Source organism: Dipteris shenzhenensis, chromosome 8 (assembly GCF_047967505.1).
Source record: "Dipteris shenzhenensis isolate YYH24624 ecotype China chromosome 8, Dip_SZ_1.0, whole genome shotgun sequence".
Taxonomy (NCBI): domain Eukaryota; kingdom Viridiplantae; phylum Streptophyta; class Polypodiopsida; order Gleicheniales; family Dipteridaceae; genus Dipteris; species Dipteris shenzhenensis.
In genome coordinates, this window is record NC_141603.1 from 34807489 (window position 1) to 34879577 (window position 72089).

General features: G+C 42.3%; 1 pseudogene; it reads right to left on the reverse strand.

Annotated features, from left to right (window-relative positions):
- Window positions 1–1516: 1516 nt before the first annotated feature.
- LOC147899420 (flotillin-like protein 2) lies at window positions 1517–34681 on the reverse strand (annotated as a pseudogene).
- Window positions 34682–72089: the final 37408 nt, after the last annotated feature.

The following is a 72089-nucleotide window of genomic DNA, read 5'->3' on the forward strand; positions in this document are numbered from 1 at the left end:
CAGATGGGAAATCTCTGCGGGTGAGCATTATTGATTGGGGAAGGGCTCCACAAAACTGAGAGCAAGCCCGTGCAGGTTCAAGCGCTTGCTCCAAAGTCAAGATTTCCTTGGTTTGCACCAGAGCTTTATGCAAGAAATGATGTTGTACCTCAATCAAATGGTGCATGGTCAGACATGTCAGATTGCTATGCTGTTGGTTGATTACTTGTCGAAATAGCCAACTTCCTTGTGGGGTGCGGGTCCGTACTGTCAAGTGATGAACTATACTCAAGGCATGCAATCAAGCTATTGTGGGATTGTAAACTCCACTTGTGTGAGAATGAGCCTCAGGAATGGATGATAATGGAATCATTGCTAACTAAACTTCACGCACACTATGCTGATGAAAATGAAGCAATGCATCCAATGGACGATATGAAAACTTATCTATAAAATTATGATTTTGACATATCGTCATATTTCCATTTGCAAGTCCTGTACTTTTTAAATATTCCTAAATTATATTTTGCATTGTTTTGAAATGGATGTTGAATAACATCATTGGTTGTTTAGGGTTTATGTTTTGAAATTTTGAGAAAACAATCTTCTACAATAGGATGAGAAGCAAATGTGTTTATATGTATGTATGTATCATGTCTTGAACTTGTACCTTTGCTATTATGTTTAGGGTTTAGCATTTCACCAAAACAATGGCATCATCATCAACAACACCCTTCGACCATCCACATAGGCGGAGTACCAAGCCCAAATGCACACGTGGTAGTCAAGCGATGAAGTTCATGACCTGTGGAGATGATGTGACTTGAAAGATTATTTCATGTGTAAATACTAAGCTATAGTGATAAGTTTTATTACGATGCACCGAGCATAATGAGCAAGCTAGAAGAACACCAATTTTGTAAGTAGGCCCCCCTAAAAAGGCACACACATGATAAATAAAGGTTATCCTCTAGTGTCATCTTGATGAGTTGGTAGAGTTGCAAGGCAAGGAAGTGGAGAGACACCCATTTGTTCCTTAATTGTGGCAAATAGTGGGGCAATTGTTTTGAAGATGTTTGCCATTTTGTGCATCCCATTGCTAGAATTAGATCCTCCACACACATCTAAGGTGGACCAAATAGAGATCTTTGGGTTAAGCCCTTGGATGGCATCTGCATTGATACAACCCATGTCTTGAAAAACATGGTGAGCCCCTCTTGTTGCCTCGTCAACCCCTCTTGAGTTCTGTGCTATAACAAAATATTAGAGGTGGATGATCAAACCAGCTATCACAAATAAAATTGTAATAAATGAGTGCATGGTGTGAGTGTTATGAATAAAGAATAGACTAAAGGGTAGCACAGACATGATTCTAAAATTTAGAAAGAAATATGTACGATCAAAATAGGAGAAAGAAGTAGATTTTTAATTCGACCAATGAAGATGAGGTAACTTGAAAGATTCTTTCATTTATAAATACTAGGTACAGTGATAATGCTTATTGAATTGGACCGAACACACATTTGGCAAGTACACGTTATGCTCTAGCATCATCTTTATGACTTGGTAGAGTTGAAAGCCAAGAAAGCGAGGAAACACCTGTTTGTTCCTTGATTGTAGTAAATAGTGAGGGGATTGTTTTGAAGATGTTTCCCATTTCATGCATCACCCCATTGCTAGAATTAGATTTCCCACATGCATATGAGGTGGACTAGATAAAGATCTTGGGGTTGAGTCCTTGGATGGCATCTACATTGATACGGCCCATGTCTTGGTAAACATTGCGATTGAGGAGGAGGTAGTCATGGAGGGCAGAGGCATTGCTTGTAAATGCATCAAGCATTGTGCACACATAAGTAGCTTGGGCCTTGACCATGGCCAGAAGACCCATGGCCTCTTGCTTGTTGCAAGCATAAAGCTTGGAATTTTCCTCCTTCATGGTAGCATAGAGGGTAGCCTCAGCAGTGCACTTGCCGAAATCGGCAGAGAATTGCTGCTCATAGAGGATGGTATCAATGGCATGTCGACATTTGTAAAGGGTGGTGTTGGTGGACTGCATGCATTCCTTGTACTAGACGATGGTGGGAGTGAGAGTGGTGGCACGGAGGCACTCAATTTAGGCGGCTGCCAAGTGGAGCTCAAGGTCCTTCTAGAGCTTGGCCTCATTGATGGCAAAAGCATTGGAGGCCTTAGTCCTACCGAGGTCAGCCTACTAGGAGCAGAGGTTAATTTTGGTGGCAAGAGAAACATCAGCTTGGGTGATATCAATAGCCTTAGAATTTTGATAGATTTTGGTATCTCCTTCAATCTTAAGCTCCTGCTACCTCGCCAGCCCATCCTGATGCATCCCATACACCCTCGTCTCTGCCTCCACCTTGGCTGCATTTTGCCTTGTTAGTCCTTCCCTCTCCTTTGCCCCCACACCCCCTTTGTACCTTGCCTCCGCCACCTCCACCTTGGCTTGATTCACCGCCTCCTGCTGCATCTTCTACCTCAAATACGAGAGGTACTCGTGCCCCTTCATGTACGTTCGTATTGTAGATGTGCAACGTGAACTTGTTTAACTCCAACTGCACTTTCTTGAACACTTCCTTCTTGAACTCGGCTAGTTACAAACTAGTAAACAATATAGCGCATCCTCTTACAAAGAGAAAAATAGGGAATTTCTCTAGAATAGGCTAACTAGGAAGTGTTCCTAGTCTTACAAAGAGAAAAATAAAAGCATGATGAAAGTTGAAACATATGAACACTAAAAGACTCAGACCAGACACAAGCTCCTATCATCCAAAAAATACAACTTGCTACAAGATAGCCCCTAAAACATAAATCATTCAACTTAGCAACAACATTCACAACCATATCAACCTACATAATTCTTACCATAAGCAAATCATCTATCACCTGGGCAACAACATCCTCAATTAAAAATGGAAAGTTCATTAAAAAAGAAGGCAACAAGTTGGCTAGAATCTACTCCCAAAAGGACTTTCACCTATGTACTACAAAGCAGAACTAAATTTTCCTAGAAGATGTATGGGTGCTAGCTAGAAAAAAATAAAAGTCGTGTGCTTACATTTGGCAAAAGTGAAAATATTGGCCATCCGTCATGTTCCCAAAGTCTTAGGATTGTCATATGAAAGTACTACCAATGAACTCAATGACCTAAGATGAGTATTCCTAGGAGTACTTATCTCAGGTCACTGAATTAAATCAAATTTCAATGCAGAGATGCAAGGTGTGAAGGGGAAAATGAGCAATGTCACACCTTAATTTCAAGATTTTGAGAGATTAGGAAGGGCAAAAATGGCAAGAAAGAAGAAGATAGAGTTGAGGAGCAGTGCATAGATACCTAGAAAAGATTTGCCCAATAGAGCTACATTGATTGCTGCCACTACAGCATCTAAATGGCTTCCTGTATCAGAAGAAATTGGCAACAACACCTATTTCATTAATTTTGGACTTTCTGTGTTGGACGAAGCCCAAAAATCCTTCCCAAATGAAAACATTACTTTATGAAAATATCCTTTCCAAATCAAAATTTTACTTTCTAAAAAGTTTCTTCCCAAATCAAAAGTTCACTTTGTGGCACTGTCATATTCACATAAAAATATTGTTTTTTCAATCTATACTTTTGCACCAACATGCAAGAATTTGAAATAATCCTATATTAGAAATTCTAGCTATATCTAAGTTATTTGTTAATTTAATTATTTTTAATATTTTTCCTTGACGTTTTTCCTTCCTAAATCAAAAGTTCACTTTGTGGCTCTATCATATTCACATACAAATATTGTTTTTTCAATCTATACTTTTGCACCAACATGCAAGAATTTGAAATAATCCTATATTAGAAATTCTAGCTATATCTAAGTTATTTGTTAATTTAATTATTTTAAATATTTTTCCTTGACGTTTTTCGTTGACGTGATAAATTTATAAATCCATGAAAGGAGACTTAAATATTTCATGAAAATAACATTGTCACTCGGCAATACATTGCACAAAATTTAACAAAACTTTTAATAAATAGAAAGAAGACATGATGCCATAAGACCAAAGAGGGATAATAGCAATTGTAGCTTTATGTATATGATTACATTGAGAGACGTTGCTCTTAGCTAGAGTCTTTATATCCAAAATGATATAGATTGAACATATGTTTACAACTCGGGGGGGTCACTATGTATAAACCCTCTATATCACGTGCGTTCAAGGCCTATATTTAAAGTCCCTTATCTGTAAAAGATTTCATGAATAAAATGTACCCCTTTTCTATACAAATCTGTAAATTTTTTCCAAAACTATTTTAAATAGTCCCTTATGTATATTTATTTATGTAAATTTTAGAAATAAAAAAAATCCTTCTGTTGAACTCACGTGATAGGGTTACATATGATGAGTGACCCCCCCGAGGTTTACAATTTAAATTGTTGCTCTTAAAGAGCCTCAATTCGTGCCATCTGCACAATTTGACACCCCATTGTCTTATTGCTCAATGTCACGACAGTCCCTTGCCAGTTGCCATTTGCATAATTTGACCTAGGCTTGTCTTGCCAAGCCTTGCCCCTTGGGTGCATTGACTCCCCATTGTCTTATTGCTCAATGCGATAGTCCCTTGCCAGGTGCCATCTGCATTAACTCCCTGTTGTCTTTCCAAGCCTTGACCCTTGGGTGACATCCAATGCAAAATACAGGTGCCATCTGCATTAACTCCCACAAGTTATCTTGCCAAGCCTTGCCCCTTGGGTGCATTGACTCCCCATTGTCTTATTGCTCAATGTGATAGTCCCTTGCCAGGTGCCATCTGCATTAACTCCCTATTGTCTTGGCAAGCCTTGACCCTTGGGTGACATCCAGTGCATATTTTGACTCTCATTTGACATACGAGGTGATGACTCTGATTATAATTGTCTTGGATTGGCTCCTTGCCTAGTACCCAAATAAAATCCTTCTGAATCAATGGACTTCAATACAAAGCTTTAATCATGGACATTCTTCATTTGCGCTGTCTCCTTCTACTTCCTCCATGGCGAGCATCCTTAAAAATTCGTGTATATGCAAAATAGTTTGCTGTGGTATTTTTATTTTTCCTTCTACCTCATATCCCATGTGCTTCTTTGATTTCTTTGCCCTTGAATGCCAAGACACTATGATTGTCTCCGTCGAAACTTGAGAGACTGCTTCATCATTTGGGACCCACTCCTTCATTATACAATTAGTATATAATGTGTTGTTATCCATATTCTCCTTCCTGCCCTTTGGCTCATACCAAACCGCTGTAAATGTTGTAGCTCTCCCTTGGTCATCTCTTTGCACATCAACTACTTTTGCAACCCAAAACTTCACATTCTCATATTCATCATCCGATGGCCGAACCACAACAAAACAATCGACCTCTATATCTACTTGTGGCATAAACTCTCTCTTCTTCGGTCCACAATATGGACGTGGGAGTAATGATACAAAATCATTTTCAAAGACTGGAGCTGGGCGCAAATCGTTATGAACATTTGGCCAAAACATATTGCATTCTTCCTTGACATCCTTTGAGCCTCGCATTCTCTCAAGGTCCTTTATTAAATTTCGTGTCTTGTTAATTATAGTGGTAGTGTGTTCTCTCCAAGTAGGCTTCGAATCAGGATATCTCCGGAGCATTTCCTCTTTGTATGTAATAAATGCTTATAATCCATCTATTTCACAATTAGACCTCTCATTAAATTCTTGTATAGGAGCCCATGTTGGATACCTTTCCTTGCTGGGAATTGAAGTTAAGAGACTGTAAGGTTCTTCAGGTTCCCATTTTGTATCATGAGAATACTGTTGCCATTGCATTACGGGTTTTTCATCTTTTAAAAAAAAACAAAAGTAGTGTGGATTGGTATGACCTGTCAATGCATCACCACCCGTTTGTATGAAAGGTAGAATGAAGCTCTTCCAATCATACATTCTTTCGAGCCTCTCACATACTATACTTTCCTTACGACCACCAACTTGCCTGCCACATCTTCTTACCAAGTCATCTATTGTCTCCACATCCTTGCATTTAAGCTCCCTTGAGACTGTGCTAAAAACCTGATCGATATCCTCATGTGTATGCCCAACATACAAAAATCCACATTCGACCATTCGATGAGCAACTAGCATGGAGCAGAAGGCAAACATGAGTACATTCTTATTTTCTCGCCAGCAATTATCAGCTTGTATTCTCAAAGTCGGTGGCAAGCGACCTTTTTCTGCATGTACATTGCGAATTGCCTTCATAATAGATGTTACAACTTGATTGCTATCATGTAGATGCAAGGAATCAATCCATATATCTGCAAAGAACTTAATTCCATGCACTAACACTCCACATAGATGTGTCTTTAGAAAGTGCTTTCCTTGTAATTTAGGTGGAGTGGCAACAAAACAAGGCAATGTTGTTGTATTCTGATCCATGCCATCTACAATAAGGCACATGTAGTCATCAGGATGCGAAATAGCTTGCTCCTTCCAAAATGCATATTTTTGTCTGGAATGTCGAATAAGGTCATGATGAGATTTTCGGTTTTTTTTGTATAATTCCCTTTGATTTGGACATGTTGCACTCTCAATCGCTCGCTTTAAATCATCACAGACATTGCACTTTGACATTTTTTGCCTCCTTGGGATTTTAACATATCCAAAGTTCTTCTTCCAAAGAGTATACAAAGTATGAGAAGAAGCTACGGCATCCCCTCTTTGCCTTTGCTTTTCTGCAATAGAGTCAAATACTTCGAGCTTTGTCAAGCCCATTGGAAGGTGCATTTCAGTGATCGCATCACTGTTAGGGAGTTTGGTAGATATATGGGGTTGAGGCAAAGCATTTTCATGTATGAAGTCTTGCAAAATTGCTGCTGCCCTGACAGTTGAGATTCTTGATTTGGACCTTCCTCTATTACCGTGAATGCTAAATTTGTTGCCGCCCTTTGCCTTGGTGACTAAATCCCAATATGTACCATGGGATAATCCAGTAATATTGCGATATGCCTTATTGCAAATTCTTTTTCCATTTACGAGAGGTTTTACCTTTTGTCTTAAACTTAGCCTTTTATTGCCATTCTAAAGAAAGCAAGAGAGACTTGTGAGAAGGTATTCATTTCTTTCGCTTCCCCTTCTTTGCCACACGTGTCCTCTACATTTCCTAATGTCTGCAAGATCAATGAAGCACATACATCTTCGCTTGCAACATAGATATCCCAATGCATTTAACATATTCTCCTCCTTCATTACTCTCTTCCTCTTTGGTTGCTTTTGTGGATCTGCCTGGATTCTCTTTCTCTTCATGCATATGTATGACCGTTTTCGTTCCTCGTGCACATTGTTATCTGTATTTATGCACTTCTTCTCCTCACATTTGTTTGTAACCAAGCATCCATGATTGGTCGTTGCATCCTTGTTCATATCACAATCAAAGTTAAATACTGAATAATCCTCTGTTGATCTCATCCTCGTTTTTAACATACTCTTAGGACCATTCAATGAATTCAATATTCTACGAGAGTATTGAGAACCTTGAAACTCTTCCACTCCTGAGAGAACATCACTCATTGGGACATCTTGCATGGCTTTCACAAATCCACAACCTTGATTGACACCAGGTTTGTTAATATGTATGAACTCATCCACACTTGACAAGACATCGCTATTGAAACCTTTGCCCTTCTCACTGTGCAAGAATTCATCCACCCCAGATAAGGCTTCGCTTCTAAAATCATTTTGTTTCTTGGAACCAATGAACTCATCCACTCCAGATAAGATGTCACTACTATAATTGAGTATATTGAAATCATCCACATTTGAAGTGATAGAGCCTGGCACATGGGCACGCTTTTTAGGTCCTTTGATATTGTAGTATGCGTTGTCTTTATCATTGAAAACCACGTGCCTCTTTCTCATGTTTAAAAATTGCATGCTCCATCTCATATTCTTGCCTACCTCATAGTAGGGATCACATAAGGATGTTATGTTATCAACCATACCATCATCAGTGACTTTTAGAATCCTCATCTGCGCAAATGACCATTGCTCCACTTGTTCAAATCCCAATACTTCACCTTCTGCTACAATCTTATTTGCAAATGATCTCATTTGTAAAATGTCCCCTATAGTAAAATCCAAGGTGGTGCACTTTGTATTCTTGATAATGTCTGTTGCATAAGTCTCATCTTTGTCCCATGCTATAAATGATTTGTTGGATGTATTGTAGGGCATAACATCTCCAAGTGTTTCCATATCTCCACATTTATACTTTAGCTCAACATGTGCGCTAAGAATCTTTGATACAGTAACTACTACCTTATCTTCGCCAAGTCTTCGAAAGTGGCAAAGTGAATTGGGATCACTATCGTGGATTGTAGCAAATGCAACTACTTCTCTTTTGCTATATAAGATCACATCCATCCCTGGAACAAAATCTATAGCCATCTCCTTTGTGAGAGTCCTTCGCAAGCAAGCTGCAGTGGCAACAATTACATAAATATTAGTCTCTTTTTAATAATCTACTTATTTATTATAATTTTTATTTAGTACTTAATTTATTAGTGGGAGAAGTTATCCGATCAAGTACTCATCAGATGGACATGCCAAGTTATCCTTTGCATGGTCAATCAAGCATTAAATACTATTTTTGCTCTAGTGTCATGCACATCCGTAAAAAAACATGAGCCTACTAGGTACGTTATCCAATCAAGCACTAATGGGATGCGGGTGCCACTTTGCATGTAAGTCAATTCCACCTAGTTGAGGTGTACAAAAAGTGTTGTGCCCATAGGATATGCTTCGCATGGTCCATCGAGCATTAAATACTATTTTTGCTCCTGTCATGAACATCCATAAAAAAAACACGCTGCTAGGTGTGTTATCCGATCAAGTACTTATGCGATGGGAATGCCACTTTGCATGTAAGTCAATTCCACCTAGTTGAAGGTGTGTGCAAAGTATTGTGCCCATCCAATATGCTTTGCATTGTCGATCAAGCATAACACACTATTTCTGCCTTACTGTCATGCACAACCATATAAAAACACGGCCATAGGTGTGTTATTCAAATAAGTACTTATCAGATGGGGGCTCCACTTTGCACGCAAGTCCGTTCTAACTACGTTGAGGTGTGTGCAAAGTATTGTCACCATCGGATATGATTTGCATGGTCGATCACGCATTATACACCATTTTTTCCCTAATGATATGCACATTCGCACAAAAACACGCCATTAGGTGTGTTATCTGACCAAGTACTTATCGGATGGGTGTGCCTCATTCAGAACATTTCAATACCACCTAGGTTGAGGTGTAAAAAAAGTTTTGTGCCCATTGGATATGCTTTGCATGGTCAATCGAGCATCAAATACTATTTTTACTCTAGTGTCATGCACATCCGTCAAAAAGCACGCTGCTAGGTATGTTATATGATCAAGCACTTATGGGATGGGCGTGCCACTTTGCATGTAAGTTGATTCTACCTAGTTGAAGGTGTGTGCAAAGTATTGTGCCCATCGGATATGCTTTGCATTGTCGATCAAGCATAAAACACCGTTTTTGTCTTAGTGTCATGCACATTCGTCACAAAGAGGTCAAAAAACGCAGTCCTAGATGTGTTATTCAGACTAGTACTTATCGTGGATGAGGGCTCCAGTTTGCACGCAAGTCTGTTTCAACTAGGCTGAGGTGTGTGCAAAGTATTGTCACCATCGGATATGATTTGCATGGTCGATCACGCATTATATACCGTTTTTTCCCTAGTGGTATGCACATCCGCAAAAAAACACGCCCTTAGGTATGTTATCTGACCAAGTACTTATCGGATGGGTGTACCTCTTTGACAACATTTTAATACCACCTAGTTTGAGGTATAAGAAAAGTATTATGCCCATCGGATATGCTTTGCATGGTCGATCGAGCATTAAATACCATTTTTGCCTTAGTGCCATGCACATCCGTAAAAAAACACGCTGCTAGGTGTGTTATCCGATCAAGAACTTATGCGATGGGAATGCCACTTTGCATGTGAGTCAATTACACCTAGTTGAATATGTGTGCAAAGTATCGTGCCCATCCGATATGCTTTGCATGGTTGATCGAGCATTAAATACCATTTTTACCTTAGTGCCATGCACCTCCGTAAAAAAACACGCTGCTAGGTGTGTTATCTGATCAAGCACTTATGCGATGGGCGTGCCACTTTGCATGTAAGTCAATTACACCTAGTTGAAGCTGTGTGCAAAGTATTGTGTTCATCGGATATGCTTTGTATTGTCGATCAAGCATAACACACCGTTTCTGCCTTAGTGTCATGCACAACCATATAAAAATACGGCCATAGGTGTGATATTCAAATAAGTACTTATCAGATGGGGGATCCACTTTGCACGCAAGTTCGTTTCAACTACATTGAGGTGCATGCAATGTATTGTCACCATCGGATATGATTTTCATGGTCGATCACGCATTATACACCATTTTTTTCCTAATGATATGCACATCCGCAAAAAAACACGCCATTAGGTGTGTTATTTGACCAAGTACTTATCGGATGGGTGTGCCTCATTGAGAACATTTCAATACCACCTAGGTTGAGGCGTACAAAAGGTTTTGTGCCCATCGGATATCATTTGCATGGTCGATCGAGCATTAAATACTTTTTTTACTCTAGTGTCATGCACATCCGTCAAAAAACACGCTGCTACGTATGTTATCCGATCAAGCACTTATGGGATGGGCGTGCCACTTTGCATGTAAGTCTATTCCACAAGTTTGAAGGTGTATGCAAATTATCGTGCCCATCGGATATGCTTTGCATGGTCGATCGAGCATTAAATACCATTTTTGCCTTAGTGCCATGCACATCCGTAAAAAAACACGCTGCTAGGTGTGTTATCTGATCAAGCACTTATGCGATGGGCGTGCCACTTTGCATGTAAGTCAATTACACCTAGTTGAAGGTGTGTGCAAAGTATTGTGTTCATCGGATATGCTTTGCATTGTCGATCAAGCATAACACACCGTTTTTGCCTTAGTGTCATGCACAACCATATAAAAACACGGCCATAGGTGTGTTATTCAAATAAGTACTTATCAGATGGGGGCTCCACTTTGCACGCAAGTTTGTTTTAACTACATTGAGGTGCGTGCAAAGTATTGTCACCATAGGATATGATTTGCATGGTCGATCACGCATTATACACCATTTTTTTCCTAATGATATGCACATCCGCAAAAAAACACGCCATTAGGTGTGTTATCTGACCAAGTACTTATCGAATGGGTGTGCCTCATTGAGAACATTTCAATACCACCTAGGTTAAGGTGTACGAAAAGTTTTGTGCCCATCGAATATGCTTTGCATGGTCCATCGAGCATTAAATACTATTTTTGCTCTAGTGTCATGCACATCCGTCAAAAAACACGTTGCTAGGTATGTAATCCAATCAAGCACTTATGGGATGCGCGTGCCGCTTTGCATATAAGTCTATTCCACCTAGTTGAAGGTGTGTGCAAAGTATCGTGCCCATCGGATATGCTTTGCATGGTGGATCGAGCATTAAATACCATTTTTGCCTTAGTGCCATGCACATCCGTAAAAAAACACGCTGCTAGGTGTGTTATCTGACCAATTACTTATCCGATGGGTGTGCCTCATTGCGAACATTTCAATACCACCTAGGTTGAGGCGTACGAAAAGTTTTGTGCCCATCGGATATGCTTTGCATGGTCGATCGAGCATTAAATACTATTTTTGCTCTAGTGTCATGCACATCCGTCAAAAAACACGCTGCTAGGTATGTTATCCGATCAAGAACTTATGGGATGGGAGTGCCACTTTGCATGTAAGTCTATTCCACCTAGTTGAAGGTGTGTGCAAAGTATTGTGCCCATCGGATATGCTTTGCATTGTCGATCAAGCATAAAACACCGTTTTTGCCTTGGTGTCATGCACAACCATGAAAAAACACGGTCCTAGGTGTATTATTCAAACTAGTACTTATCGGATAAGGGCTCCAATTTGCACGCAAGTCCATTTCAACTAGGTTGAGGTGTGTGCAAAGTATTGTCACCATCGGATATGATTTGCATGGTTGATCATGCATTATACACCGTTTTTTTCCTAGTGGTATGCACATCCGGAAAAAAACACGCCCTTAGGTATGTTATCTGACCAAGTACTTATCGGATGGGTGTGCCTCTTTGACAACATTTTAATACCACCTAGGTTGAGGTATGAGAAAAGTATTATGCCCATCGGATATGCTTTGCATGGTCGATCGAGCATTAAATACCATTTTTGCCTTAGTGCCATGCACATCCGTAAAAAAACACGCTCCTAGGTGTGTTATCCGATCAAGCACTTATGCGATGGGAATGCCACTTTGCATGTAAGTCAATTCCACCTAGTTGAAAGTGTGTGCAAAGTATTGTGCCCATCAGATATCCTTCGCATGGTCAATCGAGTATTAAATACTATTTTTCTCTAGTGTCATGCACATCCGTCAAAAAACACGCTGGTAGGTATGTTATCCAATCAAGCACTTATGGGATGGGCGTGCCACTTTGCATGTACGTTGATTTTACCTAGTTGAAGGTGTGTGCAAAGTATTGTGCCCATCGGATATGCTTTGCATTGTCGATCAAGCATAAAACACCGTTTTTGCCTTGGTGTCATGCACAACCATGAAAAAACACGGTCCTAGGTGTATTATTCAAACTAGTACTTATCGGATGGGGGATCCAGTTTGCACGCAAGTCCGTTTCCACTAGGTTGAGGTGTGTGCAAAGTATTGTCACCATCGGATATGATTTGCATGGTTGATCACGCATTATACACCGTTTTTTCCCTAGTGGTATGCACATCCGCAAAAAAACACGCCCTTAGGTATGTTATCTGACCAAGTACTTATCGGATGGGTGTGCCTCTTTGACAACATTTTAATACAACCTAAGTTGAGGTATAGGAAAAGTATTATACCCATCGGATATGCTTTGCATGGTCGATCGAGCATTAAATACCATTTTTGCCTTAGTGCCATGCACATCCGTAAAAAAACACGCTGCTAGGTGTGTTATCCGATCAAGCACTTATGCGATGGTAATGTTACTTTGCATGTAAGTCAATTCCACCTAGTTGAAGGTGTGTGCAAAGTATCGTGCCAATCGGATATGCTTTGCATGGTCGATCGAGCATTAAATACCATTTTTGCCTTAGTGCCATGCACATCCGTAAAAAAACACACTTCTACGTGTGTTATCTGATCAAGCACTTATGCGATGGGCGTGCCACTTTTCATGTAAGTCAATTCCACCTAGTTGAAGGTGTGTGCAAAGTATTGTGCCCATCGGATATGCTTTGCATGGTCGATCGACCATTAAATACTATTTTTGCTCTAGTGTCATGCACATCCGTAAAAAAACACGCTGATAGGTATGTTATCCAATCAAGCACTTATGGGATGGGCGTGCCACTTTGCATGTAAGTCAATTCCACCTAGTTAAAGGCGTGTGCAAAGTATTGTGCCCATCGGATATGCTTTGCATGGTCGATCGAGCATTAAATACCATTTTTGCCTTAGTGCCATGCACATCCGTAAAAAAACACGCTGCTAGGTGTGTTATCTGATCAAGCACTTATGCGATGGGCGTGCCACTTTGCATGTAAGTTAATTCCACCTAGTTGAAGGTGTTTTCAAAGTATTGTGCCCATCGGATATGCTTTGCATTGTCGATCAAGCATAAAACACCGTTTTTGCCTTGGTGTCATGCAAATGCACAACCATGAGAAAACACGGTCCTAAGTATGTTATTCAAACTAGTACTTATCGGATGGGGGCTCCAGTTTGCACTCAAGTCTATTTCAACTAGGTTGAGGTGTGTGCAAAGTATTGTTACCATCGGATATGATTTGCATGGTCGATCACGCATTATACACCGTTTTTTCCCTAGTGGTATGCACATCCGCAAAAAAACACGCCCTTAGGTATGTTATCTGACCAAGTACTTATCGGATGGGTGCGCCTCTTTGACAACATTTTAATATGACCTAAGTTGAGGTATAGGTAAAGTATTATGCCCATCGGATATGCTTTGCATTGTCGATCGAGCATTAAATACCATTTTTGCCTTAGTGCCATGCACATCCGTAAAAAAACACGCTGCTAGGTGTGTTATCCGATCAAGCACTTATGCGATGGGAATGCCACTTTGCATGTAAGTCAATTCCACTTAGTTGAAGGTGTGTGCAAAGTATCGTGCCCATCGGATATGCTTTGCATGGTCGATCGAGCATTAAATTCCATTTTTGCCTTAGTGCCATGCACATCCGAGTACTTATCGGATGGGTGTGCCTCATTGAGAACATTTCAATACCACCTAGGTTGAGGTGTACCAAAAGTTTTGTGCCCATCAGATATCCTTTGCATGGTCGATCGAGCATTAAATTCTATTTTTACTCTAGTGTCATGCACATCCGTCAAAACACGCTGCTAGGTATGTTATCCGATCAAGCACTTATGGGATGGGCGTGCCACTTTGCATGTAAGTCGATTCTACCTAGTTGAAGGTGTGTGCAAAGTATTGTGCCCATCGGATATGCTTTGCATTGTCGATCAAGCATAAAACACCGTTTTTGTCTTAGTGTCATGCACATTCGTAAAAAAACGCAGTCCTAGATGTGTTATTCAAACTAGTACTTATCGGATGGGGGCTCTAGTTTGCACGCAAGTCCGTTTCAACTAGGTTGAGGTGTGTGCAAAGTATTGTCACCTTCGGATATGATTTGCATGGTTGATCAAGCATAACACACCGTTTTTGCCTTAGTGTCATGCACAACCATATAAAAACACGGCCATAGGTGTGTTATTCAAATAAGTACTTATCAGATGGGGGCTCCACTTTGCACACAAGTCCGTTTTAACTACATTGAGGTGCGTGCAAAGTATTGTCACCATCGGATATGATTTGCATGGTCGATCATGCATTATACACCGTTTTTTCCGTAGTGGTATGCACATCCGCAAAAAAACACGCCCTTGGGTATGTTATCTGACCAAGTACTTATCGGATGGGTGTGCCTCTTTGACAACATTTTAATAACAACTAGGTTGAGGTATAGGAAAAGTATTATGCCCATCGGATATGCTTTACATGGTCGATCGAGCATTAAATACCATTTTTGCCTTAGTGCCATGCACATCCGTAAAAAAACACGCTGCTAGGTGTGTTATCTGATCAAGCACTTATGCGATGGGAATGCCACTTTGCATGTAAGTCAATTCCACATAGTTGAAGGTGTGTGCAAAGTATCGTGCCCATCGGATATGCTTTGCATGGTCGATCGAGCATTAAATTCCATTTTTGCCTTAGTGCCATGCACATTCGTAAAAAAACACGCTGCTAGGTGTGTTATCTGATCAAGCACTTATGCGATGGGCGTGCCACTTTGCATGTAAGTCAATTCCACCTAGTTGAAGGTGTGTGCAAAGTATCGTGCCCATCGGATATGCTTTGCATTGTCGATCAAGCATAACACACTGTTTTTGCCTTAGTGTCATGCACAACCATATAAAAACACGGCCATAGGTGTGTTATTCAAATAAATATTTATCATATGGGAGATCCACTTTGCACTCAAGTCCGTTTTAACTACGTTGAGGTGCGTGCAAAGTATTGTCACCATCGGATATGATTTGGATGGTCGATCACGCATTATACATCATTTTTTTCCTAATGACATGCACATTCGCAAAAAAACACGCCATTAGGTATGTTATCTGACCAAGTACTTATCGGATGGGTGTGCCTCATTAAGAACATTTCAATACCACCTAGGTTGAGGCGTACGAAAAGTTTTGTGCCCATCGGATATCCTTTGCATGGTCGATCGAGCATTAAATACTATTTTTACTCTAGTGTCATGCACATCCGTCAAAAAACACGTTTCTAAATATGTTATAGGATCAAGCACTTATGGGATGGGCATGCCACTTTGCATGTAAGTCGATTCTACCTAGTTGAAGGTGTGTGCAAAGTATTGTGCCCATCGGATATGCTTTGCATTGTCGATCAAGCATAAAACACCATTGTTGCCTTAGTGTCATGCACAATCGTCAAAAAACACGATCGTAGGTGTATTTTTCAAACAAGTACTTATCGGATGGGGATGCCACTTTGCACACAAGTCAATACTGCCTAGGTTGAGGAACGTGTAAAGTCTTGTGTCCATTGGATATGCTTTGCATAGTCTGTCTCACATGATACACCATTTTGTTGCTAGTGTTATGCACAATCCTCATAAAATACATAGGAGGTGTGTTATCCGAACAAGTACTTATGAGATGGGTGCACCACTTTGTATGCAAGTCAATAAGACCTAGGTTGAGGAGTGTACAAAGTTTTGTGCCCATTGGAGAAATGTAGATGCGATAATATTAGAAAATTCTCGGTATATGTATGTGTGTGTGTGTGTGTGGCAAACAATTTTGGCACAAAGTAAACACCTAGTGCACAAATTATGCACTTCATACCTTGAGTAAATAAGCTTGTTGATGAGGATAAATATGCCCTTGAATAAAAGCACAGTTGTTGTATGACCACAATAGGATCGCTTTGACACCTGTGATTTTGCCCATATGTAAGTTTACAAATAGTATAAAAAATCATGTAATAATATATTAATAGTTTGCAAATGTGTATAGCAAGTGAGTAATGGGAAGTGGAAGTGGGAATGAGGAGGGAGGAGTGGAATAGGATAGGGAAGTAATAAGGGTGTATGATAATAAGTATAAAAAATAGTATAATAATATATTAATAGTTTTTAAATGGCAAGTGAGTAATGGGAAGTGGAAGTGAGAGTGGGGAGGGAAGAATGGAATGGGAGAGGGGAAGGTAATAGGGGAGTAGGCTAATAAGGGAGTGAAATGAGTGAGGAAGTTAATAGGGGATGAAAAAGAGGAGGGTGAGATGGGGAAATATGGGATTTTAGGAAATGGAAGGAGTATGGGACGTGGTGGAAATGTGGGATGGGAGTGGTGGCAATGGGAAGGAAGAAGAAATGGATGGATGGGAGGAGGGCTAATGGATGAGGGGGTTCAATAGGAGAGGGGGAGTAATGGGAGCCAATGGGAGAGGAGATAAATGAAAAGCCAATAGGAGAGAGGGGAGGAATGGAAAGCCAATAGGAGAGGAGGAGGAAAACCTAATTTTTCTTATATATAGTCTTCCTTCTTCATTCATTCTCCCCTCATTTCATTCACTGAAGCAAGAAAGCAAGGACGATCAAGAGAGCAAGGAAGGAAGAGCAAGAAAGCAAGAAAGAGCAAACTTACAAACTGTTTCCAGGTACTTGCAAACTTTTTTTTCTAGTTTCTTTTTTAAAATTTGAAGAGAGAGAAACTAGAGAGAGAAAGGTTCAGGGGAGGGGAGGGAGGGGAGGGAGGAGGAAGGGAGGGGAGGAAGAGGGTGGGAGGGGAGGGAGGAGGAAGGGAGGGGAGGAAGGGACGAAGAGGGAGGTGGGTGGGAGGGAAGGGGGTGGGAGGGGAGGCTGGCGCGGCGGGTGGGAGGGAAGCGGGTGGGAGGGGGGCTGGCGGCTGAGAGGGGGGTGGGGAGGGCGGCTGAGAGGAGGGGGGAGCGGCTGAGAGGGGGGGGGGGGGGGCACGGCTGAGGGGGGGAGGGGGGGCGCGGCTGAGAGGGGGGGGGGGGCGCGGCTGAGGGGGGCACGGCTGAGAGGAGGAGGGGGGGGCTGGCAGCCGCGGCCGCCAGCCCACGGAGGGGGAGGGGTTGCGAAGGGGGGCGAGGGTGAAGAGGGGCGGGGGCTGGCGGGTAGCGAAGGGGGGGGGAGGGTGGGGGCGCGGCTAAGGGGGGGAGGGGGGGGTTGAAGAGGGGGGGGCTGGCGGCCACGGCCGCCAGCCCGGGAGGGTGGGGGAGCGGCTGAGGGGGGGGAGGGGGGGTGAGGGTGAAGAGGGGGGGGGCTGGCGGCCGCGGCCGCCAGCCCAGGGAGGGGGAGGGGTTGCGAAGGGGGGGGGGAGGGTGAAGAGGGGGGGGGCTGGGTGAGAGGAGGGGGGGGGCTGGCGGCCGCGGCCGCCAGCCCAGGGAGGGTGAAGAGGGGGGGGGATGGGTGGGTTGCGAAGGGAGGGGGGGGAGGGTGAAGAGGGGGGGGCTGGGTGAGAGGAGGGGGGGGGGCGGCCGCCAGCCCAGGGAGGGTGAAGAGGGGGGGGGGATGGGTGAGAGGAGGGCGGGGGGGGCTGGCGGCCGCGGCCGCCAGCCCAGGGAGGGTGAAGAGGGGGGGGGGGATGGGTGAGAGGAGGGGGGGGGGCTGGGTGAGGGGAGGGGGAGGGGGCTGGGTGAGAGGAGGGGGGGGGGCTGGTTGCGAAGGGTGGGGGAGCGGCTGAGGGGGGGGGCTGGCGGCCGCGGCCGCCAGCCCAGGGAGGGGGAGGGGTTGCGAAGGGGGGGGGGGAGGGGTTGCGAAGCGGGGGTTGGGGGGGAGGGGTTGCGAATGAGAGGAGGGGGGGGGGGGCTGGCGGCCACGGCCGCCAGCCCAGGGTTGCGAAGGGGGGGGAGGGTAAAGAGGGGGGGGCTGGGTGAGAGGAGGGGGGGGGGCTGGCGGCCGCGGCCGCCAGCCTAGGGAGGGGGAGGGGTTGCGAAGGGGGGGCGGGAGGGTGGGGGAGCAGCTGAGGGGGGGAGGGGGGGTAAAGAGGGGGGGGCTGGCGGCCGCGGCCACCAGCCCAGGGTTGCGAAGGGGGGGAGGGTAAAGAGGGGGGGGCTGGGTGAGAGGAGGGGGGGGGATGGCGACCGCGGCCGCCAGCCTAGGGAGGGGGAGGGGTTGCGAAGGGGGGGCGGGAGGGTGGGGGAGCGGCTGAGGGGGGGAGGGGGGGTAAAGAGGGGGGGGCTGGTGGCCGCAGCCGCCAGCCCAGGGAGGGGGAGGGGTTGCGAAGGGGGGGTTGGGGGGGAGGGTGAAGAGGGGGGGGGCTGGGTGAGAGGAGGGGGGGGGGGCTAGCGGCCGCGGCCGCCAGCCCAGGGAGGGTGAAGAGGGGGGGGATTGGGTGAGAGGAGGGAGGGTGAAGAGGGGGGGGATGGGTGAGAGGAGGGGGGGTGGGAAAGAGTGAAGGAGGGGGGGGTTGAGAGAGGGGGGGCTGGCGGCCGCGGCCGCCAGCCCGGGTGAAGGGGAGTGTCGCCAAGGAGGGAGGGAGGGTTGAGAGGGGGCCAAAGGGAGAGTGGGGAAGAGGGTGGAAGGGTTGGGGGGGTGGCCAAGGGGGGTGGGGAAAAGAGGGGAAGGTTAAAAGGGGGTAGGGGGAAAAAGGGGTCGGGGAGGAAGAGGTTAGGCGACGGGAGAGGGGGAAGGGTAGCGGGAGGGGAGGGGGAGGGGGAGGGGGATTTTGGGGAAGGAGGGGGGGCGAGGGGAAGGGAGGGGTCGAGGGAGGAGTTTTGGCGACGGAGGGAGGGGAGGGAAGGAGGCTGGAGGAGAGGGTTGGGTCGAGGGATGGATGGAGGGAGGGAGAGGAGAGGAAGGAGAGAGAGGAGAGAGAGAGGGAGAGGAGAGGAGGGAGCAGAAGGAGAGAGATGGGAGAGGAGGATTTGACTTACTATCACGAGCAAGAACGAAAAATAAGATTTGACTTACGAGAAGAATGAAAAGGACTTACGAGAAGAATGAAAAGGACTTACGAGAATGAAAAGGACTTACGAGAATCGAGAAGAATGTTGAAGAAAGTATCAAGAAGAATGTTGAACATAAATTTGAATTCAAAAGGAACGTATGAGAAGAAAGTATAAGAAGAATGTTGAACACAAATTTGAATTCAAATTTATAATGAATTCAAATTTCCGTCTCTTTTTTGAAAATTCAAATTTATGCGTAGGAGTGGACTAGTTTTAACTCTCTCCTCATTTCATTGAAGCAACCAAGAGCGGAAGAGAAAGGATAAGCCGAGCCTTACTTTTTTCACTTTTTCCAGGTACTTGCATTCTTTTTTATTCGTCTTGTAATTCTATTTCTTTACTTACAATTCTTTTCAATTAGTTTCTTGTTAAGGTTTTTGAGTTCTATTTCTTAAAATTCGTATTGTAATTCTTTTTCTTTACTTATAATTCTTTTTCAATTAGTTTATTCTTAAAGTTTTTGAGGAGGGTGGTCTTTTAGAAGGCATTACAATTCTTTTTAAATTAGTTTCTTATTTGAGTTTTTGAGTTCTATTTTAATTAGTTTTTTATATATATTTGAGTTTGTAAATTTGAGAAATGGGAGAATAGGGAGGGAGGGAAAGAGAGAAATTAAGAGAGAGAAGAGGGGCTCCTTAAATGAGAGAGGAGAGGGAGAGAGGGAGAGAGAGAGAGAGATTCACACAGAGAAGAGGGGCTCCTTAAATGAGAGAGAAGAGTAGGGAGGGAAAGAAAGACAGAGGAGAGAGGCGGAGAGAGATTAAGAGAGAGAAGCGGGTAAAGAGAGAGGAGAGAGGGGGAGAGAGATTAAGAGAGAGAAGCGGGTCTCTTGGGGGCCGTGGCTACTTGAGGGAGGGAGAGAGTAGGGAGAGAGAGGGAGAGAGAAAGAGAGAGAGGGAGAGAGAGAAAGAGAGAGAGGGAGAGAGAGAGAGAGATGTTTATGGGAATGAAACGTGGCGAGAGGAGAGAGGAAAAGAGAGAGAGAGAGAGAAGAGAAGAGGGAGACTTAGGGAGAGAGAGAGAGAGAGAGAGAGAGAAAGAGAGAGAGGGAGAGAGAGAGAGAGAGAGAGAGAGGAATGAAACTTCTGTGCTAGAGGGAGGGAGAGGGAGAGAGAGAATAAGTGGGATGAGGATAGAGAGAAAAATACTTAAGAGTTGTCAAAGAGAGAGAGAGAGAGATTAAGAGAGAGAATGAGGTGTCTTGACTATGGCTACAAAGAGATTTAGGAGGAGAGAGAGAGAGAGAGAGAAAGTAAAGAGAGTTTTATATATTTACATCTTTTATATTATATTTTTAAATGAGAGAGAAGAGTAGGGAGGGAAAGAAAGAGAGAGGAGAGAGGGGGAGAGAGATTAAGAGAGAGAAGCGGGTCTCTTGGGGACCGTGGCTGCTTGAGGGAGGGAGAGAGTAGGGAGAGAGAGGGAGAGAGAGAGAAAGAGAGAGAGGGAGAGAGAAAGAGAGAGAGGGAGAGAGAGGGAGAGAGAGAGAGGAATGAAACTTCTCTGCTAGAGGGAGGGAGAGGGAGAGAGAGAATAAGTGGGATGAGGATAGAGAGAAAAATACTTAAGAGTTATAGAGAGAGAGAGAGAGAGAGATTAAGAGAGAGAATGAGGTGTCTTGACTATGGCTACAAAGAGATTTAGGAGTAGAGAGAGAGAGAGAGAGAGAGAGAGAGAGAGAAAGTAAAGAGAGTTTTATATATTTACATCTTTTATATTATACTTTTAAAAATTTATAAAAGAGTGAATTTATGGTTTGTTTTGAAGGTGAGATAATGTTTTTATATATATTCATCTTTTAAATTGAAAAATGTTAACTTTTCTTTAGATACTTGTTCTTTATTTATATCACATGCAGGTTTAGCCTCTACATCACAACCCCTTCTTTTCTTCATGCACACAATTTTATGATATGAATGTGTGATGATGTGATTATTTGGAAATAAATCCTTGTGTGATGAGAATTTTATTCAGTTGGACAGTCTCCACTCACTTAAAGTAGAGCATTCGCAATGCTTCTCTCACTTTATTCCAACCCTTATCCTTATCGTCTCCACTCACTTAAAGTAGAGCATTCAATCTCCACTCACTTTATTCCAACCCTTATCATAGTGAACACATCGTGCCACTCACTTTATTCCAACCCTTATCCTTATCGTAGTGAACACATCGTGCCTTAGTGCACTTGTATTCTTCCATCCTAGTCCTTCCACAAACACTCTCTTATTTCTTACATCCTAGTCCTTCTGAGTAACTTGTATTCTTCTATCCTAGTCCTTCTGCAAACACTCTCAGAGTCTTCTTTCATCCATCCTGATAACCAAGTATTCTTCTATCCTAGTTCTTCCACAAACACTCTCTTCTTTCATCCATCCTAGTGCTTCTCATTAACTTGTATTCTTCTTGTATTCTTCTATCCTAGTCCTTCTGCAAACACTCTCAGAGTCTTCTTTCATCCATCCTGATAACCAAGTATTCTTCTATCCTAGTTCTTCCGCAGACACTCTCTTCTTTCTTTCATCCATCTTGATAACCAAGTATTCTTCTATCCTAGTTCTTCCGCAGACACTCTCTTCTTTCTTGCATCCTAGTGCTTCTCATTAACTTGTATTCTTCTTGTATTCTTCTATCCTAGTCCTTCCGCAAACACTCTCAGAGTCTTCTTTCATCCATCTTGATAACCAAGTATTCTTCTATCCTAGTTCTTCCGCAGACACTCTCTTATTTCTTGCATCGTAGTCCATCTCCCTTTCTTTATCATCTCCCCACCCATGGATGTCCTTGGCATTGTCGAAGACGTGGAGTTCGGAATTAACAATCTCAAAGAATGGATTGCTGACCAAGGAGCACAGAGAGAGGCAAGAATTCGACAAGGTTCTCCTTTGACACACATGGAGAGAGAGGAATTTGCTGCACAAAGGCACGCAGAGAGGGAGGAGACTCTCAAGATAACAGACAGTGAAAGACTTCTAAGACGTATGATAAAAGCATGACAAGATCTATTAGACTTCTTAAGTAACCTGCGTTATCGCAGCTCTCGTCATGGGCGATTTGATGCGGATGCTGAGAGAACAATAAGAGCCTCTCAGAGAAATTATAAAGAAACAATTTGTGATTGCTTAAACTTCTTCTTCACATGTAATTATGTTGAGGATACAGCTGTGGAGGCAGTGAAGGATTGGGTTGTTGAGAAGATAAGAGAGACCAATGACGAGATCTTCTAGACTTAGATAAGAGAGACTGTATTAAGGTGTTTTTTGACACCATATGGCTTTGTATTAAGGTGTATTAAGGTGTTTTTTGACACCATATGGCTTTGTATTAAGGTGTTTTTTGACACCATATGGCTTTGTATTAAGGTGTTTTTTGACACCATATGGCTTTGAGTAATATGATCTACTTCTTGTACAAATGTGATGTTAAGATGATGTTAAGAGAGACTGTATTAAGGTGTTTTTTGACACCATATGGCTTTGAGTAATATGATCTACTTCTTTACAAATGTGATGTGCTCTTTTTGAAATGTACTCTAGTTTTCATAACATGTCACGCCATTTTTTCTAATTTGATTTTTTAAAATCTTACTTTTTTGTCTCTTTTAACAATGTGATGTACTCTATTTTTAACATCTCACGTCATTTTTTCTAATTTGATTTTTTTAAATCTTCCTTTTTGACTCAATGTTTTGTTTTATAAGAGCCTCTTTTTTTGAAATGTTTTATCCAGAATTATCTCACAAAATGAATTTGGACAGTGCAAGAGTCCAAAATTAATGAAATAGGTGTTCAACACTAAGGCCTGCTTAGACATCATCGTAGTAGCAACAGCAATTATTGTGCTTTCCAATTTTCCATCCAACTTAGATCCCGCCTCCACCTTGCTCTGGTTTGTTGGCCTTGTACAGCTGCTTTGATGCAATGTACCCTTCTGCCCTCGTTGCTACCGCTTCTGTTGCTGGAAAGAAGAAGTCCCTTTTTCCTAGCCTGTGAGCTGGCTTGGCCGAATCATGCATCTGGATGCTCACCCACATTGGCATGTGGCTTAGCACAGAGAGACATCATGGTGGTTGCAGCTTCCATGGTGGCTTAAAATGTCAAGGAGCTTCTATAAGAGAAGGGCGCACTAAGCAGACAAGACCTTGAAGCAATAGAGCAAGACATAGACCTCAATTGTAGAGATGTGGAAGTCAGAGCAAGAGAAAGGGAAACTCAATGTGAGGAGAGAAAATCCAAAAATTGATTTTTGACAATCCCAAAACCCCTCCTCCCAAAACATGTATTATGATAAATCATATGCTTTATGTTTTGCATTTTTGGCATTTTGGGTTGATTGGACTTTTTTTTCAAGCTTTGGATGACTTGGCATTAGCTTTCTAGAAAGAAACGTGGTTTTGAAAATGATAGAAAATATATTTAGCAATTTTAGATTCAACAAGTCAATATCAATAACGTCCACTTCCAAAAATTGATGTACATAATGAAGCAATGAAGTTCAAACAATAACTAAGACTATTTAGGCCTGTTAGTACACCTCAAGCAACAATGTAGATAAATTAGCATCCTTAAAAGACAAAAGGTGCAAGAAAATTGGATATTTTGGAACTATTGTGAGGAGAACATCCCGGTAGTCTTGGCGAGGCTTCATGGAAACTAAATAGTTTCTATCCTTGAATTTAGCACCACCAACCTTTCCTTCAATTGACACAAGGAACAAAGAAATATGAAGCCAAAGTTGCAGTGGAAATATCGACAAACTATTACAATACTCTTCCATTAAAAAAGTGCTTGCATTTGAAATAAGGAGCCTTATGACCCTTCGCATAAACTTTGAGAGAAAAACTAAAGACATTTCCATATCTAGGACTGGGATTCCCAACTAGGAGAATAAACAATTGATAAGTATTAAATGAGATCAACTAGAGGCATTATACAATCTTTTGACTTTAGCACCCAAAGGGTAAGGAAAGGAATCTAAAGTCAAAAGGGTAAGGGCAATTTCTAAAGTCCATCTCCAAGAAGCAAGTCTCCTATCTTGATTTAAGAGGACATGGATCTTCTTTGAAATGGAAAATGTGTCCCTGATGGGACTGACCATGGCCTATCTTGGGACATATATGGCCAACTTAGATGAAACCTATGCCTCCAATGCATCTATCTCAAAAAGGTCTCATTTTAAGGTAACTAGACATGTATGTTAGGGGTCTGCGGTTTGCTTGGTTGGAGGATTGGGGCCAAGGTTCATTATATCTGCGAGCCCACCAAATACTTCCTCTTGTTGTGGTGCCTTTAATCTCTCCATCTCCTCTCTTTGCCTTTTTGGCTCCCCTTGTTGGTCTAGATGCTCCATGCCAGGACCCCATGGAGGAGGGAGGGGCAGTTGATCACAATTAATTGGACTATTTTGCCCCTCTTGGGAGACCTCTCTACTTCCACGGTTAGTTGTGCGGAAGGACTAAGAGGACCCCTGATGTGCTTGGATCCTTCATCGTGCTGGGATTCCTCATGGTGCTAAGATCCTTGGGATCCCCCATAAGAGTCGGATGGTGGGGACTCATTTTGCTTGGACTCCTGACGATGAGAACCATTTTCAGATCCCTTGAGCTAAATACTTATAATTAACATCCAATAACACAAAATTTCTTATTTATACTGCAACTCATGTCCATAGCCGATTAAGATTCTTTGCTATGGTTTAGGGGTTGTCCAATACTGTGCTACAATTGTATGTATACATATGAGGGCACGCTCAATAACTTTTTCTAATTTGGTTGTAAGAGCAAACTTTTTGAAAAAATGCACTCCACACTTACGGAGATATTGCATGGTGGTCTTAAAACTTTGATATTGGGTGGTATTTGTAGCTGACTTTACCTAGAAATGGATACATTAGAAAAAAATCAATTGATACATGTGCAATGTTCTTTACATAAGTCCTACATTATTTATTATTTCACACTGGTTTCTTTTTTATTCACTACCTCACAATGAGTCCTATAAGCATGATAAAGGTGGTTCCATTTCTTAATCCATAGCATCAAACTTGATAGTAGCAAGTCATTTTGCCTTTGGTCTTTTTCATCCATTATGGGCCTCTTTGCATTTGTTTAGGGGGCAAAAGTTGACTATGTGTAAAACTAGAGATTAAAAAACACGGCCTCCAATTTTTTGTCGTGCCTAGGGGTCTTCTTTGTCCTCGGCATCTTTTCCTTTTCATGAGGCTGTGAGACAGTAGGTTGAGGCTCTTGCTCAACTCATACTAGAGGCTCCTCATATGTGATAATATCGAGGCACAGAGGGTTGATGGTGCTCTTCCCTCTACTTAGAGTCCTTGCATCTCTGCAAATCAATTGTCCATTAGCCTCTCGTGCATCTTCAACATCTTCAGACCCTCCAGGCTGCATTTCATTCACATTAGGAGCGTTAACAGCTCATTGTCCATTGGTGTTTTGAGCATCTTGAGAAGTTCCCTCATTCATAGTCTGTCCATCTTGCTCATCCTAAGAGGAATCCTCTTCCCTATCCCAATTTTCATCCGTGAACGACATACTAACTGAATGTTTATCCTTGCTGTGAATCAACTACAACTAGCAATACTAACATTAGAGACATATCATAGGAGGCATGCCCATGTATCTAGGTAACTTGGCAAGAAACCAAAATGAAATCTTTGCTCCTATGCTAGTGTTCAATAGTAGAAAAGGTTGGGACAAGATATTCAATGTAAAGAAAACTAGCATTGAATGTACTTGTTATAAAAATCTATAGTTCTATGATAGGGGTCAATAGTAGAAAAAGTTTGAGACAACATATTCAATGTGAAGAAAACTAGCATTGGATGTACTTGTTAGGAAGCTTGTCACTAGACATCAATAACAAACTAGTGGCAATAAGTTAGAGGCTTGCTGTAGGATGCCATATTTATTACCTATTATTAGGGTATTCTATGGAGAACCATTTTTTAAATACAACCTCTATGTTTTCATTCTTAAGGAATCCAGTAATTACAGGATGCCATTTTTGCCATAACTTTGGTCCCTTGCACAAAGATTTTAAAATTTTTAAGAAACCAATTGGATCTAACACCGGGGAATAAGAATGCTCATATTCGTATGTGGATGCTATGTATATGAAGGAAAAATGTGCAACAGACACTGACATCCATATCAACAGACACTGACATCCGTATATCCCACCGTCAAATCGGCACCAAAATTTGTACGCGTCTTAAAACATTTAATGTCCTTACAAAGGGTTAATTGCATTTGGTACTGTTTGTGCTCCAAGAAAGGCAGTTTAGCCCATTCCACATGTGGATCATACGTATGTTAAGGAAAAATACACATCGGACAAGGACATCCATATGTCCCACCATCAGATTGGCCCTACACTTTGCACATGTCTTAAAAGTAATTGTTTTTTATTTCTTTGCAAAGTATCACGTGTATCAAATGCCAAATGTGCCACCGAGGAACAAGAATGCACATATTTGCACGTGGATGCTTTGTGATATGAAGGAAAAATGTGCAACAGACACCGACATCCATATATCCCACCGTTGGATCAGCACCAAACTTTGCAAGGGTCTTAAAACAAGTTGTTTTAATGTCCTTGCAAAGTGTAAGGTGCATTGGATGTCGGATGTGACACCGGGGAACAAGAATGCTCATATTTGCATGTGGATGCTATGTATAATAGACATCGAATTCCGTATACCCCTTCGTCGAATCGGCACCAAACTTTGCACGGGTCTTAAAACAAATGGTTTTAATGTCCTTGCAAAGGTCATTTGCATCTAGTAGTGTTTGTGCTCTAAGGAAGGCAATTTGCCCCATTCCACATGTGGATCATACGTATGTCAAGGAAAACGGCACATCGGACAAGGACATCCATGTGTCCCACCATCGGATTGGCCCTAAACTCTGCATACATCTTAAACTACTTGTTTTTTATGTCGTTGCAAAGTCTCAGGTGCAACGGATATCGGATGTGCCACCGCGAAAAAGAATGCCCATACTTGCATGTGGATGTTGCATATGTGAAGGAAAAATGTGCAACAGACACTGGCATCCGTATATCCCATCGTCGGATTAGCACCAAACTTTGCAAGGCCCTTTAAACAAGTGGTTTTAATGCCCTTGCAAAGGATTAGCTGCATGAGGGTTTAGGGTTTAACTTTTAGAGTTTAGGGTTTAGGGCTTAGATTTTAAGGTTTAGGGTTTAGGGTTTAGGGTTTAGCATTTAGGGTTTAGGGTTTAGGATTTAGGGTTTAGGGTTTTAGGATTTAGGGTTTAGGGTTTAGGATCTAGGGCTTAGCATTTAGGGTTTGGGGTTTAAGGTTTAAGGTTTAGGGTTTAGTGTTTAGGGTTTAGGGTTTAGGATTTAGGACTTAGCATTTAGGGTTTAATGTTTAGGGTTTAGGGGTTAGGATTTGAGGTTTAGGGTTCAGGGTTTATCATTTAGGGTTTACGATTTAATGTTTAGGGTCCAAGGTTAGGGTTTAGGGTTTAGGTTAGGGCTTAGAGTTCAGGGTAGGGTTTATAATTTATAGTTTAAGGTTTAGCGTTCAAGATTTAGCGTTTAAGGTTTAGGGTTTATGGTTTAGTATTGAGGGTTTACCATTTTGGGCTTAGGGTTTAGGGTTTAGCATTTAGGGATTTAGGGTTTAGGGTTTGGGGTTTAGGTTTAGGGTTTAGGGTTTAAGGTTTAGGATTTAGCATATAGGATTTAGGGTTTAGGGTTTAGCACTTAGGGTTTAGAGTTTGGGGTTTACGATTTATGAGGCAGTTTGTCCCCATCCACATGCGGATCATACATATGCCAAGGAAATATATAGATCGGACAAGGATATGTCCTACCATTAGATCGGCACTAAAATTTGCACAAGTGTGAAACTCAATGTTATTTATGTGCTTGCAAACTCTCAAGTGCATCAGATGCTAGATTTGCCACATCAAAACAAGAATGCCTAGATTCACATGTGGAGGCTAGGTGATATGAAGGAAAAATGCACAACGAACACTGACATCCGTTTATCCTACTATTGAATAGGTATGAGTCTTAAAGGAAGTGGTTTTAATGTCCTTGTAAAGGGTCAGGTGCATTTGATACTATTTGTGCTCTAGGGAAGGCAGTTTGTGAGAGTGCTCTCAACGGAAGCAAGAACGGCCACACAAGTTTTGGTGGGTACAGAACACCCTAATCTTCTTTTTCATTCATTTATATATGTGTTTGAGTATTGTACATAATCGGGGTAAAGGCACAGTGACCTTTAACCCCCACAACCTCCCACTTAAAGGACAATGTGTCTTTAAGGGAGAACAACTAGTGAGCATACTATCCAATGCCCATTAATACACGACAATACTCAAACCACTGACTAGGTAGACTCTTCATCAGCATATCTACAGGGTTATCATCTGTATGAACCTTGACAAGCTCTATACGCTTGTCCTCAAGTACCTCCTTGATGAAATGGTACCTGACCTCAATGTGTTTGGTCTTTGCATGAAAGACTGGATTTCATGCTAGTTGAATAGCACCATGGAATCACTATGCAATGTTGGTACACCTGTATGAATCCCCAAATCTCCCACTAGTCGATCAAGCCATATAGCCTCCTTGCAACCCTCTGTGGCTGCAACATACTCAGCCTCTGTGGTAGACAAAGCAATGCACTTTTGTGCACGAGACATCCACGACACTGCACCACCTGCAAAGGTGAACACATAACCAGAAGTGGATCTCCTACTATCCACATGCCCTGCATAGTCTGAATCTATGTACCCAAGTACACGCATGTCTCCTCTACCAAAGCAGATGCACATCTCCTTAGTACCCTTCATGTACCTCATGATGCACTTAACTGCCTCCCAATGCCTCTTTCCTAGATTAGCCATATACCGGCTAACTCTCCCACTGCATATGCAATGTCTGGTCTAGTAGCTATCATAGCATACATAAGACTCCCAACTGCTGATGCATAATCTCTAACGCAGAATGCTAGAAGGTGATGGGCAAGGTGTACTAAAGCCAGAAGAGTACCTACTTGAGAACTCAATGAAAGCTCGTGGTCCAAGTTATCTCATGGTCCAGGTTATCTAAAGATATTCATTGGTTGCGGACCTTATCAAAGGAAGGATGGATTGAAACAGACCCTCAAAGCATGGTGCCTAAAAGACTCTAGGTTGTTCACTCATTATGAAGGGGACAACACGAAGATCGTGACGGCTGGATTGCTTGAATTCAAAGGCGAGAACGTGATTGATGGTGGTGATGCCAGGAGTTACTTCCACAGATGGACCTGTGTATCAAGATGGTGTGGAAGTGGAATCAGACCTAGTGGACCATTGGATGAAAAGCCAAGAAAAGATTTTGACATCAAAGTACTCTAGAGGACTATGACTAGGGAGTTACTGGAGCATCGTCATTGATGTGTTAGCATTGGGCCGAGATGATGTGTTTATGAGAGGGGGTGTGGGAAGGGACCACACCATTGGTGGGACTCTAGATCTATTTGTGTCCATAACTGTGGACAGAAATATATTATTTTGGTGGTTTCTCTACTTGTATGGTTCATTGTCTATTGATGAGTCTGCACATCTATTCTATACACATTAAGTTAAGAAGTTTGTAATTCCACACCCCACACCACACTATGTGAGCTCCTGGGCTATTCTATCAGTCTTTCATTGTGCGTACCCTCTGTTGGGTCATTTCTAACAGGCTGAGCCTTGCAGATCAAAACAGCAAGAGGGGGACACACACACACACACACACACACACACACAATAATTGAAGGGTACCATGCTAGATTTTGTTGGTTAAGACATGCCAAAGAATAGACAATACAACTGATGACATTATCATTTGCGAGTTAAGACATGCCAAAGATAGATTGCACAACTAATGACCTTCTGACACTTGTGTGGTTGAGTATATTTTGTATGCCAAAAAGGGACTGTACAACTAATGACCTTTTCAACACTGGTGTGGCTGACGACATTCCAAGCTATCTAATAGGTGGATATACATCTGATCACCTTTCTGACACCTATGTGGCTGCATGTGTTGACGATCTTCCATGCAACAAATTGAGGCTACTTCAGCCACATCCAACGTGATTCTCCCATCATCAGGTTGCATGCGAGTTCTTAAGTGAAGGTCAATCAAGTTCTTAGTGAAATTTCTACCCCTTTTAGTTTGGGCGAAGTGAAATGTGTCTATACTTTCATACGTTTCCTTCACTTTATCTAGACGGACATCATGTATCTCTTGTGCCTTCTTCTTTTCATTTTGGGTACCCTTTTTTCAACTCCTTTTAATTCCACCTTATCTTTCAAGAGATTACGAAACACCTCCAAATGAAGCAAATTGGAAAGCCAAAATACAAGAGCTAACTAGAGCAATTCTCACACAATCTTTGTCTCTTCCCATATTCTTCAACTCCATCTTGTGCATAGAATATCATGCAAAAAGTATCCACATCTACAATCTCCACTATATTCCCATTTGTGAAAGAAGAATTCAACATGGGCACACTCATTTGCATCCAATTGACTAAGTATCAAAAGAGGCATGTTGAACCAAACTGGTTCTTTTAAAAACACAAGCATGTTGAACTAGGACAAGCGTGCCAATAGCTAGGCATGGCTTGGTGATGGCTACATGGAAGGGTCACTTTTGTTAGCACTTGCCTTCATGCAGTGCTCTAGGTACACTTTTGTTAAAAAAGTGTTCCACACACTTTGTTGCCACGTGGCCCCTTCTATTTTGGTTCTTTCTCTCTCCCACACACTCACTCACACACACTTTCTTTTTTGGCTTGCCCTCTGGGTAGCCTTAGCAATGGTTCGAGTTTTGCAAAGTCGGATGAGAATTTCCTATTGGTTGCTAGCAACTTTGGCAGGCTGGTATTGGTCCAAGTATGCTCCTTGTAAGAGGCTTTAATGCATGCATTTAGTGACTTCGTCCTCTCTCTCTCTCTCTCTCCTTCTCTCTCCCCTCTCTCCTTTCTCTTCTCCTTTTCTCTCTCCTTTCTTTCTCCTCTTTCTCTCTCTCTCTCTCTCTCTCTCAAAAAAAAAAAATTATCTTGTTGACTTTTGGACCATTTTCATTTACTACTCTTTGTACACTCTTTCCTTTTCATGTCTCCATGCTCTCTCTTGAGCATTTCACTCACCCACAGTAGGCCTAATGAATGATAGATAAATATCATTCACCTTGTTTAAGAACTCTCTCTCTCTCTCTCTCTCTCTCTCACACACACACACACACACACACACACAGAGTTTGCAAATCATTCAAACTTTCCTATACATGGCTTCCATCACATGTGTTGCAAATTGATCATTTATTCATCTTGACAATTGTTTTCCTTTGACAGAACCAACTTGAAGGCAATGCTCACGAGTACTTGTACTCACTTGTTCTTTATAATTACCAATAAAAGTTCACTTTTTGGTGAGGTGGAGGATAATAATTTGTTGAAAGGCCTCTTTTCTTTGCTTTTCTTTTAAAACAAGAGTGCCTCGGACTTACCTTTTCCAAAAAAATCAAATGTTTCAAAATTTGAAATTCCAAAAAATATCAATCTTGGTATCAAGAATTCTACACAAAAGGACAAATTTAATGGTGTCCTTCAAATGTTAAATACCAACAAAATCCAAAAACCAAAATTCTCCTCCAAAATACCAATTGTTTCTTAGCTACTTCTCTATTGGCACGTTTACCCTAAACTAGTTCTGAATTTCTTTTAGATTGGTTGGAATCCGAATCAAACTTGTAGTGTTGATCTTTTAAATATATACCATTGGCAATTAGGTTAGTGTTGTGATGGGAATTCAGTTCGACTGATAAGAAATTTGGTTTAATGGACAAGCAAGAAAATTTATTGGAACAATGAAAGATAAGTTGAGAATACTCTCTCTCTCTCTCTCTTCGTAATGTAATTTTATATGACAAATTCCTAAAGTTGAAACTCCACATTTGAATAATCTCTCTCTCTCTCTCTCTCTTTTTGTAATGTATTTTTAGTTGAAAAAAACTCCACATTTGGATAAGAAAGTTGGTAAAAACCTAGTGAATTTAGTTTAAAATTTGGGAAGCCAAACCTCAAACAAGGACTAGATCATTTGATAATATTGCCTAGTAATTAGGACAAATTACATAGCATATAAAAGCTACTTAGAAAGTATAATTTACAAATTATAATTTCAACAAATAACATTTAAGTTTTTAAGTGCTCAAATCCATCTAATTTAATCAAACTACATCATGCTCCCAAGATATTGCAAATAAACCAAGACTTTACATAAAGACTTAAAATTGGATATCGTTCATGAAAAATAAAATATCTTCAAAATAAGAATAAACATGTGTCAGATTCGCTGAATTGTTGTCCATGAAGCTGACAAGTTGTATTGGTAGATCAACATCTTGGTAAAATCTTTTAGACCATCTTTCTTGTTTGATAAATCATCTCCTACCTCATAATACAAAAATCTACAAACTCCTCCTCAGACATCTTGAACATATAGCTGAGAATAATTAGAAAGAAACTGCAAAAGTCTACTAACTCCTTTGACAATCTTAAACATACAACTAAGGATATTAAAAGGAAGTGTCACATTTCCTTTTATGTCCAAACATGACATGAAAAAGAACTAGATTAGCATAGGTAGTTGTATTGTTAGAGAATATGTTTTATTTTAATTTTTTAATTGTAGCATATAGCCACATTTTCTTTAAAAAATTTAAATTAGCACATAGCAATTTGAATTTGGTGTAAGAAAACAATACAACATTTGTGCTCAACAGATAACAGCATCTCGTATGCAAGAGAGAAAGTTAAACAGTATGGAGAATCAAATATTTGATTATTATAAAACTGATACAATAGATGGCGCTGCCTCCCACCCGTGCGCTCCTATGTGAGAAGCTTCGATGGCATGCTGGAAATAGTAGAGGACGGAGGTTGGATGCTAAGGAATAGGGGTTGCTGTAGCCAGTGATGAATATGGGCTTCACGGGCTTGCTCTTATATAGCCACCAGTTGTACCTAATTAGTAGACCGACCCAATCCGCCCAAAACGACCGATTGGAGGTCGGTCCCAAAATAGGCCACCGACCACACGTTAGAACTGTGGCGTAGAATAGAGCAACTAACCTACAGTCCTCATTCTGCCCAGAGCCATCCGAGATCATTTGGGGCTCCAAACGGGCCCCGCAACCCGAGAGTGGGCTGCCTCGAGAAATGCTTCATCTACCCTCAGTGCGGTTAGTCATGGGATGCCTTCCTGCACTTGCATGTAGCCTAGTTGGTAGTGTTCCAACTCTATCTGAGTCATCTAGCCATCACGCCACACATGGCCCCCATCTGGTGTCCAAACCAGGACCTACCAGATAACCGAGCTACTCAAATGCCTTCTCCTCATATGGGGGGCTTACAAGTAGAGTTAGCTGGTTCTTGTGTAGTTACACGAGAGTGGAGCATTGATATCTAACACCCCCCCGCAAGTGAACTTACTTTTTCGGCCCAATGCCAAGTGGTGAATACAGCCAATACATTTTGTGCATTTTCTTTATATTTTGCATGTTTACACAATGTTGACCTCATGAGTCTTTGCATCCCCAAGTATGTCCACCAGTTTTTCCCCCCTAGCAGCACCCTCAACATTAGCATCCCCCCTCAACATCTCTGGCAATAGCCATCCCGTCAGATCGTCACCATACAGCCATCCCGCTGGATCGTCGCCATACAGTCATCTCATTGGATCATTGCCATGAAGCCATCCCGTCAAGTTGTTGCCATAAAGCCATCCAGTTAGATCGTTACCATAAAGCCATCCTGCCAGATCATCACCATACATCCATCCCACCGAATCATCATCATACATCCATCCCGTCGGATTGTCACCATACATCCATCTTGCCAGATCATTGCCATACAGCCATCCCATCGGATCGTTGCCATAAAGCCATCGCACCGGATCGTCACCATAAAGCCATCCCATCAGATCATCACCATACAACCATCCTACCATATCGTCACCTTAATGCTATCCCCCAAGCCATTGGGATATAGAAAACTATAAAAGGATCCCTTGTCCCCTTGGATTGTTGCCTTAGCAAAAAAAGTTAGACTCTGTCAAATTTTTTGCTAGAATTCCCACAACTCCGTGCCTCTTTTCCTACTGCCTCCGAGCCACAATTGGAATGTCCTTGGCCTCGTCCTCCTCCACAAACTCACTCATTGCTCACCTGTCCACTTTCTTTCCAATAGATCACAACAACAAATTCTTCAAATTCAAAAGGAAAGTCGGTCTCCACCCCCCAAATCTAGCAGTTGTCGATCACTTGCCCACTGGCCCATCTGAATCCCAAAGCATGCCCTCAGGGTGAATCAGGATGCCATCCAACATCTCTACAACTGACTACAAATTGAGGAGGAGATCACAATGCAATAGGCCTCTTAAGAGCCATCAGTAGTGGCTACCACCCCTCTTTCTCGATCGTCTAGGAAGCGCTCTCTAGCACCAACACAACAAAGTTTTAAGGTCATTGGCACACTCTCCACTCGGGGAAGCTTGGCTTCAGCAACTCAATGGCTCCATGATCCACTCAAAATATGTATATGAGGGTTAGGATTACACCCTCTATTACCATACCATGGCCACATACCAAGTGCTCCAGGATCCAGAGGTACAAGCCTCCTTGGTGATGACAGGTCTCAAGCCACTTGCGGACCAACTGCCATGTCACCTCAACATGAAGCTTCTCGTGAAGTTCATCGGTGCTTACAACTCAAATTTGTAGGTCAATGTCCTCCGCGATGCAATAGGGACCCCCTGTTGAGATATTGAGCTCCACTCGTGATATGCCAGGGTGACCGTTGTGCATTTATGTCACCGATTTGTTAGTTGTAGATGCGGTTGGTACATCGCCCATGAATAATTGTTGGATGACAGCTATCTTTATGTACTCTAGTTAGTGGCTCAGTTAGTATGCCACCTAGGTTAGCTGAGTTTGGTTTGAGACCCACATATAGGGTTCAACTATTCCTTTTGTACTTAGAGAGAGTTCTTTTGGCTTTCACAACTAAGAACAGGAAAACTATTTTCAGCCTCCACCTTTGTGTGTATTTCCCAATTTTGTATGTGAGAAAGCTACAAGTGAGACTCCTTACTTCTCTCCCACTCTCTTCACATTCTATCAGAGCTTGGTTCATGGTAAGGAGCTCAAGAAAGCAAACCAAGTTCGCAGTGTCTTGGTAAGAGGATCAGTGTTGCTTTCCTTTTCGAGTTTGGGAGTATAAGGTGAAGCACAATGCAGATGGTTCTGTGAGCAGATACAAGGCAAGATTAGTTGTCAAGGGGTATGCACAGACAGATGGCATTGATTATGAAGAAACATTCAGTCCGGTTGCAAGGATGGCAACCGTAAGAGTAGTCATTAAGATGGTTGCATCAAAGGGATGGTCTTTACATCAAATGGATGTAAAGAATGCTTTCTTGCATGGTGATTTGCAAGAAGAGGTCTATATGGAGCAGCCACCAGGTTATGTGCATGCTATTGTTTGTAGGTTGAAGAAAGCCTTGTATGGCTTGAAGCAAGCACCTAGAGCATGGTCTGACAAGATAGGATAGTATCTTGTCACTATTGGCTTTCAGATTTCCAAGGCAGATTTCTCACTTTATGTGAGAAAAATAGAGAAAGGCATTATGCTATTCAAGTGTCATTTATGTTGATGATTTGATCATCACAAGTTAAATGAAGATATCCTTCATGTGAAAATGCTACTAAAGCAGAAGTTTGAGATGAAGGATTTGGGAGAGCTGCATTATTTCTTGGGCATTGAGGTGATTAGATCCACAAGTGGGATATGGCTCTTGCAGAGGCAGTATAGATTGGACATGCTATCCAAATATGGGATGATAGGCTATAAGCCTATTTCAATTCCTTTGGAGTAGAATGTGAAGTTGAGCACATATGCAGGTGAGCTTCTAGAAGACCCTACTATGTACAGATGCATAGTAGGAATTTTGATTTATATGACTATTGCCAGGTCAAATTTGAGCTATGCTGTTGGGTTGGTAAGTCAATTTATGCAGGCTCCAAGGAAACTGCATTTGGATGTGGCTAGATGCACACTGAGGTATGTGAAGTCCACATTGCAGTATGGACTATTTTATGAGACTGGGATTCAGATACAGTTGCATGGATACACTAATGCTGATTAGGCTGGTAGTATTTATGATAGACGATCTACCGATGGATATGTGTTCTCTTTTGGGAGTGCTACAGTCACTTGGAGTAGCAAGAAACAGCCTACAGTTGCCTTGTCGAGCACAAAGGCTAAGTACAAGGGTGTAGCAATGGCTGCATGTGAGGTAGCTTGGTTGCATAAGCTACTTTATGATATGCATCAGTCTACAGATGGGCCAGTTGTCATTTATTGTGACAACATGAGCAGTATACACTTGGAAAATAACCCAGTCTATCATGATAGAACAAAGCACATTGAGGTGCATTATCACTATGTGAAGGAGAAGGTTCTAGTAAGTTCTATTAATTTAGTTTATGGTAGCACAGAGGATCAGGTAGCTGACATATTCATGAAGCCATTGGGTATAGAGAAGCTGCGCAAGTTCAGAGACCTGCTTGGTGTGTAGGAATTGGGATCGATCTTGAGGGGGAGTGTTGAGATATCGAGCTCCACTCGTGATATGCCAGGGTGACTGTTGTGCATTTATGTCACCGACTTGTTAGTTGTAGATGCGGTTGGTACACTGCCCATAAATAATAGCTGGATGATAGCTATCTTTATGTACTCTAGTTAGTGGCTCAATTAGTATGCCACCTAGGTTAGCTGATTTTGGTTTGAGACCCACATATAGGGTTCACCTATTCCTTTTGTACTTAGAGAGAGTTCTTTAAGATTTCACAACTAAGAAGAGGAAAACTGTTTTCAGCCTCCACCTTTGTGTGTATTCCCCAATTGTGTATGTGAGAAAGCTGCAAGTGAGACTCCTTACTTCTCTCCCACTCTCTTCACACCCCCTGCTTCCACTACCTCAATGTGGATGTAGTGCTCTCGGCGTTCAGCCTACCAGTATTTGCAGAAAAGTATTCAGACAAGAAGCTAAGTAGAAAAATTTGAATTCGTGATTCCAAAAAATTGAGAAAATCACTCAAATGATTGGAATGAAAGAAAAAATCGATTAAAAAAACGGTGACACGTCATGTTTTTTATATAAATCACCACATTTTCATACGAATAACTTTTATTCGTACGAATAAGTATTTGTACGAATAAAGTATTCATATGAATAAAGTATTTGTACGAATAAACTTGTATTAGGATGAATTCATTCCTTCGATTTTGCATATAATCTCATTGTTTGCCAATTTTTCTTATCTCACGCTTGGTTTCTCAGCTGAGCATAAGAGATCTAAAAAGGAAAAGAAGGAGAACGATCTTTAAGGTTGTGAAAGCAATCTAGAAGGTCTGAAATAAGATAGATTTTTGTTAGGGAGCTTTAGGATCTCATTCTGAGTTCCTGAGATCTCTTGTTTGGATTTTGGTTTTGGTCTTTTCTTTTGTTTGTTGGAGTTCTAGGTTCTCTTTATTGAGTACCGTTGATCTCTTGTGATAAAAATATTTTAGATATTTATGTGTTTGAAAGTTGTTTGTGGGAGTTGTAGGTTCTCTTTATTGAGTTCCTTCAATCTCTTGTGATAAAAATAATTTAGATATTTATGTGTTGAAATTTGTTTGTGGGAGTTCTAGGATCTCCTTGTTGAGTTCCTTAGATCTCTTGTGAGATAAATTTTTTGTGAGAGTTTGAGGATCTCTTTGTTGAGTTCCTTAGATCTCTTGTGAGAAATATGTTTGTTTTTGTGTCTATGAAAATTTTTTGTGAGAGTTTTAAGATCTCCTTGTTGAGTTTCTTAGATCTCACGTGAATAGATTTTTATACATGGGAATTCTAGGATCTCTTTGGTGAGTTCCTTAGATCTCTTGTGATAAATGGGCTTGTTTTTGTGTCTATGAAATTTGTTTGTGGGAGTTTTAAGATCTCCTTGGGATCTCTTTGGTGAGTTCCTTAGATCTCTTATGATAAATAGGCTTGTTTTTGTGTCTATGAAATTTATTTGTGGGAGTTCTAAGATCTCATTGTTGAGTTTCTTAAATCTCATGTGAATAGTTTTTTGTATGTGGGAGTTCTAGAATCTCTTTGGTGAGCTAATTAGATCTCTTATGATAAATTGGCTTGTTTTTTTGTCTATGAAGTTTGTTTGTGAGAGTTCTAAGATCTCCTTGTTGAGTTTCTTAGATCTCATGTGAATAGATTTTTGTACGTGGGACTTCTAGGATCTCTTTGGTGAGTTCCTTAGATCTCTTGTGATAAATGAGCTTGTTTTTGTGTCTATGAAATTTGTTTGTGGGAGTTCTAAGATTTGCTTGTTGAGTTTCTTAGATCTTATGTGAATAGATTTTTGTACGTGGTAGTTCTAGGATCTCTTTGGTGAGTTCGTTAGATCTCTTGTGATAAATGGGCTTGTTTTTGTGTCTATGAAATTTGTTTGTGGGAGTTCTAAGATCTCCTTGTTGAGTTTCTTAGATCTCATGTGAATATATTTTTATATCTGGGAGTTCTAAGATCTCTTTGGTGAGTTCCTTAGATCTCTTGTGATAAATGGGCTTGTTTTTGTGTCTATGAAATTTGTTGGGAGTTATAGGATCTCCTTGTTGAGTTTCTTAGATCTCATGTGAATAGATTTTTGTATGTGGGAGTTTAGGATCTCCTTGTTGAGTTCCTTAGATCTCTTGTGAGAAATGGGCTTGTTTTCATGTTATGAAATTATTAAATTAGTTTGTGGAAGTTCTAAGATCTCCTTGTTGAGTTCCTTAGATCTCTTGTGGGAATTTTTGTATGTGGGAGTTTTAGGATCTTCTCATTGAGTTCCCTAGACCTCATGTGAGAAATATGATTTTATTGTGTTTGTATTCTCACACTTTTTTTGAATGAATATGTAATATTCTTTCAATAGAATGTGAAAGAATACAAAGAGTTTTAAAGTTTACGAATTGCAAGTTTTAAAAGTTATTAGAAGAGTTGTCTCATTATTACACTTTCTTTTGAATGAATATTTAATATCCTTTCAATATAATGTGAATCATTTTAAAAGAGTGTGATTGAATGACAATTAATATATTGCATGCTTGAACGTGTTTTTCAAAGCATATGTGTTGTTTTTTATAAAATGTGTAGTGCAATATGTTTCTATTGTATACTCAAATTAGTTCTTTTTGCATTTGTTTTTGGCAACTTCAAAAGCATGGTGCGTAGCAAGATTTGGTCATATGTGATGGAGATACAAAAAGTACATGCCTCGGTCTCTTTCTTGCAGTGTAAATATTGTGGACACAAATTCACAGGTGGTTCTACTCGCATCAAGCAACATTTTCTCAGAATAGGCAGTGACGTCGGAGCTTGCACATGCAATCCATCTGATGTTCTTCCGTTATGCAAATCATATTTAGAGAAAGTGAAGAAAGTGGCTAATCCGACCCTAATAAGAAATTGTGCAACTCAACAAGATGTGAGCACTGAGGTTGATGAGATGGTTGAAGGAGAAGCACCAATAATTGCGAGGAGTGTATCCATACATGAATGTGATGTAGATGTGCTAGCAAGTGGGTCACAGGTGAGTTTTGATGCGACTAATGTCTGTCAGGTAAAGAAGAGAAAAATTGGAGAACAATCTTCTATGGAGGATGAATTTCTTCGACAACAAGTGCATGAAGAGCACTTAAGATGGACAGAATCATTTGTTAAAAATGGTATACCATTCAATGTCATGAGAGATGATACGTTTTGTAATGCCTTGAAATCATGTGCTAGACCAGGATTTATTTTGCCAGATTATAATAAAATGCATACCGATCATCTTGATAGAGTCAAACAAACTATGGCGGATTGCTTGAAAAAAAAGATATTGGACTTTATTCCTATATATGGGTGCACTCTTGCGTTTGATGGATGGACTAGCAAGCAGGCTAGACCCTTGATAAATGTAATGTGCATTAGTCCCAAGGGAACTATGTTTTTGGAGAGTATTGATACGTCTTTAAAAGAAAAATCTTTGGCATATATTGTAAAAATATACAAAAGAGCAATCCGCAAAGTTGGTGGCAGTGAGAATGTTACTGCATTAGTAACAGATAATGCATCGAATTACAAGACCGCAGGTGAGATGGTCATGGCAAAGTATCCCACTTTGACATGGGTGCCATGTGGTGCTCATAATCTCAACTTATTATTGAAGCATATTGGACAATTACCATTTGTGCAACTAGTACTGCAAGATGTAACATCGTAGTGAGTTTTATAAAGAGTCATCAATACTTGCATGCAGTATTCTGAGAGCACTTTGTGAAGCAACTCAGGCAATTTTGTCGAACTAGATTCACCACTTCTTTTCTAGTTCTTGCTAGATTGTTGGAAGTGCGTCAAGCTTGTCGAGACTGTTGCTGATAGACGATGGGCAAATTGGTTAGAAAAAAAGACGTAGTATGCAATACCAGGATCTAAATGTGTACGTCTTGTACAATCGTCTCTGTTTTGGAAAAATGTTGAAAGAATAAAGAAGATGTAGAACCATTTGTAACAGTATTCAGGATGGTTGATGCTGATGCCTTTGTTATGGGTAAAGTGTATTGGAAGATGTCAGAAGCAATATGACAAGTTAAAGAATTTGCGCTTTGCTCCTAGGGAGAAGTAATAAGTGGTATATTTGGCTGATAAGAGATGGAAGCAAATGCACACCCCTTTGCATGGAGCTACATTTGCAATATAAGAAAACAATACATATAAGAAAACAATACAACATCTGTGCTCAATAGATAACATGATCTCGTATGCAAGAGAGAAAAACATATAGTATGGAGAATCAAAAATTTGATTACTGTAATACTGATACAATAGATGGCGCTGCCTCCCAGCCATGTGCTCCTGTGTGAGAAGCTTCGATGGCATGAAGGAAATAGTAGAGGACGAAGGCTGGATGCTAAGGAATCAAGGTTGTTGTAGCTAGTGATAATGATCGGCTTCACGAGCTTGCTCTTATATAGCCACCAGTTGTAGTCAGTTAGACCCAATTGGGAGACCGACCTAGTCGGCCAAAAATGGCCGATTGGAGGTCGGTAGGCCACCGATCACATGTTAGAACCGTGGCATAGAATAGAGCAACTAACCTACAGTCTCCATTCGGCCCAGAGCCATCCAAGATCATATGGGGCTCCAAACGGGCCCCGCAACCCGAGAGTGGGCTGTCTCAAGAAATGCTCCATCTACCCTCAGTGCAGTCAGTCATGGGATGCCTTCCTGCACTTGCATGTAGCCTAGTTGGCAATGTGCCAACTCTATCTAAAGCCGTCCAGCCATCAGGCCACACATGGCCCCCATCTGGTGTCCAAACCAAGACCTACCGGATAACCTAGCTACTCAAATTCCTTCTCCTCATATGGGGAGCTTACAAGTAGAGTTTGTTGGTTCCCACGTAGTTACATGAGAGTGGAGCATTGATATCTAACACCCCCCCTCAATGTCCACCCGTAAGTGAACTTACTTTTTCGGCCCAATGCCAAGTCGATGAAGATGCCTCTCCAGCAAGTCTCTTCCAAGAGCCTTCATGAAGATGTCCGTAGCATTCTTTGTAGTCGGACAATACACCAAGTCGACCTCTCCATCCATGATGAGCTTGCATACAAAGTGATTTTGAATCTCAATGTGTTTTGTGCGAGTGTGGAACACAGGGTTCTTTGCAATTGCCATGCAACTCTGATTGTCACATGATAACTGCATAGGCTTGTTCTGCACTGCACCCATGTTCCCTAAAATCGTCCTCAATCACACTATCTCACAAGAGGCAAAACATGCTTATTTGTACTCAGCCTCGGTAGAAAAAAGAGCAACTGTGTGTTGGTTCTTGCTGACCCATGACACAACTCCAGATCCTAGTGAGAAATAGTAATTTGTCACTGATCTCCTGCTGTCCACGTCTCCTGCCCAATCCGAGTCACAAAATCCACCGGTCAAGGTGTTGCCCTTGGTATAGATGATGCCATAATCAAGTGTGCCTTTGATGTATTTCAGCACCTACATCCCTGCCCTCCAATGGTTCTCCCAGGGCTTATTGGAAAACCTGCTTAGTACATCAGTCGCAAAGCTGTTGTCCGGCTGCGTGTTGCACAAGTAAATCAAATTGCCCACAAGCCTTCTATACTTCGCTTCGTCCACCAGTGGTGATGAATCCTCGTTTGAGAGCTTCACGTCAACCTCCATAGGGGTGCCAACTGTCTTGCACTCAGCCATGCCAAATGCCTTCAGTATCTCTCTGGCATACTTCAACTGTGAGACGAAGATTTGTTTTGGCTCTTGCCAAACTTCAATCCCCAAACAAAAATGCATCAGTCTAAGGTCTGTCATTTCAAACTCTCTTCCTAGCAACTGCTTTGTCTGCGAGATCTTTTCTTCATGGTTCCTTGTTATGACAAGGTCATCCTTCTCTGTAGATATACAAATTTGCATCAGATGGGCTCCTCCTGAACCCATTTTGCAAAAAGTAGGCATCAATCAGTTGGTACCATGCTCGTGGGGCCTGTTTTAGCTCGTAAAGTGCCTTCTTTAGTTTACAAACTTTACCTTCTGAACCGGGGATCACAAAACTTGGTGGTTGTTCCATGTATACCTCCTCCTTGAGATCTCCATTCAGAAAGGCGGTTTTTACATCCATCTAAAACATGGGCCAACTTTCTTATGCTGCTAAAGACAAAACACTACGAATTGTGGTTAGTCAAGCTGTGGGAGCAAAAGTATCCTGATAATCAAAACCATGTACCTGTGCAAATCCTTTTGCCACAAGCTGAGCCTTGTACTTATCCAACATGCCATTGGACTTATACTTGGTCTTGTACACCCACTTGGAGCCGATTACCTTGCATTTTGGTGGTCAATCCACAAGGTCCTAACTGTTGTTCTTCATTATGGAGTTGAACTTATTAAAAGCCTCATCTTTAGTCTTCAGGAAGTATATCCATATCCTTCTACTGTAGTTGTCGAAGCATCATGAAGTAGTAGGAACCACCCAAAGCTTCCGTCTCCATCTTTCTGCAAAGGTTCATGTGAACGAGCTCTAGAGGAGCCTTTGCCCTACTGGCCTCTTTAGGAAAGGGCTGCCGATGCTACTTGCCCATCATGCAAGCTTCACATACATCGAGTAGATCTGTAATTTCTAGTAGGTCTGCAATCATTCCACTTTTATGCATCTCCTTTAAAGAACTAAGGTTTAGATGACCAAACCTCTCATGCCACAGCTTAGTGTTGCTCACATCGGCTTGAGCACCAAGAGCTGAGAGTTTATAGATGTTGTTGTGCCATGTACCTTTACCAATGACCTTCCCTTGAAGATCCAAAATCTGTGTGCCTTTCTTATCGAAGTGAACTTTGAGGTCCCAATCCGTGATCGCAGAAAAGGACAACAAGTTCCTCTTGATATCTGGCACATAAAGAACATCGGACAACTGTTTTACAACTCCATCTGACTTGAGACAATCGTACCTTTTCCTTTTGTTGGACATTTTGCATCAATGACAACTACTACCAGGATGTCATTCCCTACCGGATGTAGAGAGGTATACCAATCCTTCCGACTGGTCATGTGGCATGATGCACCACTGTCAATAATCCAAGGTTCATCCACAGGTACATGAATTGCCTCCGTGCAAATATCCTCAATTGCTATGAACATCTCTATTGGTATTGCTTGTGTGCTATTGCTGGACTCTTTCTTTTTACTCCGTTCTTCTCATCTGCAATCTTCTTCTGGCACTCATTCTGCTTGTGCCCTGCCTTGTTGCAATAGAAGCACTTTATCTTCTTCTTTCTCTTTTTATCATGAGAAGATGGGTTACTAGAGTCCTTACCCTTACCTTTCTTTGATCCAGCTGAGAAAGCCAAATCTTCTCCAGTCCTCATCTTTTGACGCATCTCCTCCTCTAGAAGCATTGCGTTGAAATCCTCAAATTTGAGGGGCGGATTTCTGTTCTACATATTCAGCGCCGTAACAAGACCATCGTACTTTGGTGGGAGAATCTGTATGCACCTTCATGCTAGATTCTTGCTAGTGATGGTGATGCCAATTGCAGTCATCTGATCGCGCAGATTCTTCACCCTGGTGATGAACTTCTCTATCGTTTCAAGCTCAGATAGTTTCTCGTTCACGAGTTGAGTCTCTAGATTTTGAATCCACGTCTGATTTGTGGTCTCGTACTGATTTTTCAAGACTTTCATGCCTCCTCCATTGTGGTGACATGTTGAATTAACACCATGATAGAATCACTTACACTGTAGAAAATAGAACACAGCGCATCTGCATTTCTTCTTATCCACATGAGAATCTGATCCGCAGTTGGTACTATCTGTTGTCCTGCATTGGCTAAATCCAATCTCGCAACCGACTTCGTGTCCACCCCAGTAGCAGTATCCCAAAGCTCATATGCACTTAGGATGGTCTTCATCTTGAACTTCCAAAGTGGATAGTTACTGCCGTCCAACTTTTCGCTTTTGCCGAATGGTGGGATTCACAGTCTTGCAGGCTGGGCCATCTCTCACAATCTGCTTGCAAACAAAAACACACTACCAAATCTTCTCGCTAGAGCCCAAGCTCTAATACCATGTAAGAAAACAATACAACGTCTGTGCTCAACAGATAACAGGATCTCGTATGCAAGAGAGAGAAATAGATAGTATGGAGAATCAAAAATTTGATTACTGTAAAACTGATACAATAGATGGCACTGCCTCCCAACCATGCGCTCCTGTGTGAGAAGCTTCAATGGCATGCTAGAAATACTAGAGGACAGAGGCTGGATGCTAAGGAATCAGGGTTGCTGTAGCCAGTGATAATGATGGGCTTCAGGGGCTTGCTCTTATATAGCCACCAGTCGTAGTCAGTTAGACCCAATTGGGAGACGGTGTTCGGTCGACTGGATCAGTCTTGAAATAGGCCACCGACCACACGTTAGAACCGTGGCATGGAATAGAGCAACTATCCTACGATTTTTGTTCAGCCCCGAGCCATCCGGGATCATCTAGGGCTCCACACGGGCCTTGCAACTTCAGAGTGGTCTACCTTAAGAAATGCTCCATCTACCCTCAATGCGGTCAGTCATGGGATGCCTTCCCACACTTGCATATAGCCTAGTTGGTAGTGTGCCAACTCTATCTGAAGCCATCCGGCTCAGACCACACATGGCCCCCATCTGGTGTCCAAACCCGAACCTATCAGATAACCTAGCTACTCAAATTCCTTCTCCTCATACGGGGGGCTTACAAGTAGAGTTAGCTGGTTCCCGCATAGTTACACGACAGTGGAGCATTGATATCTAACATGCAGTACATCCACAATATCAAATGCATGCTCAATCATAGAATCCTGAAGTCATAACTTTTGAGAGGTTTATAAAAAGTTACTTCCTGGAGATCAAGGAAAACTGGCCTACCAGTAATGAGTGAGATATACAAATCGCGAAGGCTCTTTTGGAGATCCTTGGAATCTTGATGCTATTAAGATGACTATCGCACCTACTTTTGGTGGAAGGAATATGGTGGAGAGACATTGGAGTTACAACATGTTGCAACTCGTGTGCTCTCTATTGTTGCATCATCGGGTGCATGTGAACGAAATTGGAGTGCATACGATTTTATTCATTCTATGAGAGGCAATCGCTTAAAGCCATCAAGAGCTGCAGATTTGGTATTTTTCTTTGGAAATCTACAATTGTTAAAAGGATTCAATGTTGCGGCTAGGGTAGCAAGTGAAGCCATTGTAATGAGAATTACTGGACAATGATTGACTATAGAATTAGTTGCTGAGGGTGCATTCAGTGAAGAGGAAGATGAGCTTGAGCTACTCAGTGACAACAATGGAGTCGAAGAGATAGACGATATTGTACCTATATTGAATGTAATATAGAGTGATAGAACAATATGATAGGTGATAGAAGCGGTGGATGAAGCTCTAATTATATCAGATATAATGTTGTATGCGAGGGGATGGATGGGAGAATATGTCCAGTGATGGGAGAGTGCATATGCTCGTATCCATCTCGTCTCCTTTTGTATTGAAATCTAGAACCTTGTGGGCTACAAGCGATGTTGTCTTGTAATTATTGAGATTGTGGATGATTTTGGTATACATAATAGTTAGAGACAACCTTGTGACTTGCAAATACTTTCAAGGCAACATTGAAGGGAACATCAGAAAGTCGGAAAGAATAATCGAATATGCGCAATCGAAGTTTATATTTTCAAGTCTCAAGGGTTGATCTAGCTAGTATGTGCACTAATTCACATCGATATATTTTAATATTTCTGCATTAACTTTACAAGTCCACCTAATCCATTGAAAACCACGTAAATCACTTATACCACTTAGTTCAGTTAAATCACTTAGTCCACTTAAATCACTTAAATCACTTAGTCTACTTATCACTTATACCACTTAATTCACTTAGATCACTTAAATCCATAGAAAATTATGCAAATCAATTATACCACTTAGTTCAGTTAGTCACTTAAATCACTTAAATCACCTAGTCCACTTAGATCACTAATACCACTTAAATCAGTTAGTCCACTTAAATCACTTATACCACTTAATTCACTTAGATCACTTAAATCACTTAGTCCACTTAAATCACTTAAGTCACTTAAATCATCTAGTCTACTTAGATTACTTATACCACTTAACTCATTTATATCACTTGAACCATCGTTGCAGAAGAAGAGTATTATAAAGTTATATATGAAGTTTACAATGTACATAATTATGCAGTAGGATCCACATCTATTGTTCCCTGAGTGCTTGGTCCTGTACCCTGCGAATCTATATTAGTGAGGTCCTCAAAATGAAAAATATTGGTATCCTCAGCTACATCCAAATCTCCAAAGGACTATCAGTAGCATGCAAGCTCATCAGACTCCAACATCTAAACGCTTGCTTGTAGGTCCTCGATCTCTTTGGCTTGTGATGCAACACGATCTTGTAACTCCTCAGCAGTAACACCTTGTTGACGGAGAGGTATGGCAGATGTGGCCAAGTCAAGAAGATCACTGTGTGCCTAGGGAGTTAGCACACGAGGTCTCTGAGACACGGGCTCTCTGTTCTTTGTCCTTGCTCGCTTGCGCTCTGCAGGACGTCCCTTTCCTGTTCTCGACAAGTGATGCTTGTCATTCCAATCCACGCGTCGATGCAAGACATTGTAGACATACACCTCTTGGATGAAATACATGGGTATTTGCATGTTATTGGGAATGCTTCCTTCCACCTCTATGAATCGTTGGAGAAGGATGTGGGCTAGGGTTTTATGCCGCAAGTCTGACAACTTGGACTGTGCATATTTATTCCTAGCACTTCTTGAATGAAGAAACAAGGTGTTTCTTGTGAACTCTGATGGGCATAGTCTCTGTACTTCTCGAAGAGAGACCAGGTCGCCTTGCATGGTATCATCATCAACTGGGCCAACAGAAAAAATACCTAGTCCTTCCTCGGGGGGGTCACCCATCATATGTAACCCTATCACGTGAGTTCAACAGAAGGATTTTTTTTATTTCTAAAATTTACAGAAATAAATATACATAAGGGACTATTTAAAATATTTTTGGAAAAAATTTACAGATTTTTATAGAAAAGGGGTACATTTTATTAATGAAATTTTCTACAGATAAGGGACTTTAAATATAGGCCTTGAACGCACGTGATATAGAGGGTTTATACATAGTGACCCCCCCGAGAGTCCTTCTTTGCCGAGCATCTCTCTTTGCGCTTGTACGATAGCTTGAGCCTCGGCATGATTTATTTCGTCCGCTAAATCAGCCTCTTGAGGCACAAAAGCACCTTGTGGGCCCTCTTGGACTAGAGGTTGCTCTGGTTGGGGAGGATCTTGTGGGAGAATGTTCTCTAAGTTCTCTCCCTCCATGCTCATACTTAGCCTAAAAAATGACAACAATATAAAATTAATTTGTAACCACAAATAATATTAAATATTTAAACAATATTAAAAAATTAAATAATATTAAACCTATACAAATAATATTTAAATATTTATTATCGCATCATTTATCATATTTTAAAATTGGACCATCATTTTTATCGCAACATTCAATTATACAAATAATATTTAAACATTAATTATTGCATCATTTATCATATTCGACAATTGGATCATCATTTTTATCGCATCATTTACTTATACAAACAATATTTAAACATTACTTATCGCATCATTTATCATGTCACTGTAAATATACAAACTATTTGAACAATGGAGTGGATCCAAACTTGGACGATATATAAAACTAAAAATGTTACAAGTTCCATGATCGGTCACTCATGTTACATCTTGGCATCCAAGAAAGACTCAGCCATTAGTTGGTCTAAGTCCTTGGTTTGGACTGAGCTGTATACACATCTTGGAGCAATGTCAAAAATCCCACAAAAATCTATAGTACTTCGATTCGGTTGACTTTCCCTGAACCGCAAATCATCGTAAATGCCCGACTAGAGCTTCTGCAGGCCTTGTACTTGGCGATGGTGCACAAATGTCCAAGATTTTCAGGATGTGATGAGACATGGTGTACACATCCTGTGCAACATCAAAAGGTGGGGGATTGGTGCAAAGGCACTCTAGAGCAACACGGATCAAGTAATGCAAGAACGGGTGCTTCCTTGATAGTTAACTTCAAGGTTTCAAAAGTCTTGTTCAATGCACCATTCGAAGAGATCGGCTGGGTAGACCTGTATCCATGACCTTTCAATATGTTGGTCAGGTGTACCATGATGTGTGAATAATCACGCACAGACTTTCGTAGAAAAACCATGAATCTTAGGAAAGAATGAAGTTGTTTCAAAGTCTGGGGGATTGGCCATTCTAAAACCTTCTGGATACGATCCAGATCAATGCTAATACCTTCAGAAGAAATATTGTGTCCTAAGTAAATGATCTCCTTCATAAAGAAGCCACATTTACTCATCTTGGCATAGAGTTTATGCTGTCTTAGCTTTTGCATTAAATGTTTTTTTCCAAAAATTTTCCTCTTTACCTCAAACTCTCACAACCTATTGTCACAAATTTCTCTCATACTCAAACTCTCCCAGCATATTGGCACACAACAATTTTTCAAAAAAAAAGAAAAAGAAAACAATCTATTACGAATTTCTATCTCAACCTCAAAACCACTCAAACCTCCCTACCTATTGCATAGACAACAACTTCAAAACAAAATTTAACCATAAATCTTTCCAAAAACTCTTCTCACGACACTTTAGTAATATGAGAAATCCATTTATAATATTTTTACTCCATAATACAATAAATTTTTATTAATTAATGTTAAAATATAATTTTGCTAAAAATATATATTGTTAATCTATAAATTGATATAAATATTATATAAAAAATATATTAATATATTAATTATCTCATGAAGACATTCCTCACCTATTCATGAACTAGACATACTCTGAAAGGGTAAGGGGAGTGGGATATAGTGAAGGCTAGGGTTGGATGGTTCAATTTGACGACCTTCATTTTCTTTGCTAGAAATTGCCTTTATTTATTGCTTGGGGACCCACAAACAATGAAAGTATTTTTGAAAGCGAGGTCTTCTAGCATATGTGCTTTATATAATACTTATTCTTCAAATAATGAAGAATTAATGAATGTATTTGTAAGGTAGTTCTTAATATGAAAAATCTCTACAATATTCTTCTTGCTATTAACTAGATATTAAATTTTAGTTTTAATAAAAGTATACATTATTAACTTAACAACTAATATATATATAATGTAATTATTGTATAAATTTAAATAAATATATAAATTATTAATATTATACATTAATAATTTTAAAATTATGTATATTATATACTAATAGCCTTTAAATTTTAAAAAGGTAGTCAATCAAAGAATTGGATTAATTTAAAAAATAAGAAAATATTAAAATTTACACACTTGCTTTTAGCATGGATGCTTTTCTTCCATGTGTATAACACTTGTGTTAGTCGAAGAATGAAGAATTAGATAATGTATTGTTATGGATAAATTTGACCAAAGTAAAAGGCATTAATATATGTGTGTGCTTGTATGTGTGGCAATAGTATAATAAAATATGGTGTGGATAGGGCCCAGGGTTGAGGTAGCAGGGCATGACCATGTGCCACCCTTCCACGTAAGAGAACCCATAAGGTATGTTGTACATAATCCATGGTAGTTATATTATAAAATGGTAAGGTGGCATGGTTCCTCCATGTGCCACTCCTCCACCTAGGCGGCCCCATGCCCAAGGACCATAGGAGAAGTAATATAAAATAGGTGGAGATGGATATTATATTGGATTATTCCCTCCATGTAGGATAGGCCCATGTTGGGGGGGTGTAGATAGTTAAAGAATGCAAGTTAAATAATTGGGAAAGTAGGATGAGGTGGCAAGACTTCTTGTGCCAACCCTCCACTTGTCCTCCTAGATGTTTGAACGAATTATAAAATTGGGAGAAGACCAAGGGAGTATCTTAGACTTGGGATATGGGGTTTGATTTATGTGGAAAAATGAGGCAAAGGGTTGTCGCACACAATTGAGAGTGCATACGCACCTGGCCCACATGCGAGACTCTTCCACACACACCATGCATGTGGGAGGATGCATTTATTGGGAGAGACCACCTCTCTTGGCTATAAAAGGAGGGGGCTATTCCTTGATGGAACATGCTCATTCTTGTAAAGCCACCTAGCTAGTACTTTGATTTCCCCCCCCCCCATCCTTCCTTTCAAATAAAGCATGACTCTCTACCCTTGATGTCGCCATCTCTACATTCCACCTCTTTGTAGTGAGATCGGCAAGAAATCATTCAAGACGAGATTATCCATAGGAATTAATAAGTAGATGTGCCAAATCTCCCCCCAAGCTTGGGGAACATCCCACCCTTCAAAGAATGTCACCCTTTTAATTACCTTTGATGCAGCAAGTAGCTCGATCACTGGACAATGAGCAGAATTGAAATCAAAGTCCTCCTAGTGTATCACTTGTTCTTTACCTTGAATCATCCATGGTGTATCGTCCCACCCGTCGTCTCCTTGAGCAATGCATTGTACAATTAGTTGTTGAAGATCGACACGAAGATCAAGAAAGAGATCTTGCCAATTGGTAGCCGTAATGAGCAGAGGACCAAGCACCAAATCCATGAACTCATCGAGTAAGTGACATAAATATCCACCCTCCTCGTGTGGCGTGTGTCAAAGGAGTGAACTTGAAAAGTTTCAGAATCTACAATCTAGTATGAGATATGAATAGAGCACATGGAATGAAGTACTTTTGCTTTTTACAACAAGAGGAAACTCCCTACGGTTAGAGAGTTACAATTCATGAGATTTCACCATATAAGCAATATCATTACACTTTCATCACTTCCTATTTGTTGGCCCATTGGTAAGTCTTCCTTTTGTGAATGGGGAGGTCTTGGGTTCAATTCCCACTCCTTAATAAAAAGAGAGGAGAGGAGAGGAGAAGAGAAGAGAAAGAGAAGAAGAAGATAGAAGATAGAGGGGGGGGGCACGAGGTCTGTTGCAAATGCACAAGAGTAGTTTTGCGTGGTGCTGCACGGAAGATGCGTAGGAGCAGTTTTTTAGGCGCGTCGACCAAAAGACGCACAGGATGTTGAGATATCGAGCTCCACTCGAGATATGCCAGGGTGACCGTTGTGTACTTATGTCACCGACTTGTTAGTTGGAGATGCGGTTGGTACACCGCCCACGAATAATAGCTGGATGACAGCTATCCTTATCTACACTAGTTCGTGGCTCAGTTAGTATGCCACCTTAGTTAGTTGAGTTTGGTTTGAGACCCACATATAGGGTTCTTCTATTTCTTTGTACTTGAGTTCTTTTGTCTTACACAACTAAGAAGAGGAAAACTGTTTTCAGCCTCCACCTTTGTGTGTATTCCCCCATTGTGCATGTGAGAAAGCCGCAAGTGAGACTCCTTCCCTCTCTCCCACAATCTTCACATGGTATTAGAGCCTTGTTCGTGGTAAGGAGCTCAAGAAAGCAAGCCAAGTTCGTGGTGTCTTGGTAAAAGGACAAGTGTTGCTTTCCTATTTCGAGTTTGGGAGCAAATCTCTGCAGGTAGCACAGCTAGAAGTGCAGGAGTGCACTGTTTCAGATTGAGATGCCCTTCGCGGTGTGGCGAGAGCGCAGTATATGCTGCGGGTAAGGGCATAGCCCTTGGTGACTTTATTTTTCTGATTTGAGGCCGTTTCGGGGCCCGTTTTGAAGGCGGAAATTCTTCGCAGGCACTCAGAAAAAGGCCCTGTTTTTTGCGGTGCGACCACTGCGCGGCTAGTCGGTCGGTGGAAAGGTGCCGCAGAAATTGCATCGTATGCCTGTGTGCAGAGATATTGGGAGTTGCAGATTCATGCCTATTGCCTGTTGATGCAAAATCGTCACTAGAAAGTGACTGTGTGGTGGAATACCACTTTCGTCAGTTTTGCAGATCTGCCCGTGTGAGGCAAAAGCTGTGTTTTTGCAGTGACAGAATATTTTGCAGTGTTCTGTAATGGCATCTGATTCTCTTTCACAGATTGTCACTGAAAAGCTTGACAAGAACAACTTCCAGGCATGGAAGTTTAGAATGACGAATTTCTTGATGGGAAAAGGCTATTGGGAATTCATTACAGGAAATGAAGAAGAACCTGTTCTTCCTAATGTTCCAAGTCAACAGGAAATGCAGGCATTCAAAGGATGGCATGAGAGAGCCAGGAAAGTTATGTACTGGCTGTCTATCAGTATTTCGGACTCCATGATTGTGCATATTCAGGATGCAAATACGCCAAAGGAGGCATGGGATACTTTGGCTAAAATGTACAGCACAGATATGCAGGCCAGGAAAATGCAGCTCAAGCAGGAGCTACACAATGTGCAAAGAGAAAATATGAGCATCAATGACTACCACATGAAGGTGAAGAAAATTGCGGATGCACTTGCTTCCATTGGGTCGCCAGTGGATGATGATGATTTGGTTTCTGTGACCTTGAATGGTCTAGGAAAGGATTATGCACAGTTCCGGACATCCATTGCCGTCCGTGAAAACTTTCCTAATTTTGAGGAGTTGATTGTCTAATTTCTGAAGAGCAGAGAAATGGTGGTGCATCTTCTTCAGCAGGAACTTCAAAAGAAACTGTCTTCTACTCAAATGCTGGCAGAGGTAGAGGCAGAGGTAGAGGAGGCCGATCTGCAGGCCGTGGTAGAAAACCAGTCCTATGCAGGAGGACGTGGTAACTCTAGAGGCAGGGGGAGCCAAAGAGGCCGTGGTGGATGGCAGAGAAACCAAAATGCAAACAGCAATGTTGAATGCTACTATTCTGGCAAAATGGGTCATATGGCTAAGGACTGCTACAAAAAGCAGAATGACATTATGAGTGGAAAATTGCAGCAAGGCAATTATGCATCTTCTAGCAGGCTGGGTGATGATAGAAATGAGCATCTATTTATGGTGCAGCATATGACCAATTCTGTGACAAGTGCAGAAGAACAAAATGATGTGTGGTATGTTGACTCAGGTGCATCAAACCACATGACAGGTCATGCAGAATGGATGCAAGATGCAAGGAAGATGGAAAAGCCAGGATTTGTGGAGACTGGTGATGATACTACACATCCTATTGTGCAGATTGGCAAAATTCCTTTGTCTATGCAGGATGGGAAAAAGAAATACTTGTCTGATGTATTTCATGTCCCGAACATCACCAAGAACCTAGTTTCTGTTGGTCAGATGGTTGAGCAGGGCTTGCAGGTCAGATTTAATCCTCATGGATGCTTTGTTGAGGATATGAAAAATAATGGTCGCTTGATAGCAAAAGGAAAGAAGAAGGGCAGGATGTTTACGTTGGATGCAGACATGCCTGAATTGAGTGCAGCAATGTTTGCACATGGGACCGGTGTAGTTGCAGATATTGATATCTGGCACAAACGCATTGGTCATGTTAATATACAGCGACTAAAATCAATGCAAGCCCAAAATATTGTTGCAGGATTGCCTAAATTCAAGGTTGCAGAAATGCACAAGGTTTGTGAAGCCTGTCAATTTGGGAAACAGGCAAGGAAACCTTTTCCTAGGCATGTTCAAGAGAGTAAACAGCCATTGGAATTAATCCACTCTGATGTGTGGACTACAAAAGCTGCATCTATTGGAGGCTGTCACTATTTTGTCACATTTATTGATGACTTCAGCAGAAAACTGTGGGTGTATTTTATGAAAAAGAAAAGTGAAGTGTTTGGGCACTTCAAAGCTTTCAAAGCTATGGTTGAAAAAGAAACAGGCCTGCAAATAAAATGCCTAAGGTCAGATGGAGGGGGAGAGTACCTCTCAAATGAGTTTGCAAGGTTCTTGCAGGAGCATGGTATAAAGCAGCAATATTCATGCAGTCATACCCCACAGCAAAAAGGAATTGCAGAAAGAAAAAACAGGCATATTGGAGAGGTATCTCGGGCTATGCTAAATGAAAAAGATCTACCAGATTATTATTGGGCTGAAGCAGTTGCTACAGCAGTCTATATAATGAACAGGACTCCCACTGCAGCAATACATGGCATGACGCCAGAGGAGATGTATACTGGTAGGAAACCAGATATTTCTCATTTGAAGATTTTTGGTTGCATTGCTTATGTCCATGTGCCAGATGAGTTGAGGTCCAAGTTGGATCCAAAAGCTGAGAAGTGCGCCTTTATTGGTTATTCTCTGCAGCAGAAAGGGTATAGATGCTATAACCCTTCTACACGTAAGTTCACAGTGAGCAGAGATGTTGTTTTTGATGAGATGAGCAGCTGGTATAATGCTGCACAGAATGCACAGCAGCAATCACAAAATATCAGTGGACCTGGAGTGTCCTCTACCAGTGGTTCACATACTTCGCCATGGACAGGCAGATTGAGATCAAGAGAATCCCCTCAAGGCAATGCAGAGAGTGGTATGCAGGTATCACGAAAAGGAAAAGAGAAGGTAGATCAGCCCATGGTTGATGTGAATGCAGGTCATTCTTTTGTGGATGGTGAATCCAGTGGCTCAGAGCAGAGCATTGATGATGAGTTGGGTATTCCTTCTGTTGTTACACCTGGAGTAAGGAAGACCAGGGATGTTTTGAGAGCACCTGGAAGTGAGCCTATTTTGCGCAGGTCTACCAGGGTTAGGTATCCTGTGGATAGGCTGAAATATGATGGATTTACAGCCATTCACTATGCCTATATGGTCAAAGTGATACAGGAACCAGAACCCACTTCTTTTGAGCAAGCCATGGGAAATGAAAAATGGGAGAAAGCCATGGATGAAGAAATGGATGCCTTGGATGCTAATGCTACATGGGAATTGGTGCCTTTGCCTAAAGGCAAGAATGCAATTGGCTGTAAGTGGGTTTATAAGATCAAGCACAATGCAGATGGTTCTGTGAATAGATACAAGGCAAGATTAGTTGTCAAGGGGTATGCACAGACATATGGCATTGATTATGAAGAAACTTTCAGCCCGGTTGCAAGGATGGCAACCGTAAGAGCAGTCATTGCTATGGCTGCATCAAAGGGATGGTCTTTACATCAGATGGATGTAAAGAATGCCTTCTTGCATGGTGATTTGCAAGAAGAGGTCTTTATGGAGCAGCCAGCAGGTTATGTTCATGCTATTCATCCTGAGTTTGTTTGCAGGTTGAAGAAAGCCTTGTATGGCTTGAAGCAAGCACCTAGAGCATGGTCGGACAAGATAGGACAATATCTTGTCACTATTGGCTTTCAGATTTCCAAGGCAGATTTCTCACTCTATGTGAGAAAAACAGAGAAAGGGATTATGCTGCTGGTCATTTATGTTGATGATTTGATCATCACAGGTGATAGTGATGAAGATATCCTTCATGTGAAAATGCTATTGAGGCAAAAGTTTGAGATGAAGGATTTGGGAGAGCTGCGTTATTTCTTGGGCATTGAGGTGATTAGATCACCAAGTGGGATACAGCTCTTGCAGAGGCAGTATGGATTGGACATGCTGTCCAAATATGGGATGACAGGCTGTAAGCCTATTTCAGTTCCTTTGGAGCAAAATGTGAAGCTGAGCACAGATGCAGGTGAGCTTCTGGAAGACCCTACTATGTACAGACGCATAGTAGGAAGTTTGATTTACATGACTATTACCAGGCCAGATTTGAGCTATGCTGTTGGGTTGGTAAGTCAGTTTATGCAGGCTCCAAGGAAACCGCATTTGGATGCGGCTAGACGCATACTCAGGTATGTGAAGTCCACATTGTAGTATGGACTATTTTATGAGGCTGGGGTTCAGATACAGTTGCATGGATACACTGATGCTGATTGGGCTGGTAGCATTTCTGATAGACGATCTACCAGTGGATATGTGTTCTCTTTTGGGAGTGCTGCAGTCACTTGGAGCAGTAAGAAACAGCCTACAGTTGCCTTGTCGAGCACAGAGGCTGAGTACAGGGGTGCAGCAATGGCTGCATGTGAGGTAGCTTGGTTGCATAAGCTACTCTATGATATGCATCAATCTACAAATGGGCCGGTTGTCATTTATTGTGACAACATGAGCAGTATACACTTGGCAAAGAACCCAGTCTTTCATGCCAGAACAAAGCACATTGAGGTGCATTACCACTATGTGTGGGAGAAGGTTTTACTAGGTCTTATTGATCTAGTTTATGTCAGCACAGAGGATCAGGTAGCTGACATATTCACGAAAGCATTGGGCGCAGAGAAGCTGCGCAAGTTCAGAGACCTGCTTGGTGTGCAGGATTTGGGATTGAGCTCGAGGGGGAGTGTTGAGATATCGAGCTCCACTCGAGATATGCCAGGGTGACCGTTGTGTACTTATGTCACTGACTTGTTAGCTGGAGATGCGGTTGGTACACCGCCCACGAATAATAGCTGGATGACAGCTATCCTTATCTACACTAGTTCGTGGCTCAGTTAGTATGCCACCTTAGTTAGTTGAGTTTGGTTTGAGACCCACATATAGGGTTCTTCTATTTCTTTGTACTTGAGTTCTTTTGTCTTACACAACTAAGAAGAGGAAAACTGTTTTTAGCCTCCACCTTTGTGTGTATTCCCCCATTGTGCATGTGAGAAAGCCGCAAGTGAGACTCCTTCCCTCTCTCCCACAATCTTCACACAGGAACCCAGAAGATGCGTAGGAATCGCAGGCTAAAGGTGCAGAAACTGAGAAGTTTTGCAGCCATAGAGATGTAGAACTATGAGCAGAAGACACGCAGATTGGAGGCGCAAAAGCAGAGAACCGTACATGGAAGGTGCTACAGAACTACACCCAGCCATAAGAGTAACAAATTTTATGCCACTAGCCATGGAGATGTCGATCCTAGTAACCACACCAATTCTATTAACTAGAAAAGAATTCGAGGCATGATGCTAGACGTGAGGCATGGTGACGCTCAAGGGCCATGGAGAAAAAGGGAATGTGAGGAGAGAAGCATTAACATAGGTGGGGAATTAGGAGGGGGTGGGAATGAAGAGGGGGGCTATGGCACAAGGGGGAAGGAAGAGGGGGAAGCGCACGGGCTCTATGGTTGGTAATGTTTCGACCAAGGAATCCCTTTATACCTAATCAACCCTTTGCACCTCATTCCATGACATCAACAAGCATTGGAACTTTGCCAACAATTTGAAAAGGTAAAAATTCAGCATATTCCTCGAGCTCAAATTTTAGTTGCTGATTTCTTGGCACATGAAGCTTGTACTTCAATCACACATGAAGTGAGTGGAAGCACCACCCCAACAAAGCCACAAGCCATGAATGAGGGTGATCGTTTGTAAGAAATGCAAAGGTTGTGGGCATCATGAAACTAAGTGTTGGGCATATTTGAGATGAGTTTATCGAATTTGGAAGATCATCAGAAAGGTCCTCAAGGACATTGCTCAAAAGAAGGATGCCAGACTGCACACCCCTTGAAGAAATAGCATGGCGACTACAAGAACTGGAAGAAGCTGAAGGTGATGTGCAAGCTCTCCAACTGTTGACATTTGTCATGGCATTCTTGTTTGCCTTGATGAACAACCTCATGCAGCACCACGTCTCTAACCCTCGCTTGTAAAGATGGATGCGATATCATGAGGGTTGGTCATTTTAAGATTTTTTATGAGCTATTCTATGTTGAAGATTCTTCCTGTGTAGTATTTCATAATACACCAGTCACACCCTACCCTGGCTATGTGTGCTTTGTGGATGTATCTTCACCTGGTTTTCAATTCAAGCTACCTCTTTTCATTGTTTGCCAATAGATAATCCTCATTTCATCTCTCTTTTCCATTTTCCAAGCATGCTAACATTCCCATGTTTTGTGGACAGGTTGAAGAAAATCCAAATGAGTATCTTGTCGCCTTCAAGTGCCGTTGTGCTTCTCTCAACTTTCTTACTAAAGATAGGTGGCTGTTGGTTCTTCCCACATTCTCCCCACATTTCTAGAGGGTTTGGCTCAACTATGGTATGAGAAGCAGGCTAAAGACGTTCGCCAAAGCTGGCCAAGTTTGACAGCATCTATGATCAAGTATTTCGGCAAAGAAGAGGAGCCGGAGAATGTGTACTTGCGGGTGGAAAACTTGAAGCAGTTTTAGCTGGAAAAGTAATCGAGACCAGAGGCTAGAGGCTAAGAATGGCGACGCTCAAAGGCCATAGAGAAAAGGAGATCATGAGGGCGAAGGAATGTCATAGGGGTGAAAAAGGAATTAGAAGTGGAGGGAAGGAAAAGGGAGACTATGACACAAGGGGGAAAAGGAGAGGGGAAAGAGAAGCATGTACATGATAGGAGGAGGAATGTTGAGATGTAGACATCAAGGGAAGAGAACCATACTTTATTTGAAAGAAGGGATGAGAGGGAAATATCAAAATACTAGCTAGGTGGCTTTACAAGAATGAGCGTGTCTCATCGAGGAATAGCCCCTTCCTTTTATAGCCAAAAGAGGGGGTCTCTCCCCATTAATGTATCCTCCCACATGCATGGTGTGTGTGGAAAAGTCTCCCATGTGGGCTAGGCGGTTATGCACTCTCAATTGTGTGCGACAACCCTTTGCCTCAATTTTCCACATAAATCAAGCCCCATATCTCAAGTCTATGATACTCCCTTGGTCTCTTTCCAATTTTATAATATGTTCAAACCTCTACGAGGACAAGTGGAGGGTTGGCACAAGGAATCTTGCCACCTCATCCTACTTTCCCCATGATTTAACTTGCTCTCTTGGACCTTCTATACCTCCCCCACATGGGCCTATCCCATATGGAGGGAATAACTCAATATAATATCCATCTCCACCTATTTTATATTGCTTCTCCCATGGACTTTGAGCCATATCTCTCTAAATGCAGCGTAGGTGGAGGGGTGGCACATGGAGGAGCCATGCCACCTTACATTTTATAATATTATTATCATGGATTATGTACAACACACCTTATGGGTCCTCTTACATGGAAGGGTGGCACATGGTCATGCCGTGCCACCTCAACCTTGGGCCCTATGCACACCATAGTTTATTATACTATTGCCACATATACAAACACACATACATACTAATGTCTTTTTCCTTAGACAATTTTATCCATAACAGTTCCCCCCCCCCAAGCAGGGAATGCATAGCATTTCCATGCCTGGGTCCATCACGCACAAAGAAAGGCTTGAGGTAACGCTTGTTGATCACCTTCTTGCCATATGGTTCATGCAGCTCCTGAACTTGTACAGACCCATTGCTACGTTCTTTGATGACTTTGTATGGACCAGCCCACAGTGGCAGAAACTTCTTATCCATTTGGTGGTCCAATCTGTTATCAAAGCATAGCACAACATCCCCCTCAGCAAAGTGTCTTTCCCATCCCTTGCGAATCTTAGCATCCAACCGGGCCTTTTGTCGATTCTTTTGGATCTCTGTTTGGTGTAGTGCAAGGCGTCGGGTTTCATCTAACTTCTCAAGTTGTACCAATCTGGCCTCTACATGTTCATCTTCTGTCATCCTCTGTTCTTGTGCCAATCTCAAAGCCGGAATCTCTATCTCTAGTGGTAAAACTACCTCAGTACCATACACCAACTCAAAAGGAGTGTGACCTGTAGATGTTTTATGAGTGATAATGTAAGCCCACATGGTTTCAGTGACCTTATGATCCCATTGGCTCCTATTCCCTGCGGCCATTTTTCCCATGGTTTTACAAAGGAGGCCATTGGTCCGCTCTGTTTGACGCATGGATGCTGGATAATAGATGCTAGAAGTGTGGTGATCAATACCCATGCGATCCATGAGTAACTCCACTGCTTCATTTAAGAATGGACTCCCATGGTCAGATACTATCTCCATGGGTGTCCCAAACCTTGTGCAGATACGTTCAAATATGAAATTTGAAACTACCTTGCCATTTGCAGCAGGGAGGGCGATAGCTTCAGCCCACTTAGTGACATACTGAGTGGCTACCAAAAGATACTTCTTTTTGCGGGCAGTCATGGGCAAGGGCCCGACAAAATCTATTCCCCACTTCTGAAACGGATGGATGGACATCACTGGGTGATGTTGCCCGGGACGCAAATCCTTCCTACCAAAGAATTGACATGGTTCACAGGTTTTGCAATACAAAGTGACATCCTTACGAGGACAAGTGGAGGGTTGGCACAAGGAATCTTGCCACCTCATCCTACTTTCCCCATGATTTAACTTGCTCTCTTGGACCTTCTATACCTCCCCCACATGGGCCTATCCCATATGGAGGGAATAACTCAATATAATATCCATCTCCACCTATTTTATATTGCTTCTCCCATGGACTTTGAGCCATATCTCACTAAATGCAGCCTAGTAGGTGGAGGGGTGGCACATGGAGGAGCCATGCCACCTTACATTTTATAATATTATTATCATGGATTATGTACAACACACCTTATGGGTCCTCTTACATGGAAGGGTGGCACATGGTCATGCCCTGCCACCTCAACCTTGGGCCCTATGCACACCATAGTTTATTATACTATTGCCACATATACAAACACACATACATACTAATGTCTTTTTCCTTAGACAATTTTATCCATAACAGTTCCCCCCCCCAAGCAGGGAATGCATAGCATTTCCATGCCTGGGTCCATCATGCACAAAGAAAGGCTTGAGGTAACGCTTGTTGATCACCTTCTTGCCATATGGTTCATGCAGCTCCTGAACTTGTACAGACCCATTGCTACGTTCTTTGATGACTTTGTATGGACCAGCCCACAGTGGCAGAAACTTCTTATCCATTTGGTGGTCCAATCTGTTATCAAAGCATAGCACAACATCCCCCTCAGCAAAGTGTCTTTCCCATCCCTTGCGAATCTTAGCATCCAACCGGGCCTTTTGTCGATTCTTTTGGATCTCTGTTTGGTGTAGTGCAAGGCGTCGGGTTTCATCTAACTTCTCAAGTTGTACCAATCTGGCCTCTACATGTTCATCTTCTGTCATCCTCTGTTCTTGTGCCAATCTCAAAGCCGGAATCTCTATCTCTAGTGGTAAAACTACCTCAGTACCATACACCAACTCAAAAGGAGTGTGACCTGTAGATGTTTTATGAGTGATAATGTAAGCCCACACGGTTTCAGTGACCTTCTGATCCCATTGGCTCCTATTCCCTGCGGCCATTTTTCCCATGGTTTTACAAAGGAGGCCATTGGTCCGCTCTGTTTGACGCGCGCATGGATGCTGGATAATAGATGCTAGAAGTGTGGTGATCAATACCCATGCGATCCATGAGTAACTCCACTGCTTCATTTAAGAATGGACTCCCATGGTCAGATACTATCTCCATGGGTGTCCCAAACCTTGTGCAGATACGTTCAAATATGAAATTTGAAACTGCCTTGCCATTTGCAGCAGGGAGGGCGATAGCTTCAGCCCACTTAGTGACATACTGAGTGGCTACCAACAAAAGATACTTCTTTTTGCGGGCAGTCATGGGCAAGGGCCCGACAAAATCTATTCCCCACTTCTGAAACGGATGGATGGACATCACTGGGTGATGTTGCCCGGGACGCAAATCCTTCCTACCAAAGAATTGACATGGTTCACAAGTTTTGCAATACAAAGTGACATCCTTATGAGGACAAGTGGAGGGTTGGCACAAGGAATCTTCCACCTCATCCTACTTTCCCCATGATTTAACTTGCTCTCTTGGACCTTCTATACCTCCCCCACATGGGCCTATCCCATATGGAGGGAATAACTCAATATAATATCCATCTCCACCTATTTTATATTGCTTCTCCCATGGACTTTGAGCCATATCTCACTAAATGCAGCCTAGGTGGAGGGGTGGCACATGGAGGAGCCATACCACCTTACATTTTATAATATTATTATTATGGATTATGTACAACACACCTTATGGGTCCTCTTACATGGAAGGGTGGCACATGGTCATGCCCTGCCACCTCAACCTTGGGCCCTATGCACACCATAGTTTATTATACTATTGCCACATATACAAACACACATACATACTAATGTCTTTTTCCTTAGATAATTTTATCCATAACAGTTCCCCCCCCCAAGCAGGGACTGCATAGCATTTCCATGCCTGGGTCCATCACGCACAAAGAAAGGCTTGAGGTAACGCTTGTTGATCACCTTCTTGCGATATGGTTCATGCAGCTCCTGAACTTGTACAGACCCATTGCTACGTTCTTTGATGACTTTGTATGGACCAGCCCACAGTGGCAGAAACTTCTTATCCATTTGGTGGTCCAATCTGTTATCAAAGCATAGCACAACATCCCCCTCAGCAAAGTGTCTTTCCCATCCCTTGCGAATCTTAGCATCCAACCGGGCCTTTTGTCGATTCTTTTGGATCTCTGTTTGGTGTAGTGCAAGGCATCGGGTTTCATCTAACTTCTCAAGTTGTACCAATCTGGCCTCTACATGTTCATCTTCTGTCATCCTCTGTTCTTGTGCCAATCTCAAAGCCGGAATCTCTATCTCTAGTGGTAAAACTACCTCAGTACCATACACCAACTCAAAAGGAGTGTGACCTGTAGATGTTTTATGAGTGATAATGTAAGCCCACATGGCTTCAGTGACCTTCTGATCCCATTGGCTCCTATTCCCTGCGGCCATTTTTCCCATGGTTTTACAAAGGAGGCCATTGGTCCGCTCTGTTTGACGCATGGATGCTGGATAATAGATGCTAGAAGTGTGGTGATCAATACCCATGCGATCCATGAGTAACTCCACTGCTTCATTTAAGAATGGACTCCCATGGTCAGATACTATCTCCATGGGTGTCCCAAACCTTGTGCAGATACGTTCAAATATGAAATTTGAAACTGCCTTGCCATTTGCAGTAGGGAGGGCGATAGCTTCAGCCCACTTAGTGACATACTGAGTGGCTACCAAAAGATACTTCTTTTTGCGGGCAGTCATGGGCAAGGGCCTGACAAAATCTATTCCCCACTTCTGAAACGGATGGATGGACATCACTGGGTGATGTTGCCCGGGACGCAAATCCTTCCTACCAAAGAATTGACATGGTTCACAGGTTTTGCAATACAAAGTGACATCCTTGAACAAGGTCGGCCAATAGTATCCAGCATGTAAAATCTTCTTAGCTGTATAGTCACTGGCATAGTGGCCTCCACAAAATCCATCATGATAATGCTTCAATACCTTAGGCACTTCATCTGCATCAATGGCCCGTCTTAGTACCCCATCCATGCCTTGACGGTACAACACCCCATCAAGGAGGGTGTAGCGCCTACTATCTCTGCGGATCTTCTTTCTCTCGTAGCTAGTACTTTCTGAAGGAAAGGAGAAAGTAGTCAAAAACTTGTAGATACCACCATACCATGGATCCCCAACTTCTATGGCTGCTACAAGGGTTACATCAAGGCACTCCTCTAAATCAATCAAAGCATTCTTCAAGTTGGAACAACCCCCTTTTACAATTTTGAAAGAAAAATCATATTCTTGTAGAACTGCCAACCATTTGGCCAACCGGCCCATGGGATTTGGTGATCGAAGAACCTGCTTTGCAAGACCAGTGCCAATGAGTATAAAAAAGGACTTTCCAGCCACATAATGCTTAAATTTCTCAATGCAAAACACCAAAGACAAGGCATGCTTGTCGGCCTCTGAATAGCATCGCTCAGTGTCGAGCAATTGTCGAGAAGCAAATCGAACGGGATACATGAACCGATCCTCCCCTTGCTGGAGAAGAATACCTGCCAGAGTGTGCTCACCAAACCCAGGATTGATATAGAAGGTCTTTGACCAGTCTGTATTGCGCAGAATGGGTTCTGAAGCCAGAGCATTCTTGATTTGTGCAAACCCATGATCACAATCCTCATCCCAAGAGAAATCAACCCCATCTTTTAATAGCATAGTCATGGGCCATGTCAAAGCAGCATATTGATCAATGAAGCGGCGATAGTATCTTGCTAGATTGACAAATGAGCGTACTTGACGTTTGGTTGTAGGTGGGGAGAGCTTGAGGATGGCTTCTACCTTCTCGGGGTCAGGCTTGATGCCCTTGGATGAGACAACATGTCCCAATAACCTCCCTTGAGTGGCTCCAATGGTGCATTTCTTAGGGTTGAGACTGCCATTTGCATCATTGACCCTTTGGAAGGCCAATCTAACCTTCATGATGTGCTCCTTACGTGATGAGAATATACAGAAATCATCTAAAAACACCTCCAAGAAATCCTTCAAATAAGGAGCAAACACCATCTGCATAAATCTTTGAAAGGTGGCAGGAGCATTGGTGAGGCCAAATGGCATTACTTTGAATGCAAATGTCCCCCAGGGTGTGGCAAATGTGGTTTTAAGCACATCTTCCTCAGCAAATCTGATTTGATAAAACCCATAGTAACCATCATAGAAAGTATACATCTCATGACCACTTACCTTCTCAAGAATGAGGTCTTGAAAGGGCAGAGGATGATGATCCCTCTTGGTGGCAGCATTGAGCTTCTTATAGTCGATGCAGACCCGCCACTTGTTGTTATTCTTTGGGATGACTACCATTGGTGAAATCCATTCACTATTGTGAACCGGAACAATAAACCCAGCCTCTACAAGCTTCTGCAACTCTGAGCGCAAAGCATCAGTCTGCAGGGGCCCTAATCTCCGATACTTCTGAGCCACAGGCTTTGCATCAGGCTTCAGCTCTATCTTGTGCTCTATGGCAGTCACATGGCGAAGGTGGTGGTAGCTAGTTGCAAAGAGGTCAGGGAAATCTTTGAACATTTCAAGAAACTCATCTTTCTCACCTGGAGTGAGGTCTAGAGAAAGCATTGATTCGAGCTGTTGAGGACTAGCTGTTATCTTTTCTGTAGGTGGCAGGGTCGGAGACACCCCCATCATGTAAACTTCGTCCTCTGAGAATTCCTCCCCCCGTCTGATTCTTCCATGGACTCAGACACATGGACTCAGACACTGAGGATGAGAGAGTATCACTGTCCTGCTCCTCTTCTTCTTCCGGTTCCATGGCACCAGGTTGCACTGGGATCTTCTCCTTCGAAGCACCAAAAGACATGTGTCCTGTCTTCCAATAGCTGACTGCATCACTCTTTCTCAACCATGGTCTCCCGAGTATGGCTGGGTAACTTCTGCCTGCATCTTCAATGTCCACTACATAGAAATTGACAGTGGTGGTCAATCCATTGACAGTGATGGGCAAATCCTCAATGACTCCCATGGTTGCGAGTCGTCGACCATCTGCTACCTTGATTCGAGTGGAGGAACGCCTTGTACATTTCAAATTCAATTTCTTCATGATTCGGGACACCATGATATTAGATGCAGCTCCCCCATCAACACACACATTTTTGACACGGCAATTATCTATGATGACATCTACTGTATGTGGGTGCCGATCAATTTCTTTAGAGATAGAAGATACCTCTCATACCTTTCCCTTTTTCTTGCTCTTCCTTGTTGAGAGACCTTGCTGCAGCTCATGTCTCACCTTAGGGCTTAATGCTATTAGTTGAGGGAGTGTGATGCTCAAAGACCGATGAGCAAGGTCCTGAATGACGGAACAGTCCTCTTGCCCTGAGTCGATGGGAAAATCCGAGGGTGACCACTTACTCCTACGAGATCTTTTAGTCTTCTCTATTGGTGGGTCTGCCATCTCAGCATCTGAGGGCTCTGACAAGGACACCTTCTTCCTGGGGCGGCCCGGTCCACAGTTTAGAGAGGGGTCCGAGGTGGCATGACTTCTTTTCCCGAGGTCAAGGATCTCTACATCATAATCCTCAGTGCCCGACTCACTTAGAAGATTCACCCTTGGAATATTGGGGCATTCTGTGCGATAATGACCCTTCTGGTGGCACTCGTAGCATACAACATTAGCACGGTCTCGTGGAGGCCGGTTGGCTTGATTTTTGATGCCCACCATCTCAAGCCGAAGATCATTTAGGGCCTTGGGTAGGTCATTGACTCCAGGTTCTGTTGCAGGAGGGGCCTCTTTAGTTGGAGGGGCCATGGGAGTAGAGAGGAGGGGGGCTCGTGGGCGAGGCTGGGAAAATCTTCGAGGCGGAGGATGAGGATATCCACCTTGTTGAGGGTAGGCATCTAAGGGAGGACCATACATTTGAGGTGGAGGCGGTGGATACATCCCTGATGAGGGGTGGGGGTATGCCCCTGAGTTAGACCCCCCAGGTTGTTGCAAGAATTGAGGGGGTTGCGGAGGGACAATCTTCTTTGAAGCGGGGTCAGACTGAACTTTATCAAACTTTTGAGCAATCTCATGTGCTAGCACCATAGTTTCTGGACTCTCCCATTTAAGTTTGAGGCGGAATTCATCACTCGCTCCTGCTACAAGATAGCCCAGCACATGCTGAGTCATTCCAGCTCAAAATCCGGCATTGTCCTCCTGTGTGGCAATCCAACGGTCCAGGAGCACGGCCGCTCGATCCACATATCAACGTGCTATCTCACCTTCTGACTGCTTCAAGTTTGCCACCTATAGGTACACATTCTCCGGCTCCTCTTCTTTGCCAAAATACTCAATCATTGCTGCTGTCAACCTTGGCCAGCTTTGGCGAACGTCTTCAGCTTGCTTCTCATACCACACTTGAGCCAAACCCTCTAGAAATGTGGGAAGAACCAATAGCCATCTGTCTTCAGTAAGAAAGTTGAGAGAAACACAACGGCGCTTGAAGGCCACAAGATCCTCATTTGGATTTTCTTCCACCCGTCCACAAAACATGGGAATGTTAGCCATGCTTGGAAGATAGAAAAGATAGGCTTATCTATGGACGAACAATAGTAATAGGAAGCTTGAACTGAAAATCGGGTGAAGATACATCCAGAAAGCACACATAGGCAGGGTAGGGTGTGACTGGTGTAGTGTGAAATACTACATGTGAAATACTACATGAGAAGAATCTTCAGCATAGAATAGCACATAGACAATCTTAAAAGGACCAACCCTCATAATATCACATCGATCTTTACAAGCGAGGGTTAGAGGTGCGGCATTGCATGAGGTTGTTCATCAAGGCAAACAAGAATGCCATGACAAATGTCAACAGTTGGAGAGCTTGCACATCACCTTCAGCTTCTTCCAGTTCTTGTAGTCGCCATGCTATTTCTTCAAGGGGTGTGCGGTCTGGCATCCTTCTTTTGTGCAATGTCCTTGAGAACCCTCCTGATGATCTTCCGAAGTCGGTGAACTCGTATCAAGTATGCCTAACACTTAGTTTCATGATGACCACAACCTTTGCATTCCTTACAAATGATCACCCTCCTTCGTGGCTTGTGGCTTTATTGGGGTGGTGCTTCCACTCGCGTCATGCGTGATTGAAGTACAAGCTTCACGTGCCAAGAAATCAGCAACAAGATTTTGAGCTCGAGGGATATGCTGAATTTTTACCTCTTCAAATTGGTTGCAAAGTTCCATTTGCTTGTTGATGTCGTGGAACCAAGCCTTTGCTCCACACCTTCCACCTTCCACTAACTTGTTCACACACTAGTTGAGAATCTCCTTGCACCTCCAATTGCTTGGCTTGATGTTCTTGTGCCTTTTGTAGCCCAAAAATGAGCGTCGAGTACTCAGCTTGATTGCAAGTACTTGTGGGTGAAGACTTGCTGTAACAATACTCACCACCCGGTGAAGTGAGCTTCACACCCATGCCGGCCGCCTTGGTCGAAGGTTTGTAAGCTCCATCAAATTGAAGTATCCAAGATGTCATCACACCAAGACTAAAATTCGAACATCCCAAGTTTCTCGGTAGTCCAAGATAGGTAGGAGGAGAGGGTGGGGAGAATTCAACACTTGAGCCAAATGTTCAGCACCAAATAAACTTGCAATCCTTTGTTGATAGTTTATCTTAAGCCCAAAAAGAATTACAATTTGAAGCTCGAAATGAGGCACAAAAGGTTGATTAGGTACAAATGGATTCCTTGGTCGAAACATTATCAACCATAGCCGAGGCCTAGAAACCTTTGTAATGAGATTGTGAATAAACCATTCAGGACGAGCTTATCCACAGGAATCAACAAGCAGATGCGCCAAATCTCCCCCCAAGCTTGGGGAGCATCCCACCCTTCGATGAAGGACACCGTTTTAATTACCTCTGAAGCAGCAAGTAGTTCGATCACCGCACAATGAGTAGAAGTAAAATCAAAATCCTCCCAGCGTATCAGTAGTTCTTCACCATGAATCATCCACGGTGTATCATTCCACCCGTCATCTCCTTCAACAATGCACTGGACATTGAAGGTCGACATGAAGATAAAGGAAGACATCTCGTGCATTGGTAGCCGTAAGGTGCAAAGGAACAGGCACCAACTCCTTAAACGCGTCGAGAAGTGACATAAATGTCCACCCTCCTCGTGTGGCATGCGTCCGTGAAGTGAGCTTGGAGAAGTTCTGAATCGGCGATCTAGCAAGAGATGTGGATAGAGCACATAAAATGAAGTATTTTTGCTTTTTACAGCAAGAGCAAACTCCCTATGGTTAGAGAGTTACAGTTCTCGCGATTTCAATATATGAATAAAAATCATTACATTTTTACCACTTCCAACTTGTTGGCCCAATGATAAGACTTTCTTTTGTGAAGGGGGAGGTCTTGGGTTCAAATCCTAGTCTTTAATAAAAAGAGAGGAGAGGAGAGGAGAGGAGAAGGAGAAGAGAAAGAGAAGGGGAAGAAGAAGAAGACAAGAGATAGGGGGCGCGGGATCTGCTGTTACAGTTTTGCAGGGGCTCAGAAAACTGTCCGCGACCAGAAGCCGCAGCAGTCCAGAGAACTATCGGAACTATCGCACAGGTGAACACAGAAGTCCAGAGAACTGTCGGGACTGTCACGCAGGTGGACGCATAAAACTGTCCGCAACCAGAAGTTGCAACAGCCCCAAAAAAAAAAAAAAAAAAATTGTCGCACAGCAGATGCACGAATCGAATACACGCGCAGTAGCTTAGAAAGAGCACAGATGGTATAGTTTTGTAGATGTGACCCGTGCAAGTAGAAGATTCGCCACTAGCCGTGGAGATTCGTATCCCAGCAGCCACACCAAAACTTTTAGCCGGAAAAGTAATCGAGACCAAAGGCTAGAGGCTAAGAATGGCGATGCTCAAAGGCCATAGAGAAAAGGAGATCATGAGGGTGAAGGGATGTCATAGGGGTGAAAAAGGAATTAGAAGTGGAGGGAAGGAAAAGGGAGACTATGAGACAAGGGGGAAAAGGAGAGGGGGAAGAGAAGCATGTACATGATAGGAGGAGGAATGTTGAGATGTAGACATCAAGGGAAGAGAACCATACTTTTATTTGAAAGAAGGGATGAGAGGGAAATATCAAAATACTAGCTAGGTGGCTTTACAAGAATGAGCGTGTCTCATCAAGGAATAGCCCCTTCCTTTTATAGCCAAAAGAGGGGGTCTCTCCCCATAAATGTATCCTCCCACATGCATGGTGTGTGTGGAAAAGTCTCCCATGTGGGCTAGGCGGTTATGCACTCTCAATTGTGTGCGACAACCCTTTGCCTCAATTTTCCACATAAATCAAGCCCCATATCTCAAGTCTATGATACTCCCTTGGTCTCTTTCCAATTTTATAATATGTTCAAACCTCTAGGAGGACAAGTGGAGGGTTGGCACAAGGAATCTTGCCACCTCATCCTACTTTCCCCATTATTTAACTTGCTCTCTTGGACCTTCTATACCTCCCCCACATGGGCATATCCCATATGGAGGGAATAACTCAATATAATATCCATCTCCACCTATTTTATATTGCTTCTCCCATGGACTTTGAGCCATATCTCACTAAATGCAGCCTAGGTGGAGCGGTGGCACATGGAGGAGCCATGCCACCTTACATTTTATAATATTATTATCATGGATTATGTACAACACACCTTATGGGTCCTCTTACATGGAAGGGTGGCACATGGTCATGCCGTGCCACCTCAACCTTGGGCCCTATGCACACCATAGTTTATTATACTATTGCCACATATGCAAACACACATACATATTAATGTCTTTCTCCTTAGACAATTTTATCCATAACAGAGTCAGAAGGTGAGATGGCGCATCGATATGTAGATCGAGTGGTCGTGCTCTTGGATTGTTTAATTGCCACATAGGAGGACAATGTCAGATTTTGAGCTGGAATGACTAAGCATGTGCTGAGCTACCTTGTAGTAGGAGCAAGTGATGAATCCCTCTGCGACCCCCTCAATTCTTGCAACAACTTGGGGGGTCCAACTCAGGGGCATACCCCCACCCCTCATCAGGGATGTATCCACCGCCTCCACCTCAAATGTATGGTCCTCCCTGAGATGCTTACCCTCAACAAGGTGTATATCCTCACCCTCCACCTAGAAGATTTCCTCAGCCTCTTGAGCCCCCCTCCTTCCTACTCCCCGGCCCCTCCTGCTAAAGAGCTCGAAGTCAATGACCTAGCCAAGGCCCTGAATTGAGATGGTGGGCATCAAAAATCAAGCCAATCACCCTCCAAGAGAATGTGCCAATGTTGTGTGCTACGAGTGCCACCAGAAGGGTCATTATTGCACGGAATGTCCCAATATTCCATGGGTGAATCTTCTAAGTGAATCAGGAACTGAGGATTCTAACATAGAGATCCTTTACCTCAAGAAAAGAAGTCGTACCACCTCAAACCCCTCTCTAAACCATGGACCGGAAGAAGGTGTCCTTCTGAGAGCCCCAGGAAGAAGGTGTCCTTCTGAGAGCCCTGAGATGCTGACATGGTAGACCCACCAACAGAGAAGAGTAAAAGATCTCGCAGGAGTAAGTGGTCACCCTTGGATTTTCCCATCAACTCAGAGCAAGAAGACTATTTGGTCGTTGAGGACCTTGCTCA